Source organism: Mya arenaria, chromosome 6 (genome assembly GCF_026914265.1).
Source record: "Mya arenaria isolate MELC-2E11 chromosome 6, ASM2691426v1".
NCBI classification, from domain to species: Eukaryota; Metazoa; Mollusca; class Bivalvia; order Myida; family Myidae; genus Mya; species Mya arenaria.
The window spans coordinates 61,783,209-61,834,280 of record NC_069127.1 but is presented as its reverse complement, the minus strand read 5'-3'; the positions used below and the strand labels follow the sequence as shown (position 1 = coordinate 61,834,280).

The 51,072-nt window shown below is 34.7% G+C and overlaps 2 protein-coding genes across 3 annotated transcripts; one reads left to right on the top strand and one right to left on the bottom strand.

Annotated features, from left to right (window-relative positions):
• Positions 1-14,565: 14,565 nt before the first annotated feature.
• Positions 14,566-26,129, bottom strand: LOC128238176 (zinc finger protein 345-like). 2 transcript variants are annotated; one of them, XM_052953795.1, is made up of 2 exons: positions 26,074-26,129; positions 14,566-23,487 (listed from the first exon to the last, which is right to left on the bottom strand). In XM_052953795.1, the coding sequence occupies exon 2, from the start codon at positions 23,467-23,469 to the stop codon at positions 21,127-21,129; it is 2,343 nt and encodes a 780-aa protein (XP_052809755.1). In that variant the 5' UTR covers positions 23,470-23,487; positions 26,074-26,129; the 3' UTR covers positions 14,566-21,126. The 2 variants fall into 2 exon arrangements, with proteins under 2 accessions (XP_052809755.1, XP_052809754.1); XM_052953794.1 differs by lacking the exon at positions 26,074-26,129 and adding an exon at positions 23,879-24,007.
• A 100-nt stretch (positions 26,130-26,229) lies between these two features.
• LOC128238177 (uncharacterized) lies at positions 26,230-46,450 on the top strand. The gene is made up of 8 exons (XM_052953796.1): positions 26,230-26,860; positions 29,809-29,892; positions 31,043-31,294; positions 35,407-35,556; positions 36,814-36,941; positions 41,138-41,229; positions 42,794-42,913; positions 44,609-46,450. The coding sequence occupies exons 1-8, from the start codon at positions 26,477-26,479 to the stop codon at positions 45,490-45,492; spliced, it is 2,094 nt and encodes a 697-aa protein (XP_052809756.1). The 5' UTR covers positions 26,230-26,476; the 3' UTR covers positions 45,493-46,450.
• The last annotated feature ends 4,622 nt before the right edge of the window (positions 46,451-51,072 follow it).

The following is a 51,072-nucleotide window of genomic DNA, read 5'->3' as shown; positions in this document are numbered from 1 at the left end:
ATTGGAGTTAATAAAAGAAATCTAACTTGTAGTAGTTTTGTGAGCTGTATTTTAATAAAGCTACATGTAACAATTTAAAAGAGCAACTCTTTACTTGTCAATATTAAACTCTAGGTAAAATGTCATGAGTGCAATAAGAATGGTTAAGTTTCTTAACAGGAAAGCGAACTTGTTGATAATTTGTTTACAATTCGTCGGTGAAATTCTTTAACCGTTTCCATACGGGGTTTTTTCCTGTCTGCCTTAAAATATTTGAATTGTTGTGTTTACACAAAGCATTCGAATTCGTCATAAAATGAAAGATTTTATGAAAGAAGTAAAGTATTTGCCTTCTTCGAACGAAACGCACTATTCTTTTCTTCTAAAATATGCAATATAAAATTTAAAGGATTTTCTAACAGATCAGTACTAAATTGTCTTGTTCTTTTTAAGAATGGTATTGAAATCCTACGGTTAGACTAGACACATTTCAGCCCATTTTAACATTGGATTATTGTGTAAATAGGTGAATTTATTAATGTTAAGCCGGTAATATTTTCATTCGGATGGAACACAGAATGGAACATGACTACGTTACAAAGTTGCAGCGGAAATGTTGTGTTGTTCTGTTATATCGGCGACAAAGAAATTTGTAAAGTCTATGTCGTTGAAATAAATCTTCAGTACATTGTGGAGGATGAATTTGTTTGTAGACTTTAAGGTAAGACACATTTGCTTTAAACTCTTGCAGTGTCCTGTTGGCTGTTGTATTTCGTCAACTGTTCCTTTAAAATCCCTTCCATTGGTTATATATTTTAAATTTGTGAATAACATGGCCGTCACGGTCTTTTTACTAAATATCCACTTGTTCAACAGACTGCACTTTAGCTTAAAAGTTAAACAAGACTAAAATAGTTCAGCCATCTTTATCGATGCGCCGCGCTCTTTTGTTTCCCGTTTCATTGTTTGTCTAATATGACTTCGCAGTAATAATGCTTTCTAAATATCAAAAAAGCATATTTTGTGTGTTTTTGGTATCTTATAGGAAAAGAAAAGTTTTAACAACTTCCCCTTAAATTTTAGTGTTCGGTCCTGCCAAATGATGGTGGAAAACGGGAACCATTATAAATTTTAGGAAATGACATCGGATATTACTTACACCCTGGTCGTACGCCATACCGTTTACGTTGTTTATTTGACTATGATTTCATTTATTATAATATATGAAATGTGTATAAATAAGTAAAAATGTTTGCACAAAACGTAAATTATATTAAGCCATACTGTTGATTTTTGCTGTTTTAGGGTAAAGCGCCAACCTCAGTTCGCGAAACCTAGGTATCTATTATAAAAAACGAATTATATATAATTATAATTATATATATATATAATTATATATATTATAATTATGTAAAATATTTAATATATACTGTCTAGCAAGAAGAAATTAATACGAAAATAAAATTAGGGATCTAAATAGATGCATATCAGCTAGCATATATATACATAAAACCAAGCAGTACATAAGCAATTAGTTTAACCATAAAAATGTTTCAACAAGATTTTCAGGACATTTTAAAACGCGCGGATGTTTACCAAGGAACGCTCCATTTATCTCTGTTTTATCACATTATGCTGGACTACAAGCTATTTCACGGCTCCATTTGCTGCTTTACAACATTTTGTTTTATCTTGTAGTAATAAAAAGCACTTGTTGATTTTAGCAAGATTTCAAAGTCGGTAGAAGACAAATGCAAAAGTTATGTTTATAAATGCACTTACAATGAGCTGACTTCGTAATTATCAGCACACTTTCCACTTACAGTCAATGATTCCATTCCCTTATAATTTGAGAAACAAGTAAAAGTCACAACAATAAATAGATGAATAAAAATAAACAACCGTGCAACGGTGCCATCGTCCTTGTTAATGTGGAAATCACTGTACATAGATATAAGATGCCCCTAAACTGTTTCCATTTTCAAGCGTAATTTAAATGATCAATTAAAAAATGAACTCCATCACATATGTTTCATCGTGTGGAGAACTGAGTGTCTTGGTATAGCATGCATTGCTAAGCAACTGTTTTAGACTTGTTTAACAACCGCCTTCGAGACTTTCCGTTAACTATAGTCTTCCATGTACAGGCAAAAATGCTAAACATTTCTAATTTTGGTGTACACTTAACGCAGCAATTACATCTCTTCACACAAACACGAAAATAACATCGCTAAGTACAAACAAACTTTTCAGGAGAGGATAATGTCTTATATGTATTTAAGTTCAACGTTTTATTTATACTTCCGAACGTTTTAATTTAACGATTGGTACAGCAGCCCATCTTCCCTTAATCTCTCTTCTTACACAGCTTTCTCTACAGTTAAATTATTTTTATGTTTCCGCTTAAACAAGGCTATATAAAAATATATTACTCTATTTGTTTTCGGCTTATAAAACACGTTTGCTTGGTATTTAATGAGAAGTTTGGGCGAGGTACAAAACTGAGCTTGATAAAATCGAAATCCTCTTACTTGTTTGAATTTTACATATTGTGTAAAACATTGAAATGATTTTCTCATTGTATTCTTTGTGTGCAGAACAAGAAAACGTAAAATAAAGATCTTGGCCTTCAAAGATGGTAAACATGTCATTTCGTCCGATTTAAAGTGAGCTAAAGAGCAGATAAACAAACTGATATAAATTTATGTATGACGTATATTTGACATTTATTTCACATATAAGTATTCAGCAAGCCAATCAAATGATACCAAAATTGTATAGGATCACAAGGCAACAAAATTTAACAAGTTAATGGACTTATCAGACAACTAAATTATTATTTGTGGATCGGATTCCTAAAGCAGGAAATGGGATTTTCAACACACATTTCCATGAATTCACAGCAAATCATGTCCAAAGAATTCAAGCATCGTTGTGGCCTTTAACCATGTTATAACCATTAAAAACGCGAAGGCGATTTATGGGGTCACAAGGCAACAAGATTTAACAAGTTAATGGACTTATCAGACAACTAAATTATTATTTGTGGATCGGATTCCTATAGCAGGAAATGGGATTTTCAACACACATTTTCATGAAATCACTGCAAATCTTGTCCAAAGAATTCAAGTATCGATGTGTCCTTTTACCATGTTATAACTATTAAAAACGCAAAGGCGATTTATGAGCGTGATAGAAAATAAGTTCATTTGAAATGCCAATAAGTTCATTTGAAATGCCATATATGTTTTTAATAAAATAAAAAATATTAATAGTATGATCGTGTCATTTTGCAATGGTTATGTTGCTAAAACAGTCAATAAATTATTTGCTTAAATAATTCAAATAAACAAAAGACACGCCGCATTGCGACGGAAACGAGATCTGCGATATGCGCAATCAGAATATTTGATGCCAACAATGTCGAGACAGCTGCTGAATACAATCGATGCGACAGTTCTGTGAAAGGTTGTGCATACGAATTGGTTTAAACCCCCAGTAAATATACATTTTACTGGCAGTTCCAAGGCGGTTCCTAGCAATCCTTGATAAACATACCTAGTTATAATATAATATATACGAACTGTTGTTGTTTTGTGCTGTTGTTCCATTGTTTTCTGAAATGGAATATAGTCAGCTGAATGAATGTCAAACAAGCGCAAATACTAGTACAAGATAACCTGGCCAATATTTCAAAATGAGGCATTGCCACTTGACCCACCAATATGGGTCAACTTCTTAGTTTGGCCATTTGTAGCTAGTGGTTAACATATGTGCCAGGTAAATTATCCCCAATACATGGCTAAGTTACAGCCCGAACAAGCCACAATACAAGGAATTTGAACCAATGACCTTTAATTGTTACCATGACTTTTAACCTACTTATATAGGTCTTACAACCGACACGCCCCTTACCTGTGATGAACATTTGTCTCAGGTTAAATTGACCCAATGCATGTCCATGTTACAGCCCGGACAAGCCACAATACAAGGAATTTGAACCAATGACCTTTAATTGTTACCATGACTTTTAACCTACTTATATAGGTCTTACAACCGACACGCCCCTTACCTGTGATGAACATTTGTCTCAGGTTAAATTGACCCAATGCATGTCCATGTTACAGCCCGGACAAGCCACAATACAAGGAATTTGAACCAATGGCCTTTAATTGTTACCATGACTTTTAACCTACTTATATAGGTCTTGCAACCGACACGCCCCTTACCTGTGATGAACATTTGTCTCAGATGTAATTGCTCCATTGCATGTCCATGTTATAGCCCGGACAAGCCACAATACAAGGAATTTGAACCAATGACCTTTGATTGTTAACATGACTTTTGACCTACTTACATAGGTCTTACAAGCGACAAGCCTGTTACCTGTGATGAACATGTGTCTCAGGTTAAATTGCCCCAATGCATGGCTACTTTACAGCCCGGACAAGCCAATATACAATGGATTTTTAACCAATGACCTTTAATTGCTATCATTCCTTTTGATATACTTACATATGTCTTTCAATCCTGTTACTCATGAAAAACATGTGTGCTAAATTGTATTATTCAAGCCCGGACTAGTTCAAATACAAGGAATTTGAACCAATGACCCTTGAATTGAGATCATGACTTTTGACCTTCTTGCATATATCTAACAAGCGACATGCCCGCTTCTCGTATAACCTTGACCTTTGATCTAGTGACGTTGATTTAGGTTTTCTTTTAAAATTCCCCAGTGCATGGACAAGTAACAACGAAGATAATACTTATGTGAAAAACTACAGAAACAAGCTCAGTAAGTTTAAACATAAAACCTGTTTGACGGCACAGGGTAAACGCAAAAGACATAGAACAAAACAAAATCACAAACAAGAAAGATGGAACAACAGCACAAAACTCCGCAAACAACTCAGTGCATATCGTTTAATTTATAAAAAAGGTACGTTTATCAAGGATTGTACGGTACCACCTTGGAACGCCTTGGAACAAGTCAAATTCAAAGGATTTTTGACAAATGGCACTTTAGTGTGAACTTTGACTATAAACATGGTTCAGTACGTGACACGCCGGCTTTTCATAGTAAAATCTTGTGCCACGTTATTTAAAAAAAAATGCATGACCAAGTTACGGTCCGGACAAACTAATATACAAGGACTTTTGACCAATGACCCTTCAGTGTAAAATTGACCATTGCCGTAAAAGGTAGCTCTCTGATACTTGGTACACGTACCTTAATATGTAGTAGTGCCATGAATATTTTTCGTGACCTACTTTCATTTCGTCTTAGAGTTACGTTCCATTGAATATAATTTTAACTCTTTGGGCTGGAGAGAACTGTTCAGGTTTCACTCTGATAGCTGGTACACAATACCCCCAAGGTGTGTTAAAGTGTTTAATGGACGACGAGTTAGTTTCTATGCCATGACTTTAATTTCAATTATTTCCCGAGTCAATCAAGACGGCCTGCGATATTAGTCATCACAGCGATACCTCCATTTTTTTCTATTTACCCCTCATCTACTGATAAAATCTAATTACCGGCTTCCATATTTTTCTTTAATTCCCTGCTTCCAATGTTTTATTTAGCACTGCACAGGGTATGAGTCATAATGCAGCCAATAGCTAGGCGCGGGTGCTAGCAAATGCTAATGAAACGTTTATATACACAACTTTTGCCCCCGTAATAAATTTTGGACGCGTTCGGTACAGAATGTAAATAGCTTCATTGTGCGCTTTTAGTATTTGCTAAGTAATATAGATTATGTTCCAGGCAATTCATTTACAATTTGTTTGTCTTCTGAATGCAAATCTTTAAGAAACTTTAGTTATTTTAAATAAAAAGTCCTGAGTGTGTTCTTTAAGAGTAAGTTGACCAACTGGCGATCTGCTTGGAAATAAGCATCCAGAACTTCTCGGCCATTTTCCTCGGATGTATATGGACAGTTTACAATGTCAGAAATCTTAATAATTTAACTACGCTAAAAGGACTCTGAATTATTTATAAAATTATTCACTTTACTGGCAACTAACTTAAACTTAGATATACAAAATGCACGTTTAAACACTTCAATTAATTTATACTATTATTTAAAAGTTTGCGCACTATTTCTACAGATGCAACGACATCCGAGGTTTTTTTTCGATTCGAAAACGGCCGAGGAGTTCCGAATGGGAAATAAGAGTGGCATTTCTACTGAGAAAGATTTTAATTATTCCTATATATAACAACTTTCTTTCCATGCATTTGCTTAGTTCTCGAATATTTAGTGTTAAACTTTTCCTAAATTCAAAATACCCACAGTTGCATATTAGTAATTGCGTTCGTATGCAATGCATATTTGTCTCCGATGCTAAAATTAGTCACACCTTAAGACATGATGAAAATTTGTGCCCTGGGGATTCTTGACACATATTTAGTACTATGGTCGTATTTGTCCCTGAGGTAAATTTCATTATATAAACGCAGAATAAAGGCAGCATAAATCCAACAGCGTACCGATTGGAATATTGTGCAGCTGGGCGTAATGATTAGATCGCCGATAATTTTCTCATTTTTAATTAATCACATTCATATGCAAAATTCATATCAGATTTGCTAAACAGTCAATATGGCTACCGAGTGGGCGATTTGTTGCCGGCACGTCGTGCGAATTATTGGTTTCTGGCCATAAAATTCTGCATACAATTTCGATTTCTCTTCTGATAACATCATTTGCACAAGCATTAATATCATGTATTATTTTTATGATTTTTAATTTATTTTTATCGTTCTTTGCAAAACAATTAAATGCGTCTTTCTATGTCATACTTTTTATCGCAACGACCGCAATGTAAATAAGGGATTTATAACTCATTTTAGAAAGTCTTTGTGTGTAATGTGGTTATCATGGTCTATCAACGTTTGTTTACTGTTTTCTTTATGTTAAATGTTTTTATGGTTGATAATTTGTATACAAAAATAAATCTAAATCGATCAAATAACACATTTTTAAGATAGAGGATTTTTTTTAAATCACAAAATATTATGCAAAAAACAAATCGAGCCTAGTGCATCAAGTACAGCAAAAACAGTTTTAAAACTTGTAAATAAAAAAGCTACACTTATGTGAGGGAAATACTAAAACACACGGAACGGGAACATTTTTATGTTAATAGTATGTAAACGGGTCGGTTACTTTGTTTTATTGATATTCATTGAAAATCATTTTATACTGATATTGATAGATATAAACAGTTAAACACGTAAGGGAGCGTTATGTACATAGTTATTATCGAACACGATCTAGGATGTTAAATTTTATTACTTTTCTTAACTCTAAGAAGAAGTCGTTGTTGCACAAACTGGCTATATTACATATTAACTATAAAGGCATAAAAGAGACAATATAGTTAATATTACAGCCTAATTTAAACTGGATGGTATTGCTCTCTTCTTGTTATTCCTTTTTGTTTGTAATCATGGTAATTTATATTTCCTGTTGTGCATGCTATGATGATTGTTTGATCATCATAGGCTGTATTTGCTTGTATCTAAATAAATGTTCTGTTCTGTTCTGTTCTGTTCTGTTTTATTATCTTTGGGTTTTCATAACAATAACGAAACACATTCAAATATTGACAACTTCCGTTTCAATGTTGACATAGTCAAATTGTATGCATACAACTTTTCAAGAGCAGACCAAGTAGACAAGGATGGCGGCGAACCATATTTTTATTTCAGTTTTTACTGTTTTTAGTATAACTATATTTAAAATTAGTTAAATGTTTTATCACATTGGTATGTAATTCAAATGTATTTCTATGTTTTATATTTGACTACAACAAAAAATCGACAATGTCCCTTTATTGTTGTTGCGGATTTTTAAGCATCCAAGCTCTTCAAAGCATGTTTTTGTTTATTAATATTATTTTATTAGTGCATGTTAAGATTCAGGTCTATTGGTTAAGGGATGAATGGTCTTGTAGACTCCTTAAGTCCTTGTGTGCAAGTTTATTTATACTCGAACTCGGGCAAGGCCCATTCGGCGAGTGGCCCGATAAGACCTTGCCCATTTGGCGAGTGCTCCTATAAGATTGTTAATCATTTCATATTAGGTTGTCGGAGCAAGGTGCGCAGACAGAATCACGGTGGAGAACCCACGTGACTTATTGGTCAAGTGTACTGCAAAAACTGTAAATAATAGGTATCGAATCAGATTTTTTTAAGATAACCTTCTTATTGTTATATAAAGACCATAAACCCCGCATTAAAGAGCACTTTCCACTGTTCTATCCATAAACTTCAGACTAAAAATCAGTTGGTTACACACTTTGACAACATTTTCAACCCGTAACCTGCTGCTTGAGGTCAAACTTTTGATGCCACACTACACTTTAAAGGCTTGTGGAGGACTGGAAGTTAGTTCTTGATAACAACAATTATGAAGAGGCCGAACTAATGGACTTGTCGAAGGTTTTCGACTGTCTTCCGCACGACCTCGTCATTTACAACCTTCAGTATTATGGTCTAAAAGACGTATCGTGTGGTCTACTTCTCAGAATGAAACAAAGAGTCAAATTAGGTGACCACACAAGCACATGACAAAATATATTCCCTCATGGGTCCAATCTAGGGACTCAGATCTTCAACATATTCTAGACGACATACTTCCATTTACATTTACAAGCAATACCCATTTCTACAATTATGCTGATGACAACACAATTTCTAACTGGCAGCAAACTAAAGATGAAGTTAATTCGACACTAGAAACAGAAAGCAATCAACTCTTTTCTCATTTAATCCAATGCCGGCAAAGCTATATTAAATGGTAAAAAAACTCAATGAAATTGACGCGTTCACTATATTAAGTAACACAATACAATGTGGTGAATAGGTCAAACTTCTAAGAGTAGAGCTAGATTACATGTTAAAATTTGATACACAAATATCGCACCTGTGCAAAAAGCGGAAACTTAACTTGACATTCTTCAAAGACTAAGCAAATGTCTCTCTGAAAAGAACAGACCTATTTTTAAATCTTTTATCAGGTCAAATGTTACCATGTTTTATCATTTGGCATTTTTGTAGTACGAAAAACGATAAATATTAGAAAAATTGTAATACAGGGCCCATAGATTAGTCTATAATGATTTTAACTTATCATATGAAGATCTATCAAATCGCTGTAATTTGTCTACCCTGCTTACTGGAAAGATTAAAACCACAGTTACTTTTGGTCGTTTATTTTAACATATTAATTATTTTAAAATTTCATACAATCTTTATCATTCACAAGTTATGAAGGTTAGCAGATTTCGGACTGAGACATATGTGTGGAAACGAGCTCAGATCTACAAGAATTTTTCGATAAAACAACTGTATACGTAGCATGCATGTTCAGCTTGTTCTCCAAGGTGCAAAAGCTCAACAAGCACAAACTAGTAGCATTTCGCAATTTTCTTTGATAACTCTGCCAAGAATACTGTTTATTTACCGACTCACAAACCTTCGCCAGTAATTTTGACCATGCACAACGACCGGACCCGACATGCGCTTTTCAACTTTACGCGCGAACGGGAACCGGGGATATGTTTACCTCATGACTGGTACCCGTCCGCGCGTAGAGCCAAAAAGCGTATGCCGGGTTCGGATCTTGTGCATACTCAAAAATACTGGCGAAGTTCTGTGAGTCGGTATATAAACAGTATTCTTGGCAGAGTTATTAAAGAAAATAGGGAACACGCGTCTAGTATGTGTTGTTGAGCGATTGCACCTTGGAGATAACTTCCTTCTGAACTTGCATGCGACGTGTACAGTTGTTTTATCGAAAAGTAAATGTAGATCTGAGCTCGTTTCTATACATATGTCTCAATCCAAAATCTGCTAACCTTCATAACTTGTGAATGATAAAGATTGTATGAAAATTTAAAATATTTAATATGTAAAAATAAACGACCAAAAGTGGATTATTTGTTTATTATGTGTAACATAGAATACTAAAACACATGTTTATGATTCTCAGTCCAAGAGATGACCCTAGGGACAAATCGCTCGACTGGCCAAAAATGCAGTCCAAATACGAAGTAACTGTGATTAAAACTAGGCTATTGGAACTTTTAAGTGCTTTCATGGTATTTCACCAGAATATTTACATGAACTTGTTCAATTTAATTAAACGCCTACATACAATTTCAGACTTGCAAACACAGTTGACATTCCTAACAGTTTTCATTTGTTGGAAAGAACTCATTTATTCTTGAGACTGCCCAGGGGTAGAACAGCCTTCCAAATGAAATTAGGCAAGTAGATAATTTTATAGAATTTAAAAGACTTATAAACACCTGGTCAGATGCAAGTGATCCATGTGTCGTTTTGAATAACACTACATAGTTTATAAGCTACTAGTGTTTTCTTTTCATGGCTGCTAATCTTTATTTCTTTCATGTAACTTGTTATAATGATATCAGCTGTATTTATTGTAGAATAAACATTTTGAGCAATATGTATCTTTATTCACAAGTAGTTTAATTTGTTTAAGACTGCTCTAAATTCAATGACGTGTTTTTGCTTTGTTAGTGTTGTATACATGTCTTAAATGTTTTAGTTATATACTATGCTTAGAAGCTATTAAATATTGAATTGACACTCGTATTCAAAATGAAAACATACACATTTATAACAAACATCAATTTTGACTGATAAACCTTTAACTACATACTAAATAATGCATTTATGGAAAATATTAACAGAATACGCAAAAATATATAATGATTGGTGAATGTTTAAACATTTACTGTGGTCTACTATAGTCTCATAAAGTAGAAATACCGTGTTTTATGCTCATTTCTTTCAAATTAAACAAGGTATCCTTCATAACAACAGTGTTTTCGATATTTATTCATCCTTTTTGGAATATTAAAAAAATATTATTAATTGTGGTAAGTCTTATTTGGGAATAAGAGCCATCTTTAAACCCTTTGCATTTGATCTCTTTTTATGGCTTTTTGTTTGGCTTGCTCAACATCCTACATTTAATTTGATTCTTAGTGAATCTTTTCTTTCATTTGTCACATTTTCCTCGAATATGTCTTTAAAACCAGTGCTTTGCACTGATTTTTTTATATTTTATTTCTAGAAATCTGCTTTTGTATCAATATTATTTCCTTTTTTTATTTTAGTTAAAACTATTTTTCCAATATTAAAATCAGATATAAGCTCATTGTCTGAATAATATTTTAATCATAGTGTTGATTAACACATTTTTTAATCAACAGTAATACTTTTAATTTTCTCATATGCTTTTAATGTTCTATTTATAACCGATGTATTTATAATAATTTATTTTGATCTTGTTCTATGTCATAACTTATTTGCTAATGCTACTTTACTTTAATCTTTTTTGAATACATTTATTTTTTCCTTCCACGTTCTGTGCTGCATTATTGATATCTTATTTGATTGGTATTTTGTGGGAAAATACCTCTGCGAGCTATTGTTGTAATTTATGTATACCCGATGTGACTTTTTTTCTTGTATATTGTATCTAGACTAGGATCCTCCAGGGCCTTAAGTACAAACAGTCTCAAGTCTGAGTCTAGACTAGGATCCACCATGGCTAATGACTACGAACAGTCTCTAGTCTGAGTCTAGCCTAGGCTACACCATGGCCCATGATTACAAACAATCGCAAGTCTGAGTCTAGACTAGGCTCCACCATGGCCCATGATTACAAACAGTCTCAAGTCTGAGTCTAGCCTAGGCTACACCATGGCCCATGATTACAAACAATCGCAAGTCTGAGTCTAGCCTAGGCTACACCATGGCCCATGATTACAAACAATCGCAAGTCTGAGTCTAGACTAGGCTCCACCATGGCCCATGATTACAAACAGTCTCAAGTCTGAGTCTAGACGAGGATCCACCATGGCACATGATTGCAAACAGTCCCAAGCCTGAGTCTAGACTAGGATCCACCATGGGTCATGATTATAGTCTCGAGCCTGAGTCTAGAAAAGGTTTTACCTTGGCAAATGTTTACAAACCCATGATTACAAAAGTCTCAAATCTGGGTATAGACTATAAAACACCAGGGCCCATGATTACAAAACAGGTTAAAGTATGAGTCTAAACTTGGATCCACCATGACCCATGATTACAAACAGTCTCAAGCCTCAGTCTTGACTAGGCTCCACCAAGGCGATAATTAAAAACAGTCTCAAGTCTAGGTGTAGACTAGGATCCACCATGGCTCATGATAATACTCCCAAGCCTGAGTCTAGACTAGGCTTCAACATGGCCAATGTTTACAAACCGTCTCAAGTCTGAGTCTAGACTTGGATCAACCAGGGCCCATGATTAAAAAATCCTCAAATCTGGGTCTAGACTATAATCCACCAAGGCCCGTGATTACAAACAAGCTTATGTCTGAGTCTAGACTTGGTTCCACCAAGGCCCATGATTTCAAACAGTCTCCAGCCTGAGTCTACACTAGGCTCCACCATCGCGCTAATTAAAAACAGTCTCAAGTCTACGTCCAGACTAGGCCCCACCATGGTCCATGATTACAAACAGTCTCAAGCCTAAGTCTAGACACGGCTCCCCCATGGCGCATGATTACAAACAGTATGAAGCCTAGGTCTATACTAGGCTCCACCATGGCGCATGATTACTTACAGTCTTAAGCCTAAGTCTAGACTAGGCTTCAACATGGCGCATGCTTACAGTCTCAAGCCTGAGTCTAGACTAGAATCCACGATGGCCAATGATTACAAACAGTCTGAAGTCTGATTCAAGACTTGGATCCGCCAGGGCCCATGATTACAAACGTCTCATGTCTGGGTCTAGACTAGAATCCACCAACGCCCATGATTACAAACACTCTAAAACCTGAGTGTAAACTTGGATCCACCATGGCCCATGATTACGACCAATCTGAAGTCTGAGTCTAGATTTAGATCAAACATGTCCCATAATTTCAAACAGTCTCAAGTCTGAGTCTAGATTGGGATCCACCATGGGCTATGCTTATGAACAGCCTTAAGTCTGAGTCTAAACTTGGATCCACCATGGCCCACGATTACGACCAATCTGAAGTCTGAGTCTAGATTTAGATCAAACATGTCCCATAATTACAAACAGTCTCAAGTCTGAGTCTGGATTGGGATCCACCATGGGCTATGATTATGAACAGCCTTAAGCCTGAGACTAGACTAGTATCCGCCATGGCTCACGATTACCACAGTCTCAAGTCTGAGTCTAGTCTAGGATCCAGCATTGTCCATGATGACAAACCGTCTCAAGTTAGAGTCTAGACTAGGATCCTTCAGGGCCCATAAGTAAAACAGTCTCAATCTGCGTCTAGGCTAGGCTCCACCATGACCCATGATTACAACAGTCTGAATTCTGAGTCTAGACTAGGATCCACCATGACCCATGATTACAAACAGTCTCAATCTGAGTCTAGACTAGGCTCCATCATGGCCATTGGTTACAACAGTCTCAATCTGAGTCTAGACTAGGATCCACCATGACCCATGATTACAAACAGTCTCAATCTGAGTCTAGACTAGGCTCCACCATGGCCATTGATTACAACAGTCTCAATTCTGAGTCTAGACTAGGATCCACCATGACCCATGATTACAAACAGTCTCAATCTGAGTCTAGACTAGGCTCCATCATGGCCATTAGTTACAACAGTCTCAATCTGAGTCTAGACTAGGATCCACCATGACCCATGATTACAAACAGTCTCAATCTGAGTCTAGACTAGGCTCCATCGTGGCCATTGGTTACAACAGTCTCAATCTGAGTCTAGACTAGGATCCACCATGACCCATGATTACAAACAGTCTCAATCTGAGTCTAGACTAGGCTCCATCATGGCCATTGATTACAACAGTCTCAATCTGAGTCTAGACTAGGCTCCATCATGGCCATTGATTACAACAGTCTCAATCTGAGTCTAGACTAGGCTCCATCATGGCCATTGATTACAACAGTCTCAATTCTGAGTCTAGACTAGGCTCCACCATGGCCATTGGTTACAACAGTCTCAATTCTGAGTCGAGGGTACTATGCATGTAAATCTCAAATGGTAATATAATTTAGCAAAGTTTATTATCAATGTAGGAGTAAAGTTACAATGATATGAAGATATGCATTTATTGGTGTCTGAACCCAGACTTAATAAGACTGTTTGTAATCAGGTCCCAGAAATGGTTCGAAAATCATGTAACGTTTAAAGTAGATATCTTTGATGGTTTTAAGGTTATTGAGTGAAAAAAAAATGCAGACAGACACCGTGACAATATCTGTAGGGGACGTATTAATAAAGCTTTTAAGTGAAACTTTTAAACTTTGTGGGAATTCTCTAATTTTTGCCAAAGATTATTATTATTATGCGCTACTTTTCATAAAATTTTCTCATACGAATCTCTTATTTAGAAATTGTCAAACTTTGGGTGTTTTCTTAAAGTCCAGTTTAGAAAAAAAAGCAATTTTCCACTAAGTTGAAAAATGTTACTAAGATGCTTCATGAATACAGTGCTTGAGCACCTGCATTTTTTACATGGTCATGATTTAAGTAACTAACACCTAGGAAACACAAACTATTTTATTAAATACCTATTGAAGTTGATGAAACAAAACTGATTATAAAACTTAAAATAATAACCATATAAAATGAACTATTTGCTCAATTTTAACAGTGTCAAGTATAAACATAAACATTTAATTCTATATCATGTTATACATGTTTTGCAACAGAATTCAAATAGAAAACAACAATCAATATAAGAATGGACATACATTGTACTTACAATATCAATAGACACATACAATGTGATAATGAACACTTTTTTAAATAAATACATCTGTTTAGAATAAAGTACTTTAACTGTCCATAGAGTGACAAGCCTGGGGTACAACTGCAATTAGTATATAAAAATGCACTCTTACTCCCAAATAAGATGTACTGTACCATGTTTAACTTGAAAGAAAGGTGCAGAAAACAGGGTCATTCTACGGTATGAAACGATAGTTGATCACTGTAAATCTTTTAGCACTCACCAATCATTTAATAGTTGTGCATTTTCAGCTATCAAATACACAGTTACAATCTTGCTATCAGTAATTACTATTTTCAAAAATGCCTTATTTAGTAAGTAGTTAGAGGTTTATCCCTCAAAATTTATGTTTGTTATAAATGTGTATGTATCGATTTTAAATACCAGTGTTACTTTAAACTAAACAAAAATTCCGCCAATCAGATGTATTGCCCATCATTTTAACAATTCAAGGGCCATAACTCCACAGTGGAAATGATGACCTGACAGGTTATCAAACTCAATCGAGACAGTATGTTCATAAGGAAACGCTGCCAAGTTTTGTAAAGTTTGGAGAAGAAATAAGAGAGCAGAAATGAAATAATGCAGCTGACGACAACATGTAATCTGTGTGCCTGCCATGCTATACAAGTGATACTCAACACAAACCTGAACTGAACAAATCAAAAAAATATTTTCATACTTTACAAAAATAACAAATAAAATAAGCACATTAATGGTCTTTCTTTCTTCAGTGGATTGTAATTAAAGGAAAAAGACAAATTACGAGGATAATAAGCTCAACTTCAACACAGGCTAAATGTGGCAGTACTAAACTGCTTACCAGTTAGCTGACTATACAGAAAAGGAGGAAAATTGCTGACGTCAAAGGCGAAGAACGGTAATGAAAACTGCTGAGAAGGAAACATACACCATTAAAATAAAATGGATGACTGATGTAACCATATAAAAAATTGTGTTTAATCTTGAAATTAACAAATACTGAACATGTAAATTGAGTCGGAAAAAAGAATTATTTTTTTTAAATTAAACAAAGATTAATATAGTTATAAATTCATTATCTGATATCCCTGAGGACACTGATGAAGTTTAAACCCAACAATAAAGTGGTTACTCAGACCCATGTGATGAAAGGAATTGCATCCAAATTTGAAATGAAGCTGCTGTTCTTAGCCTATGATAGGATAAAGGACAAAATAAAAACATTGTCAAACTGATAAGGCCATAACAATTTGAGTACGCGTTAAATGACATGGAACTATTAGTTTTTGTCCTTCAAAACCCCCCAAAATTTTAAAAATGAAAATTATACAATAAAAACTGCATTTATACAGCTTTGATAATCAACAAGTATTTTACTAAACAAAACATTTTGTTGTAGAAATTCATGCACTAATGTAAGTATAAAGCTTTATTTCATAAATTTAAGGTTATTCATTGCTGGATTGCTCTTCTAAGCCCTTCTATATTTTCTCAAAGAAGCCAAATTAAAGTTTTAAGCGAGCTTGTATTTTCGTGACATTTTTTTCCTGACTGCTAGCTTTTGAAATTGGAACCTAATACTATACATAAATTTAGTGTGGCATAAATCAAAATGGAGCCTTTTACCAGACAGATTAGGGGAGGCTGTTAGGTTTGGTAATCATTTTTGTACCTGAATAAAACTTTTAACATTCATGATAAGAAATTATTATGCTACAAAAACATTATTGCCAAGGTTTAACAAAAAAAAAGTTTGTTTACGGTTTCACGACAGACCCTGATGTTTTGCACACAGCCCTAAATTTACATAGCAATCAAACAAAAAGGTGACAATTTTTAGATGCGAAAATGAAATTCAAACACACCTTTACACAAAATAAAAAAATGAAATGAGATTTTGACACAGTCTCTTTGGTTGTTTTTTTGCAATGAAATAGGAAACAAGCCTTTTTTGGCCTTACACTAAAAATTAGGGATGGCAACGAGTACCCGAGTACTCGATCGAACGTCCGAGTACTCGAGTACCAAATCACTACTCGAGTACTCAGAAAAAAAATCTATAAAAATACACGATTTACAGACAAAATTTTCAGATCTGGTTAGTTGCCAAGAGGACAATTTACGGTCCCTCTAATCCCCGCTGTGTACACAATTGACCTCAATCAATTAGTTGAAAGTTGTTGTGATAGTTGCAAACTGTCAACAAAGGACCCCTATTTCAAATTAGCACAGATGTCAATTAGCGAAGTTTTGATAGCGGTACTTTCACCTACACAATTCTATTGTATACCAATTAGAGACCTTCCACCAAACAATGGATGCTAACGAGCGTAAGAGTATCGACCATTACGAGAATTCATTTCTTAATGGGCGTATTTTAACTATTTTTGCAATGATTATCACAATTGATATTTTCAATCAAGAATTATGAATATTAATGAGGTAAACAACAATTACACGGTACGAAAAACTATTATTTAAAAAAAAAAAATGGTAGAGTAAACAACTCAACAACTGAACTTCGTATTGAATTTCGTTCACTATTTTTATGTATGCTATTAATTTTTGTTCATTGTAATTCTGATTGTTGTTCATTTCTGCAGTGAATACTTGTATAAAATCAAACGAATAAGACAAATTAAAAGCCTGAAACAACATTTGTTTTCTTTTTACATCATTTTTTGTTAAAATAGTAAAGATACGTAATGAAAGTTTACTTTAAAGGTGAAAATGACCAATAATACGACCAACGCACAATATATCATTAACGATACATGTATACACAATCTTGTCTTTGCGAACTCATATTCAATTTTTCAGAGTAATCGAGTACCCGATCGAACGATCGTCCGAGTACTCAAGTATTAATTTTACTACTCGTTGCCATCCCTACTAATAATTCAGAATTTTAGGTATTCTTTTATATAAATTATACTGTATCTCTTACTCTGCACAAAAATGCAGTTATCCACTAATCTCCTACAATTAATACCTTACATAGGCAAATTTCAAACATCAATTTCTAAAGCAAACTTTAAAGTAACGTTCTCAAGTATCAAATATATACAGAACCAGATATTTACAATTTAACAGAAAATATGTTAACAATCTTAAACAATCATAACTTTAAACAGTATTAAATATATGTATACGTATAGTAGGCCCAATCAACCAATGTAAAAATGATCGCTTTTTGGTATTGATGATTCTGATTGGTAAGACTATTTACTAATAATATGCTTCTCGGTGGTTTATAGAATTTTATCAGTTAAATAAAATTGAAATTTTACTGTTTCAAACAGTGAAAATATCACTTTGATATTTTCCACAGTTTTGAAATTTTAGCCCCCTCTTTGTTCCAAATCTAATGTCAGGGCGCACAGACCCTTCTCAAAAAATAATACGCTTTTTAGCAAAGTACACTTAAAACGCAGTTGAAAGTGCATTTTAACTGCATCTTTAATAAATAGTGTATTTTTTCTGTACCTTTTACAGATCAAGTGTTGTTGTTTTCTGAATATTTTACAAATGAAGTGATTAAATTATGTTACGTGCGCATACAAATTGGCTTTTAATTGCAATTTTAAGCATATAATTTAAAGAATAATTGTTTGTTTCAGTGTAAGATAGCAATTTATTTCACCTCATGTATAACACCAAAAATGAATATTTCATGAGTGGCGTAGAATGAGAGAACATTATAACGTACATGTATATCCAATGACTTTTGTACAAATAAGATTTTGGCTGTAAAATTAAAGTTTGATGCCTTGTGACCCGATTTAATTTTGGTATCATTTGAAATGGAAATGCTTACTGATTACTCAGATGTAAAATAAATGACTGTAAAAACATGATTACAAATAACATTATAGCAGTTATGGTAATCGTAATTGTGTTCTTTATTTCAGCTGAAATCAGAAATGAAATGACTGATTTTTCAACCTTTCAAGGTCAAAACAGTTAGTGTTTTTGCAATATTTTTCATCAACATAAGTATGATATTTAGGTATTCTTCCTCTACATGTTAAACCCTTTCATAGGATACCAAAATGATATCATCATGGCATCAAAATTTTACATTATTGTACATCAGATAACCAAAAAAAAGTTATTACAGATGATGTTTGTGAATTAGAACAATTAACTTTCAGTAAAATTCATAATAACATTCTCTTTCGCAAATTCTGATTGAGTTTTAACATGACAGTCAAACATTAGCACCGCTAATTCACTTACACACTATGTAGCATACACACAATGACTTACTACCAATCTTACTAATTAACATATTGTACAAATTGTCTTTCTTCACTTTCATTTTTGGTTGATAATATTCAATATTATACATCTATCAGTAAAACAAATAGGTTGGATTGGAAGGTTTACTACACTAGGGAAATTCTAATTCACAATTATTATTTTTTTATTTCATTTCTAACACTCGCCATACATTCATTCATATTTCTAGATCCTTTACTATTATGTCTGATGTTACTTGATAAGTTAAAACCTAAATGTAACAAAAAAAAATGTCCTACAATGAAAGTTCTAAATAAACAACAATAACAATGCCTAACAATATCTAGTCAGTTTTACTTTTTGAGCTTTGCTCATATCTAAGTATTAGAGCATTTCGAACAAAAGTCAGGCCCCGCTGTTTCTTGGAAAATTTTTAAGCGTAACAAGTCCTTTATTTCATTAAGCCAAACAAAATTTTAAAAAACACAACATTATGAACTCTTATAGATCTTAAATTTAACAAGAGCTGTCACAGAGACAGCGCGCTCGACTATTCCGCCGCTTTTCAATGTAAGGATTGAAAAGTTTTGGCGAAACATGCATGGATCACTGTTTGATTAGATTTCAATGCAATTCATGATGTGCGGAGATATTAACATAAATGTGGTTACATGCAAAATTTTAACCAGAATATTTTAAGTGTAATAATGAAGGGCCATTATTTGCAAAACACAGTTATCTAACTTGATTATTCAATTAGGTTGGGTGGTTGAATACCATTGTATAAAGTCTCAATGCAATACATCAAGTAGTTGCTGAGATATTATCCTATGTGTGCTAACATGCAAGACCTTAACCAGAATTTCTAAGTTGCATAATAAAGGGGCAAAAATTATATAATATGAAAGATAGAGTTATCTTACTTGAGAAGGTTAAATGGTTGGGAGCCTGTGTGTAAAGTTTCATGCAATACATGATGTATTTGCTGAAGCATTGAATAAAAAGGGGCCATTATTTGAATTTAATGCAAACTAGAGTTATCTTACTTGGTTATTTAAGTAGATTGGATGGTTGAGTACCATTTTATAAAGTCTCAATGCAATTCATCCAGTAGTTGCTGAGATATTAACCTATGTGTGCTTACATGCAAAACCTTAACCAGAATTTCTGAGTCAAATAAAGGGCAATTATTTGCATTAAATGCAAACTAGAGTTATATAACTTGGTAAATTAAGTAGGTTGGATGGTTGAGTACCATTGTATCAAGTCTCAATGAATCTAACTTGGTAAATTAAGTAGGGTGGATGGTTGAGTACCATTGTATCAAGTCTCAATGAAATACCTCATCAATGGCTGAGATATTAACCTATGTGTGCTTGCATGCAAAACCGTAACCAGAATTTATAAGTCAAATAATAAAGGCCTATTATTTGCATTAAATGCAAACTAGAGTTATCTAACTTGGTTAATTAAGTAGGTTGGATGGTTGAGTACCATTGTATAAAGTCTCAATGCAACACCTCAAGTAGTTGCTGAGATATTAACCTATGTGTGCTTGCACGCAAAACCTTAACCAGAATTTCTAAGTCAAATAATAAAGGCCTACTATTGGCATTAAATGCAAAGTAGAGTTATCAAACTTGGTTAATAAAGTAGGTTGGATGGTTGGGTACCATTGTATAAAGTCTCAATGCAATACCTCCAGTACTTGCTGAGATATTAACCTATGTGTGCTTGCACGCAAAACCTTAACCAAGGGGTGACGCCGACGCAGACGCCTACGCTTGGGTGAGTAGTATAGCTCTCCTTATTCTTCGAATAGTCGAGCTAAAAATCAGTTTATCCTGATTATCATAAAAATAGTTTTGTTTACAGTCTTAAAAATGAGAATATCACATTTATCACCAAAACAAATATAGTCAACCTTAGCTTAATCCTGTTAAAAGGAACTTTTTTTTTTTGAAAAACTGGGGCCAGAATTTTTTACCTCGGCAAAAATTATAGTTTCACTAAATCAAAGCGAAAATAAAGAAAACCAAATCAAAGCGATACAAATTGAGGACTTTAGCGCAAGACGGTTTTTGTTATGTTTTAGTCTTCGTCCAGTTCAGCCTTGACAATGTACAAATTCTGTCCAGTTTTGTGGCATTCAAGATCAATGCCATTCAGTTCTCTTGCATTCTCTTGCTTGTCCAATTCTGATTCAGTATCAATCATGAAGCTTCCACTGTTTCTGTTGGTTTCAGCTATCATTGGATTAGGCATGTTTTCAACAATTGCATTTCTATCTTGTGATTGCAGTATGCTTTGTTCATCAACTGTGTCTTTGAGACTATTTTTGACTAGAATTTCATCAAGATTGTCTAGATCAGCAGTGTTTATAAACATTTCACTGTCACCCATATTCCATTCATCACCATTCATTCCCTTTGATGTAATATCATAACTGCTAGAGTCGCTGTCATCTGTAGAAAGTGCTATCTTTTTATCTTGGTCATTGGACAAGTTTTGTAAATTAACATCAGCTATATCAGTTAACTTGTTTGTTTCATCCAATGTTTCACAATCTTTATCCATACTTGCTTCACTGTCTTGATTTACGATACAATTTTCCAAAAGACTGTCTAAATCCGGAACATCAGCTTTCATTTCATCTTGTTGAAACATTGTCTGTGTCCTCAGTGATGTACTATCATCTTTGTCAGTGAAGTCCTTTTCAAATGATACCACATCTTCTACCTGCATTTCAGCTTTCACAGCCCTTGCCAAGTTAGCATGGTTTGACCGATGTCGCAACAGTCCCTGTTTGTTTGAAAACCTGGCACCACACACGCCACACTGAAACGTATACTCAGCCACATGCCTATAAGCATGCTTCCTTATACCAGCAAGGTACTTGAACTCTTTTAAGCAGTAATCACACTTAAATTTCTTCTCATTTGTATGACTATTCATATGTTTCTCAATGCTCGCGTAAGTCTTGAACCGATGATCACAAAATGGGCAAATCAGCGGTTTCCAAGTTCCATGTATTTCCATGTGTCCTTTTAAAGCCTCTTTTGTTCTACATATTTTGCTGCAAATCACACATTTAACAATTTCATTTTGAGTATGAAACTGTAAGTGAATTTTGTAATTGGGTAAACCGAAGTACCTCTTTTTACAAAGGAAGCATTTGTGAAATATTTTCTGTTTTGAGGATGGTTCAATTTTTCTATTTCCATCCTCATGTTCATCATTTTCAAATTTTAAATAAGTCTTCTTTCTGTTTCTGTTAAGATTCAACTTTGCTTTAGTTTTTCTTTTGCGTCTTTTGCTAAAATATGTTTCAGACTCATCATCTTTGGATAATCTTCTTAGTTCATTGTAAGCCAATTTCTTTCTCTTCTTATTACCTGAAACATTCTCCGCTTCGTGCATCAAGTTGTGCGTCATCAAAGCTGTTTTGTTTGTGTAGCGAACCCCACATAATTCGCAAGCGTATTTGTGACTTGGTGTATGAAGCCTCATGTGAACATTCAGATGATGTTGTACGGGGAAAGATGCAATACAAAGATGGCACTTGAATTTTTTAACCTCACGAGTATGAATCCACATATGTGTCCTAAGCGTGGACTTATTTCTGAACCCATGTCCGCAAACATCACAACGGTAGCACCTGTTCTCCTCATGGGTTTTTCTGTGTCTATTTCTGTTTGCGTTGAAACTAAATGCCATTCCACAAATATCGCACTCATATTTTTGTTCCCCTGTGTGTGTGGGTTGGTGCATATTAAGCTGGTGTTTAGACTTGAACTTTTTTGGACAAAGTGTGCAAGCAAACACCTTCTCAGCAAAATGGTCTTTCTTATGCTGGCTTAATCCATAAAGGCGAACAGTTTTACCACACAGATCACATTTTGCAGTTCGTTTCACATCTTTATGGACTTCAATGTGGGACGTAAGACCAGCAGACGTCTTGAACGCTTTATCGCACATTTTGCACGGATATGGCCTTTCATCGCTATGGACTGTTTTCTTATGGCGATTTTTGTCCGAAGCAGATTTCCACATTTTCCCACATATATCACAAGCCACAGGACGCTCATTGGTGTGCGTTCGCATGTGTAACTGATAACTTGTAGCATGTAAAAACCTCTTCTTACACACAAAGCATTCCCTATTGCGCTCATTGTTATGCCACTGTTTGTGAACTTTCAGGTAACCGGGATTCGCAAAAGACTTATCACATAGATCGCACTGATATTTCTTAATACCTGAATGACGCTGTACATGATCTTTCAAATATCCCTCAGTGTAGAAAGTCTTGTTACAGATATGGCATTCGAATGAACGCTCCCTGAAGTGCAGTTTTTCATGGCGTAACAGAGCCTCCTTAGAGTCATAGGACCTTTCACACAACGAGCATGTGAAGTCTTCACCCTCAAATTCCATCTTCTTTACGACTTCCAACTGAAAAAAAGCAAAAGAATCTTTAAGTAAATAGTTGATGTTTTTAATGGAATTCATATATAGCGAAATTTTTTACATTTGCCTTTCCCAGATCGAAAATAGATCGCCATTGGCGAGTGGGCGAGTGTTATGTTATATCCCTGCATGGGTGATCAGGGAATTAAGAAAATGAAGACATGTCATGTTTGTACCACATTTATAGACTGAATTATTACATTTATTGAACTTTAATTTAACAACTTAATAATTAATAACGACGATATTCATACATTAATACTCATTGAAACCATCAATTATAGAACAATAAAAGTCAACACATTCGATGACAGCACTGTAATTATTTTTTAACGTAATAAATTTAAGTTAGAAATGCAATGCTGAGTTTACGCACATAACGCAGAAACATTAATCGCGTATAACATTGTCCATGCTCTCCACGAGATCCTCGAGGCCAATTCCTTTGAGGGTATAACTTTTAGTTATGTGACGTCACACTGTGTGACTGTTTGATCTGAAGCCGACAGAAGGTGTTTATTTATTTCAATGCATGTGTCAATCGACTAACCTGTGTTTGTTGGGATTTTAATTAACTTGATGGAGGATTTACAATTATAGGTGTAAGAAATAACTATAATAACTACCATGGTAAAACACAAAACATGAAGAGAATGGTAGATTTGTTCGTATTTCGGACATAGATTAAATGTAAAAATGGTAATTTTCTATGAATTTGGACAGCAAAAAAAGAAATTTTTTAAGGTGTCAAAACTTTAAGATGAATTATGGTATGCAGTGCTCCAGCCAGGATTTGAAAAGGGCAGGGTGGAGTTTTGAAAAGGGCAAGCTACATGAGTCATGTAGAGGCAATTGGGGGAGGGGTCCACCCCTGTCACAAGTTGTTGTTTTTTTTTTTGTTGTTTTTTTTTTGGGGGGGGGGGGTCTCCCCCTATAATTTGTTTTGTTTTCATACCGTACTCAATTTAAATCATTTTCCATGATTTCCAGACTTGAACAAAATTGTGTTTTTTTTCTCAAAATTTAGAAGGGTGTATTTGAATATCAAAATTAAAATTTGTCTGTGGTAGTATGATTGTACTTGTCTGGAATCTTCTTTAGTGCAATGTCACATATTTCTCAAAAAAAAAACATGTAAAATAAAGAAAAAAACAAAGATAGTTAAACATTTGAAGCAATCAAATAAATAAATACACAAAAAAACAAATATGTAGGGGACAAATCAGTTTGGTACGATCTGGATTGGGGACGAATGTTACATTCAGCCTGGCTGTTATTTAATTGTCTTTGGTAAAATAATGTTTAATATGCTAATGTTTTAGAATAAAATGACAATAAAAATCACTGCCCTTGCTTAAAAAATCACTTATAAAACATAGAACATTGATAAATTAACTCCGAAATTAGTTCTGACAAAATGGCGGTTTCGGCGATTTTTAATATGATCGTAGACATGATAGGTAAAAGCTACATAAAGCATCAACATATATTTGTGGAAAACAAAGAAATTTTCATCATGAATATTTTACAAGTAAGCTTTCAAAACATTTACTGAAAAAGTGACGTATTTGATTGTGTTAGCGCCACCTTGTTATGTTTAATTCGGCAGTGACCGTCTGCTTCAAATCAACAATGTTTAAATGGCGAGTCTCGTCTGTACAATATAATTAACAATTATTTTAAAAGATTTAATTGTGCTTGACAACTTTTTTCACCATCCCTTCGCATTTTCTATCGCATTTTACGAACTTTCATCATTGAATGAACGAATTCTCAATGTATATTCTGATTGGCTGACATTCAATAGCTCCGCCTCCTGCCGATGTTTCCCTATTTGGCTCTTCTTAATTACTGGATTAAAAGATGACCGATTATGAATACACAGGTCGTCTGCTCACTACACATATACACAATTAGCTGTCATATGACTTGGACAAGGCACATTTGAAGATGAAAGGGCAGTGCGGCATATTTTCAGCAGTCAATGAGGGCATGGTTACACCTAGCGGGAACACTGAATTGTCATAAGTATTACGTAATTTGTCTCAGTTATAACAGCGGATTAAGGGCTGCCAATCTTTTGCAATGATTTCAATAGTAAAAAGGGCACTAACAGGATAATTGGTGCTATTAGAGCATTTGTGAAAAGGGCACTACTCAAAAAAAGGGCAGGGCGGTCAGAAAAGGGGCACGGGCGCTGCGCCATTGAAAAACGGGCTAGCTGGAGCACTGGTATGCTACTAAAATTACCAGTGTGTTCAGTATTTGGATACAAATGAGTCGAGTTTCAAAGAGGGGCCTTATGAACGAAGAAATGTCTTAAAACAATTAGAGTAAAATATAAAATTTAGTTGGGATATGCCACATAGCCGCAATCAATTCCATTAGGGATTTTTTTTAAATATTTGGACATTCATTCTCATGTTCGCCTGCTTTACATAGTCGAGTGGCCATAACAAGAAAACGTCAGAAGATTTGTGTGTTTAAATGGACATTTGTCTCAATGGGTCCAACCTGAAACAAACTAAATGCAATAGATTATTTTCAAGCAAGAAGAACAATTAGTTTTACCCTTTACAGTTCTATGCATGCATAAACAGGAATCGATTATTAAACATAAGTGGCAAAAGTTGTAATAAGGGAAGTAACTCGTGTATATTCGATTTTTCAAGGAAGCCATTTTTGATTAATTGTAATCGAATAAACGCGGGAGATTATGATGTTATGTTTGAAACAAAATCGAAAACTATCCTCAATAAACTAATAAAACAATGAATACAGTATTCATCTACAACGTGAGATTATTTCTAGTGGTACGTAGCCTTCAAGCACCTGCACTCTGACTGACTAATTGGCGGCGCCTTTGACGAAACACATGGTAGTGACGTCATCACAATTAAAGATGGCGAAATAAATGCGGAAGGAAAGAAAAACAACTTGTTTTTTATTAATTACGCTTAAAGCTTAATTGAAAATGAGTGACGACACTAATAACGCGAGTGGAAACGAAAGTATGGTTCGACAGTGCAAGGTTTTTTTGTCGACAGACCATCGTGGGTTACTGTTTGACACTGTAAGTCTCTCTGATATTGCAAATTTCGAAAGTTACGAGAGTGTTTTGAAGTCAGTAAAAAGAATAATTGCCATGTCACAGAAAATTGACGCAAGGAGCATTGACGTCAGTGGTTTGTTTTACTACAAGAGGCGTGCTCGATCAACAAGAATGAATCCAGTTCCACTTGTGACTACAACTGATGTTTTCAGAGCGATTGCGGAACACCCCTCGGGAGAAGTCCCAATCGGTGTCAACTGGACAAGGCATGACATTGTGTTGGTCCCCAAAAATAATTCTAACAAGGTATTTATTTTAACGTATGATAGTATAATGTCTCATTCTTTTATTGACAAATTACTAATGCACCAGTCAATTGTAGTCTAAAATAATAGACGTGTTATACGGGATTCTTCCAATCCCTAACGTCTAAACAGGAATGTGCAAAAAAAGGGGGTGTTTTAAAAATATTGAAATTGTTTTAAGTGAAGTATTTTATGGTTAAAATTGATCATAAAGAGTTATATCCATATTTTGCCATGTAAGTGAAATGTTATTTTGCACTAAACAAGCATTTAATGCATTAAACCAAGTTGTTTACCTTTCCAATAAAACGAAAGTTGACTGACACAGATAATAATTATGCGAAGGGGAACAACTCGATACAATCGTAATAACTCGGCCTCCTCCGACAAAGCTTCGAGATAGACCTCGTTATACAATCGTAACAACTCGGCCATTGGCGAAATGTTCCGAGCGATTTAAAACTGTGCCCTGAAGCCTTGCAGGTGCCCTTCATGTATATATCGTTATGTTTTGACAGAATGAAATGAAGAAAAGCCGTCAATTTCATAATTATAAGTTGGATAAAAAAAAAATTGTGTACGGAACTAATATAAAATAACATTATCTGGTAATATTTCTTGTTTTTATGATATTTAATAGACGCTATAATTTTATGCTTTAACCCGGAATCCTGATTGGAACAACTACCCACTTTTGATACTAAACAATTTGTACGTGAAGGATTTGCCATATCGAAAATCTAAAAAAATCTGTCAACGTACAATTATTTGGACTACAGTCAATTGTAACCACGCCCCCTCCTCCCACACAGGCATCTGAATCATTGTTTGTCACAAAATTGTTGTTTAAAACCATTTTGGGTACATACAATGAGATAAACAACACATCTGAAGATATTTAGTTTCTTTGATTTACAAAAAAGAAACAAGGTATGTAGAGTCCAGTTTTATGCAAATTTCTCAACCAACATAAACACAATCCATATTTAAATAAGTGACATGGAAAGAAGAGTCAATTACCTTTAAAATAGTGTGCGGTATGTTGGTATAACTATATTGTCTTTAGATAAACAAGCATAAGTCAATGTCCAATTCTCGTGTTTTTCTTTAGTCAGAAAGAGTACAGCAAATTCAAATCTTTAATTTTCCCCGTGTAAACAGTACTAATCACAGACCTATTGAAGTTATTTTATGCTTCAGTGTACAGATATATATCAAAGACACTAAATATCTTCAGATATGTTGTTTATCTCATTGTATGTACCCAAAATGGTTTTAAACAACATTTTTGTGACAAACAATGATTCAGATGCCTGTGCTCCCCAGGTCAGGGGAATAGCGGGGACTTTGACTTTCGGTCCAGCCAAGCCCGGGTCAAGTCCCCGTCCTGCGGAGACAAACTTCTGGTAAAATCCCTGCCAATGTCCCTGGGCTGCGGCCCATTCCCCGCTATTTTGGGCGTGAAGACAAAATTCACCCTGCACTGCGGGGCCACCTGGAAGGTAAAATCACGGTCCATTTCCCCGGCTATCCCCTGTATACCCCCGGATCGGGGGGGGGGGGGGCATGGTTACAATTGACTGGTGCATTATTGGAGCATAGAAATTAATCTGGCAAACAGCTGTAACCAGTAATTGCTATTTTTTTCCTTTCCACATATTTTTTCTATGGCATTAGTAAGTGTTATTTCAAAAAATGTATGAGTTGCATCAAATGTTCAATGAAAATAAAAAAAATACATAATTTATCTAATTATTTCACTCAGATTTTCACCAAAAATGTTTTATCAGGATTGTGAAAAACTAGAGCAAAATATTTCATTCTATTACTTGAAAGAAAACCTATATGAAAGTTTATAATACCAATGCAGTGTGTGTTTTGACTAGGCCACCCTTCACAATCCCGAAAAGTCTATTTTTTTCACTAAAATTGGACTCAAAATTCATAATCCAAACTCTCAACAATTAACAAGTCAACTAGTACAGCTTAAATAAATTCCTAATAATCTCTTAAAGTCCTTCAAATTCTGTATCTTAAATAGCCTTGGGTCTGTTTGAAATATAATATCGTAAATAACAATTTTAGGCATTTTGTCACTATTTCACAATTCTGAGGGCCCTGGCCTATGCATTCACACAAAGGAGGGGGAAAAACACTGATTCAATGATAGTAAAAATTTCACCAAGACTTTTATTGATGATTTCATTGTCCAAGCCAGACAACTGAACAAACATATGCTGGCTTGTTTGATTGGTTTGTTGAGGTTTTATCCCCACAGGAAATGGAATGTTGCAAATTTCCCAGGAAGTCGCTAATGGGAAAATAATTGCAGAACTTTATAGTTTATAAAATGAAATCTGTATAATGTTTGTCTATTTTGTCGCTGCCATTTTGTATGTAAGTCCATCTAAGTTTTACTATGAATGCTTAGGACAGATTAAAAGTCGATTTAAAAACAAAGGAAAACTTTCATTGGCTTCCATATATATAAGATTGCTGGGTACTCACTATCTTCTCACTTAAGCGTAAATTTGGGCTTTAAAATGGCCCCCTTTGGTACCCCAATTTGTGATATCATGAAGCTTCATGACATCACAAATTTCAATAGAAGATAATCAGATAATCATACCGCCTTGAATCCTTTTTTCAGTTTGTGTATGTATTATTTTGAGTCAATTTCTGCTTCTAATGAAAATATGTTCAAAATCTGTCAAAACTTCCGTATGCTGATCTCAAACAAGTTAAGCCAAGGTAATGTATTTAAAAGGGATACAACATGGAAGTCAATAAAAAACAGATTAATTTCGAAGCCTTTTTATGTAATAGTTAAACACATAAAAGATGTTAATTCAACTTCTCCTATATATACCATATAAAAATAGCTTTTTATTTTTGACTTAATTTTTAATTTTTTGTTGTATCATGTTAAGTATTTTTTAATATTTCCAGACATCTGAAGTAAAAGAGGAATTGTCAGACGGGGAAATTCCAGCAAAGAAACGAAAAATTGAGGAAATGGATGCTAGTGGACAGGTACCCCACTTTCTATCTGGCTGTCAGGCCTGAGGATCAAGTTTAAAAGTTCTTACAAACTTTTATTTATAAATGGTAACAATCAGATGATAATTTGAACAATTATTTGAACACTGTCAGCCAATCACTACCAACTAGGTTGTTTGGTTAGTGCACTCACTTCTCACCTAGGCGACCTGGGTTTTATTACCGGTCTGGGCGCATGTGAGTTTGGTTAGTGGTCACCAAGCTGGAAAAGGTGGTTTTCTTCGGGTACTCCGGTTTCCCCCACAACACAAGACCACACTGTTGGGTAAAATCGTGCCAACGAGAGTGATTAATGTAATGTTATAATAACTTGTTTCACAGTCGTTGTAAAATATGCAAGTTTAAACTTAACTACCAACTCATCACCGTAGTGCAGTAACTCGATATCTGTTTCTATTACCATATGCAGTTATTGCATTTATGCACTAGGGTGACAAACTATCTGTTTACTAGACAGAGACTTGTCTTCTTATAAGAGATTATTTTTTAATATTAAGCTATTTACCATGGCAAAAACTATTTCCCACCCCAATTTGTCATTATTTTCCAACAAATGTTTAATGTTGTACCGGGCCTTTTTTTAGGCACCCCACCTGTCAGATATACTGACCAAATAACTCATGGCAAAACGCCTACTTATCAGTAAGAATTCATTTATTCTCCTAGAATTTTCATTCTCAATTGAATTATCATACTGATAAAATATTTCCAAAATTACAGTTCAATTTGATATTTTGAAAAATGCCTACAAAAAGCCCCGCATGACCAAAGAAAATAAGAATTTAAATTTGTATTTAAAGTCTTGAAATGTTTTTCTTTAATTTTACCAATTCATTGTTGCATGCTTCTGCATATATTCTAAAAATATTTAAAACAACAACAAATGTCTATTTATTAAATGTTCTTGATAACTGTTTTAATAGCAAACTCTGATATGAGCTGTTTCGTGTTGCATAAATTCATTATTTACAAAATCAGCACTGGTGGATATCGGCGCAAGCCTTTATGCCCTGTGCTAGTAAAATGCCTTCTGGCTGGTTGAAATTCTGGATTTTATATCAGAAAAGAATTGTTTATTTTAAAGTCTAATTACAATGGCTGATTCAGTGGTGATGCATTTCAGAATGTTCCATCGTTTGTATACAACCCAACCACAGAAATGCTGGATTCAGGGCCAGCCAACCCTCTCAGTGTGAACCAAGAAGTTGATAGGACCCCCACAATCTCCCCCACCCCGTTGATGGCAGGGTCTTCTACTACATCACTACGCCCGGGGTCCATTTCATTAATTTTACAGAAGCTGACATCGGCAGGCCAGGCTCCCACGACTCAGGCACCAGTACCTGCTGATGCATTGGATAAAGCAAAGGTCAAGGTATATAATTTTATACATATCAGGGCTTCCATTATGAATTTGAAACTGGAAGTATGAACTTTCTGTCCATATTGGAAGTTTTCAATGAAATGTGGAAGTTTAAGTCTCCCAAATACAATATATTTTTCAACTATTTTCCAACAAGTATGTTAAAAATCAAGTAATTTGCAACTTTAACTTGCCAAATTCACAGACTAATAAATATATTATAATGATTCATTTTACTTTAATACCTATCGAAATTATGACCATAAAAGTATTTTACAAATGGTTTTGATATTTTGAACTTCCCAGCTTTCAACTTTGGAAGTTTTCTTCAAAGTTATGGAAGTTTTTGTACTTCCAAGGAATCAATGTTGGAAGTTTTAACCCATTTCTAGGGAGTAATATACTTCCAAACTTCCTTTAATGGAAGCCCTGTGTAACATATTTACCGTCACCACGGTTTCTGACCTGTACTAAAGACTGCTCGAGCCCAGAAACCCCAAACTTGGTAATAAGGTTAGTCATGACTTTCAGATGACCCTTATTGGTTTTGTGGTTAGAAGATGTAGGTTACATAGTGAGGCCTAAAATATTACATTGGGTTCGGGTTACCCGACCCTACCGACAAAATAGGCGACGACCCATTTTTATAGTCAATTAAGTTTATAATTGTTCAAAAAAGCTTTATTCAGAATATTACTTAAATCTAAAAAGTAGGGATGGAAACCGGATACCAAATCGGTATCCGGATATTCGTATCAAGTATTCGAATACTATCTGGATACTCGTATCAAATTGTTTTCATAATAAGTAAATTTCCTATTATATATGTCACCCACCTTTTTCGTTATTTGAATAATTGTCCACTTAATTTATAATTCGTCATATGGCAATTTCACTTTTTCATTCATTCTTTCTCAGTCTTAATAATTTATAATGTTATAATCAAAGCTAAACAACTCATTTTACGTCATAAAACTCATGATGAATACCACATAAACACCTCGCGAATTTGATAGTCACTTCGGCCGAAGTGGTTGCTTGGTTACTGCCATGTGCTTTCGAGTTTGTTATTTATCAGCAGGTTTCATGTTAAATGACGCTTTGATTATTTGATAGTCGATTGTAATTTTATTTCATTACATTGTTTGATTTAATGCAATACCTACAATTTCTGCGGTGTTTTGTAATGAAGGATATAATTGCGGAAAAGATAAGGAGACAAAAAGACGATCTGCTTTTTCTTTATTTACATGCGTGTACTTTTTTTTTTTTATCAATAAACTAAACATGTTTACATATCGTATGAAAAATATGAAATAAGTATTTGATTGAAAAGTGAAAAGATAAACTTTTTTTTTGTATTTATTGTTCAGATAGCAATAATTTCTTCATGCATATTCATCAAAAATACGATTGGTAATTAATAGCTTTGATTGCACGACCCTTATCTTGTGATTGGACGATCAACTCCTATGGATTAATGATCAATCCGTTTAATATCAACTAGTACCAATTAGTGTCAATTAAGCACATCTGAGATCATAAAACAACACTTGTCATTGTAAACAAGGTCATAGTACTGTACTTCACAGGGTGCTGCACAAGGACACAATATCACGCCTTGTGCAAACACCCAATTAGCAGACGATTTGTGACGCATACCCGCTTCGCGACAGACACTGTTGATCACCTTGAATATTTCATCGGAAAAGTTTTATAACAATTGCTATGTCTCTGCTAAGATATTTCATTGAAATTTTAATTCTTAACGAATATTCGAATACCCATTTTGGTATCCGAATACTTGCGTGATATCCGGATACTCGGATATTCGCTTCCATCCCTACTAAAAAGATAACAATTACGTTCTTATATGAACCCTTATATAAAAAAAGCCTATCTACTTGACCTGTTTTTAGCTTGACTATTCGAAGAATATGGAGAGCAATACTTCTCACCCAATCGTCAGTGTTGGCGTCGGCGTTGGCGTCGGCGTCACACCTTGGTTAAGGTTTTGCATGTAAGCAACTTTAAGTCATTATCTCAGTAAATAATCATTTATTGCATTGAAACTTTAGATATGTATTCCCAACTATCTAACCTACTAAATTAATGAATTTAGATAACTCTAGTTTGCATTTAATGCAAATAATGGGCCTTTATTATTTGACTTAGAAATTCTAGTTAAGGTTTTGCATGTAAGCACACATAGGTTAATTTCTCAGCAACTACTTGAGGTATTGCATTGAGACTTTATACAATGGTACTCAACCACGCAACCTACTTGAATATCCAAGTTAAATAACTGTATTTTGCAAATAATGGCCCTTTACAGGGCTCATCCTGCACAGAAATTTTAGGGAGAAGTGAGATCGGGGGAGGGTGTGTGAGGGGGTTGCCCCCTCCCTCAAGTCGGAAAATTTTGAGATTTTAAATGTCAAATGGTGGGTTCTGGTGTGTCCTGGACAACTTCTCTATGCATTCAAATAGGTGTTGTTCTTGTTTTAAAATGGTCATACTGGTTGTTTTTAGTTGGTTTAAATTTGTTGTAAATATCTTTAAAAAAGTAAAACAATGCAAGTTTCAAACATTTTATTTCATGCAAACCTATCATGCACACATAAATATATCAGAATTAAATACTGCATAAATGAATCAAATAAGCTAATACAAACAGAACTAGCTTATATCAAACAACATGACACCAATTGTAAAAACGAAGCAAAACTAGTCAATATATCATCAGTGAAACTACTTCTTGGGGAGCTCCCACTTGGCCAGGTTGTAGGCAGTCTTAAGGAGCTTGACCCCAAGCTCGTCATCCTTGGGACAGTTTGGCCAGTACAATTTTTTCCATGGGCTCCTCTGACTGCAGAACTGTGTTCTCTAAGGCGGCCTTGTGCTGATAGTCTGAAAATACACAAAATATTTCATATAAAAAGTTTGTACCAACTGAAATTATTTTGATAATTTTACTTTTTGAATGATTTCTTATTTGGACTGTCGATCATGTCATCGCTTTCAACATCGTCAGCATTACGTTTCAGGCCTGGGGAATCCCGCAGAAGCCATGTAGAAAGCATGATTACTATTGAACAGAATGCAAAATATCTCATATATAGAATATTGATGTTAACCGATTGAAGAATAAATAATAATGAAAGCATTTCTGAAATAAAAACAACAAACCTGGAAGTGTGATTCGCACTTGCCCTTCTTTTCGCTAACTTCGCGGTAATCACACCCAGTTTAGTTCATTTGTCATCAGTGCACATCGTTTAAACCGTTATTGTAATCAAGTATAAATCCTATTTAGCACTAATTGACATTTACAAACAACGGCAAGTGTAAATATGAATCCCTTACAATTTTATTACAACGATGACGTAGTGCATGTACACAAATTCAATGGTGAAAACACGTGCCTCGATTGAATAAAACAAGTGTTCTCATTGGCTGAAGTAAATGGAGCAAATTTACTAGGTTTAACACGATTGGCTGTTTATCAATCGCACTGACAGACGGGAGACGGAGTCACTCTGTTATGACAAGCGGTAGTTTTAAACGATGTCGGGTGTATTTGAGAGTGATATCGTTTATTGATCTCTGAAAAAGTCGGCAAAGTTGACTTCACTTTGATCTTAGAAAATAGCGAAGTCGCCGCGGGCAGGGCGACTTAATCGCCTAAGTCGCCTGGTAAGATGAGCCCTGCTTTATTATTGGACTTAGAAATTCTGGTTTAAATTTTGCATGTAACCACATTTATGATAATATCTCAGCAAATACATCATGTATTGCATTGAAATCTAATCAAAGTTTACAGTGATCCATATTTCGCCAAAACTTTTCAATCCTTACACTGAAAAGCGGCGGAATAGTCGAGCACGCCGTCTCTGTGACAGCTCTTTTTGAAATGATGTTAATATCTGAAGAACACTAGGGGCTCTGAAAACTCCAACATGGTAGGCAGTTTGGTCATGACCATCAAATTTCCCAAATTGATTAGGGAAGTCACTGTGACCGAGAACTGGAAAAGTTATTGGAACACGGTTAATTTTTTCCCAGGTTAATTTACAGTGACATCTCTTTTTTCTGTTCTATTTTCTGTTCCGTTTTAATTTTAGACCATACATCCTAGTGAAGACACACCGGTAACCAGTAGACCTGTGCCAGTTTCAAAGGTTGTACCACCGAAACCACAGGAGACTATCCGTAACCTGTCTCGTGTACCGGAACAGAAACACTACAGCTGGCCGACAGAGGCTTCCTGTGAGGTACTGCATTGTAAATAATTTTTTGTATTTGGTTTAATTTTCACATAAGTTCATTCATGCCTCCAAAATGTTAAAATGTACAGTGCTTAGTTTTGAATACCATTTCAGACATCGTAAAAGTGCAGAAAAAGTCTCGGTCATTTGGACTGACAGCCTCTGATATTTTGTCGGTCCAAAAGAAAATTTGCCGGTCCGACATTTTTTGTTTGAAAACTTGCCTTTTCAAAGCCTTTGTTGCTAATTTTACATTTACAAGAAATAAAAACGTCATTAAAACAACGCTCAGGCAATTTTTTTCGTAATCTTGTTTTTTTCTTTCTGCATTCATCTGCTTCGTTCCCCACGGAATAATCTTTTAAGGTAGCCATTTTTTGGCACTCGCACTTAATCGTTATGAAAATTCTGATTGGTTGATTTGTTGGTTCCTAATCGAATAACATGTTCCAAAAGATAAGATTATTGTTTGGAACTATCATTTGCCATGACTCAAAATTATTCTTACACATTATTCAAGTCAAACTAAGTACACATGTTCCCGAAGATGGTACACACATGTATCTAATACAATCCCCATACCTATAACTTCAATGTTTTTGTTTAATGTACCATTTTAGGGAAGCTGAGACGAGTTATACGACTAGTAGGAAAAGGTGACATTTAGCTTTAGGCTTGGTTTTCTGTCAGTACATCCATCGCAAACTCCCCTGTGTCAAGCGTATCTCCAAAATGATATAAGCCAGCAGAAATATGGTCCATGGTTCTAAAACTTTCACTTATGATAAAAAAAAATTGAAAGGGGAAGTATCAGTTTTCAAATAAAAACAATTCTAGTTCCCCTGGTAGACTAGATATTGGCGCAAAAGACTCAGAAAATAACGAAGTATTTAAAGCTTACTTTTTATACAATATGAAAGAAAAAAAATCATACTTGGTTAATTTCAAGATTCAATGACATAAACTATGGCACACACAACCTGAGTTATTGAAATTAAGGACGCAAGCTATATATAATATAAATAATCACATGGGTAGGGCATGCAGTAACTGTTATGTACGATATTGCAATAACCGTGCAATAAGTAGTGTGCATATACTGGTATATCATAGTAATTTTTCTGAACAGTACATATTTGCTCAGTAGAGAGCTCTGCCAACTAGTTGTCAGTTGAGAATAAACCAAAACAATAAAAAATACAGATCTAAATCATTAATTAACAAATCGGTGATGCAAATTTTATATTGAGAATGTTTTTTCAGGTTTTGTTTAGTTACGATGGTGTAGCTGAACGGAAGAGGATTACCAATAGTCCATTAGCTGCTGTGATTCAGCGTCTGGTACGAGGTGACTATGAAGATTTGAAGCTGCCTGTCGCAACCAAAATTGGGTAACACAGTCTTGAAATCAGACTTTTAATTGAATAAGCCTGAACTGTTACATTCAAGAACATGTTGGGATTTTTTCTCTGGCAAAAATTGGTGGTAAATTGGGCCCCGTTCAACATACTTTTGCACGAAAGTAGTGCATTTTTGAAATTTCATAAATGTTAATATAATTTTTTTGCATGAATTTCCTCAATGATTTTGTTCATGGTCTTTTGTAAATTCATTCCTATAGTTGTGTTTTAGCATTTAAGTCGCAGTAAGCAATGATTTATTTGCCTCATTTTTTTAGTTGTCTTTGGTTTGATAATTGGGCTTTTTAACAAATGTTTTGTCTCATTTTTAAAAGCTAAGGGCCCTGGCCTCATTCACAAAAAGGTGATTGAAAAAACACTGCCATGTTGCTGGGCTTAAACAAATTGTAAAGTCAGATCTTAAAAAATCTTTCCTCTTATATGTCATATATTTAATTATGTCCGCTTTTAATTGCAAATAAGTGCTATAGTTAATGGTCCTAAGTTGTCGGTCCTTATGTGGTGTCTGTCATTAAAGTGACTGTACTCCGTATGATAAAACAGCAGAAAAAAGAGAAAATTGTCCAAAACTGACATAACTTGGTATCGATGAGTACAATGCATTGGAACTTACTAACTAAGGTACCACATAGTTTACAATTAATTTTTTTTCGCCCTTTTTAGCTCGACTATTCAAAGAATAGGTGGGCTATACTACTCGCCCCGGCGTCGGGTTAAAGTTTTAGGGCAAGTTGGGATTTTCACTAATAAGTCCAATACCCTACATTCAATTGACATAAAACTTCACACAGTTGTTCAGGACCATCACATAATGAGGTTAGATAACTCCATGTTATTCTTTACACAGATTATGGCCCCTGATTGACTATGGAACAGAGGTTAAAGTTTTAGGGCAAGTTGGAATATTTATGCCCCCTTTTGAAAAAAGTGGGGTATATTGTTTTGCACATGTCGGTCGGTCGGTCGGTCGGTCGGTCGGTCGGTCTGTCGGTCGGTCGGTCGGAATACCAAATGGTTTCCGATCAATAACTTGAGAACGCTTTGACCGAGGGACCTCATACTTGGTATGTGTATTGGTCATCACCAGCAGATGAACCCTATTGATTTTGAGGTCAGTGGGTCAAAGGTCAAGGTCAGTGTGACCTTTACATGAAAAACGGTTTCCGATCAATAACTTGAGAACGCTTTGACCCAGGAACCTCATACTTGGTAGGTGTATTGGTCATGACCAGCAGATGAACCCTATTGATTTTGAGGTCAGTGGGTCAAAGGTCAAGGTCAGTGTGACCTTAACATGAAAAACGGTTTCCGATCAATAACTTGAGAACGCTTTGACCCAGGGACCTCATACTAGGTAGGCTTATTGGTCATGACCAGCAGATGAACCCTATTGATTTTGAGGTCAGTGGGTCAAAGGTCAAGGTCAGTGTGACCTTAACATGAAAAACGGTTTCCGATCAATAACTTGAGAACGCTTTGACCCAGGGACCTCATACTAGGTAGGCTTATTGGTCATGACCAGCAGATGAACCCTATTGATTTTGAGGTCAGTGGGTCAAAGGTCAAGGTCAGTGTGACCTTTACATGAAAAACGGTTTCCGATCAATAACTTGAGAACGATTTGACCCAGGGACCTCATACTTCGTAGGTGTATTGGTCATGACCAGCAGATGAACCCTATTGATTTTGAGGTCAGTGGGTCAAAGGTCAAGGTCAGTGTGACCTTAACATGAAAAACGGTTTCCGATCAATAACTTGAGAACGCTTTGACCCAGGGACCTCATACTAGGTAGGCTTATTGGTCATGACCAGCAGATGAACCCTATTGATTTTGAGGTCAGTGGGTCAAAGGTCAAGGTCAGTGTGACTGTAAGCTGAAAAAAGGTTTTCTGATTGTCCATATTTTTTTAATGCATGCACAGATGATTGGGATTGATGTATAAATGTTTGTATAGAAATGATTTTCTTTTATGTTACTATTTTAGTTGGGCATTTATTTGCCTTCTTAAGTTATCATAAGTAAAGTGCATCTTATGCAATTTTGGAGAAAATTTGCCTCAAGCTCCTCTATCCACTAAGTGCCATGTTTGTTTCAAACTAAGATAGATGATCATCAAGGATATATTTTCTTCAGTAAAGTTTTAAAGTAAGAGTATTGTTCTGATATTTGTCTTATATAGTAGACAGTAGAAATTTATATGTCACTAAATGCATGAGTTGAAGTATCAGTTTTCAGTGAACATCTAGTTTAATTATGCCCCCCTTCGAAGCAGAGGGGTTATATAATTGCTTTGCACATGTCGGTCGGTCTGTTGGAAGACCAAAGCTTGTCCGAGTGATAACTCAACAATTCCCGGACCTATGGTCATCAAACTTGACATGAAGATTAGGTATGACCAGTAGATGACCTGCCTCATATGCATCCAATGACAAATCAGCTGTCATTTCAGTCCATGCATATTTCATTCAATTGTCCAAATATTTCTAGCAACTTGGCGCTCAGGGGGCATAATGTTTGACAAACATCTCTTGTTATTTATAACTTCTATATCCTTTGTTTAATTGACTTAATACTTCACACAGTTGTTCAGGACCATCACACAATGAGGTTACATAACTCCATATTATCCTAAATACAAGTTATGGCCCCTGATTGACTTAGGTTAAAGTTTTAGGGCAGGTTAAAGTTTTAGGGCAAGTTGGGATTTTTACTTAAAACTCCAATACCATTAAATCAATTGACTTAATACTTCACACAGATGTTCAGAGCCATCACATAATGAGGTTAGATAACACCGTATAATCTTTTATACAAATTATGGCCCCTGATTGACTATGGAACTTATGTTAAAGTTTTAGGGCAGGTTGGGATATTCTTTAATAACTTCTATAAACCCTTCATTCAATTGACTTAATACTTCCCACAATTGTTCAGGACCATCACCCAATGAGGTTACATAACTCCATATCTTTAATACAAGTTACGGCCCCTGATTGACTTAGGTTAAAGTTTAAGGCAAGTAAAGTTAAGGGCAAGTTGGGATTTTAATAAAAAAACTTCTATACCGTTCATTAAATGCACTTAATAAAATTCAAAATTATTTATGACCATCTTACAACAAGAAACATAACTCCGTTTTAAGCCTAAATACAAATTATGGTCCTTGAATTTTTTTTTTTTTTTTTTTTTTTTTTTTTTTTATTTCCTTTGAAAGGCATATTTGTATATTCTTAACCACATTTTAATAACGGGAAATCAAGTTATTTAAATGACTTGAGTCATTGTTTGGGCGGGCTGGTGGGAGGGCAGCATCAAAATCACCTTATGTATCGAATAATTTTAGTTAGGTTTGACATAAAGAGACCAAACTTGGTATTATTACATCGTTATTGTATTCTAAGTTAAAGCGGTGTAGGCGAGCGCGCTGTCTTACGATGGCTCTTGTTTTATTTATTATTCATTAAAAAAAATATTACTAGGTATGTCTACCCAGTAGAATTCATTTCTTATGCGTGATTGGCTGGTCGATATTATCATGTGATATGACCATGTTAGGTATATAGCTTGAATATTCCAACTATCTAGAGTAAGCCTACGTAGCACAGTGGATACAGCACTGGACTGCAATTTTGGCAACACCGGTTCGAACCCGGTCTCCGACACAATTGATTTTTTAACACTTTGGTATGTTTTTTTACAATTATGATATCAAAGAGTAAAACATTTTATTAAGTAATTGTCCTGAGATTCGTTACAGAAAAAACTTTTTTGGTGCCAATCTGGTGTACAGTCCCTTTAACACCTTGCATGTTAGTACCAGCAGCCTAAGTTTCAAACCAAAAAATTAATCTTAAATTAATATATAACAATAATTAAATATGAAATACTTTGAAGTATGTTTATACTGGTAATTGTAAGAATATGTGTCCCTATGAAATGGAGGTCAAGTTTGGTCATGGATCATGACGAGTCTCAAAGTAGGTCAGTAGATCAAATACAATATTTATGAATATAGAGACCACATTTTTTTCTGTTTAGCACAACATCTTTAAAGAGAGGCAGACACCTTATCCACTCTAAAGAGAGTCACTAAAAATGTTCTTTGTCTTAGTTGTAATGCTTGAAACTCTATGATTATTTTATGAAAATATATATTATATTGCAGGTCCACATCTGTCTATGATTCTTCTTTCATGATGAATAGTGCCAAGGCCAGTGATGGGTCGTCAAATCCAACCTACCCAACTCCTATACAACGTAAGATAATAGTTTGACTGTGTTTTAATGTTTAACAGTTTGACACTTAGCATTAATGATTGGTTTAATTCATACTGTAATATACGGTGTATAGGATGCTAGCATAGAAAGGAAGCAGGCCAAAAATACATGAAAAATTGGGTAAAAAGTCCTGATGCCATAGAAAGGAAGCAGTGAAATAATGTCAAAATCAACATCCACCATATTTGATTTATTGAATTTTATTGAATTCCTGGCAAAGGTAATTAAGTAGTACAGGTTCATATATAATAAAATAGCAATAATATCAATCCCTATGTTGCTCTCCGACATTGCTATTTGTAAAAGCAACAGCCGTATATTGTATGTAAATGTTTTCAACATGTCAATACATTCAGCTAAGTATATTACAAACATGTGATATAATGCTATCAATCCAGGGGTCGCAGATTTATTTCCCCGTGTTATCACTAAAAAATACTTAATGTCTTCCGGGAGGGACGTTAAATGGGGGTCCCGTGTGACAGTGCTATACACTTGTTCACATTTAGGAACCAGGGTAGCTCTAACCAGGGCTACATTCTGTCTGTGGACTATGCTCCAACAACCTAAAATAACTAACACTCTTAACGTAGCATTCTCCGAATGGGCAAGTCCAGAGTGCGAGTATAAATAAGCTTACACACCACCATAATGCAAGGAACAACACAGATTGTTCTGTTGGCATGTTACTATAGCAAGACAGAGGGAGTTTTTCACACCTTTACACATTGATAGTGCACAATGATGCCACTTTTCAATATGCATGATGCAGCAGCAGCATCTTTATCTATTATTATTTTAATACAGAATTGTACTATGTAAAATCCACCTTCAATATTGAAACTTAATAAAGATGAATTGCGTTTATTTCTTCTCACCTGAGTGTTGCTAACCTTACAGGAGTGTCCACTGCTGATATAACTTCATCCATTAATTAATGTGACCCTGCATCCCTTTAAATTATAAATGTAAACAAACCTCTTAATTTAGACTCTTTTTTTCCATTTGTTACCATAAAGCAAATTCGGCCAGAAATGGGCTCCGAAAAAAAAAATCTGTTAAAAGTCTGTTAAAAGCTTAATACAATAAAATGCAGGTAATTTTATTTTTATTTAATTCAGGGGCAAAAAAAATGTGTCCTATACACTGTTTATTATGGTATGAATATTAATTTTACATCACATACAAGTATTGTATATTAGATTTAAATACAGGTAAACTAGACAATTACAGGATAAATTCAATGGTAGTTGGGGCTATATAGGAATCATCTTGTCCCGTCCATTGTTCCTTGGACATCTTGTCCTGTCCATTCGTCCTTGGTCATCAGGACACAAAACAAATATTGACTTTTGAGGAAAAGTGCTGTGCTTAAGAAACTTTATTTTGTGGATGGTATTTTAGAGCATATGGCCTTTAAATATTTCTATACTTAGTTTTTTTCTATCCTTAACTCCATGTTTTTGAAGTATTGACCCCAACCCTATTTCTATATTGTTGTTAGTTTTGCATGTGTTTTCAATGTATTCATTTGACTTTGCAGATGTGAAGGAGGCCAAAATGGAGATATTCAAGGTGTTGTCCATGTTGTGTATGACCCGGACCATGTTTAAAGAGCTTCTTCATTGGATGAAATCTCTTAAACTTGAGGAAGGGTACATGGGTGGGTACATTTACAATTTGGTTTAAACAATATTCTTTTGAATCAAACGTTTTCAATTATTTAAGAGCCATTATCCAATCAACACCAAATTTGTGCCAGAATGTGTATGTATTCAACACCTTTTGAATAGCCAGCCATATTGCTTGAATCATTCAAGAATTATTGACCTTTGATGATAGGAATTACCTAAAATCAGTCTTGTCCGATCAATTATTTTAGAAGCCTTTATCCAATCATCACCAAATCTGGTCAGAATTGAATAGGCATAATAATATAGGAATTTTTCATTTACCTGTCATATTGCTCCTGTCAATTGAGGGTAATTTCATTTTATTTACAGAATTTACCTGAAAATGGTCTCATACAATCAATAACTTTAGAAGCCTTTGTCCAGTCATCACAAAATTTTATCAGAATTTCTTGATGAGGTTCGATAATCGGCCATTTCGCTATGACCCTTGGTTAGGCAAAAACAGTGTAGGCTCTCTAAATTTGACTTATTTGCTTCCAGTTACCAGTTTGCCAAACTTGGTGACTTAAAATAGGACATGGGTATTGTGCACAGTTGGTGTCTTGTTTGTTTATTAACCCTTTGCATGCTGGGTAAATTGTTGTCTGCTCAAAAATGTTGTCTGGTTTATTCTAAATTTCTTTCAATTTACTTAAAACTTTGGGGATATTGACTGAGTGGCAAACAGCTTGGAACCTGACCAGGCGCCGAGTTACTCAACCATAACTCAACCTTGTTTAAGATATTCAAAATCGTACACAATTCTTTGACTTACTTTCCAAAAAAAATACACATATGCACAGCAAGGCCCATAATTCTGACTTTTCTCTTTGAAGAATTATGCCCCTTATTGACAAAAAAGGAAACAGGAGAGCTTATGCTTTCACTCAAAACTGTTCTTAAGTTTCATCACTTATAACATTGCAGATAAATCTTATCTAACATACATTTGTGGGATCGCTGCTTAAATGAATGTTTCTGAATGTGTTAATACCTATTTATAAAAGAGAGAATCTGTATTTGTTAGTTTTAGCAGTTTTAGCAGTTATGTGAGTAAAAATAATCTATTTGATTTGTGACATTGCACATTATTGGACTGAAATCCTAAATAAAAATGTTGTACACTCATTTGAAAGATGACCCCTGTTTCTTTAAGGATGATATGTGTTGTGAATAAGAAGGTTTTAGGCTGCTTAGATTTTCCTAAGCTTGTCATTACAATATTGTATGCAGAATTTGAAAGGGGCATCATACAGGTTTACACTTGGTAGATGCACAAAAAAAATGTATTAATTTTCATGCATTATTACGTTGAACTCGTTTGATTTAATTGGGTGCATGTTGTTTGTGACCACGTATATATTAATTGAAACCCCATTTAAAAAGGCTTATACATTTCTTTTGTGCAACCTGTATTATGTTGCTGTAACATGTATTTGTTAATTCTTACTTTAATTATTATTCTTTATCTTCAGTCAAAACTCGCTTTGTGGAAGTTGTTGGGACCTTTATCATAACAAAATTTTGATATAACAAAAATACAAAACATGTCAAATTAAACACAAAATATTCGAAAACGGTTTGACACAACTCAAACATCAAGATAACCGAGTTTGGCATAGTGAGTTTTGACTGTATTTTCATACTCCAGATTTATATTATTATAATATATTTATATTTTTCAGGAAAGTATTACATCTCTGAAAGAAATGTGATTGGTTCAGAAAAGCTGAGAGTAATGTTCAATAGTTACACGGACACTGATCCAACAGTGCGATTTCAAAACTGTCCATCTCAGAGAGCGACGTCTAAATATCCTCACCAGTTGCTGTATCCAAATATCCTTCCAAGGCCTGGACCAGGCTTGGGGGAACCTACAGGAGCAACACCACCACCACCACCACCACCACCAATGACAGCAACAACAGCACCTCAAGATATGTCCTCCACTATAGCGAAACACAAAGAGGTGGTCTCATTATTGACGGGAAAGTTGACTCCGGCTCCGAGTCCTGGGAACAAGCCACAAAATATGCAAATTGTTCAAGCATTACCAGATGGTCACCTGATGCTGAGTGATGGCACTGTGCTAGTGCCAGTACCTGGAAATCAAATCAGGGCATCTGAACTTAGTAAACATTATCCACTAATTCCCTCCTTGAATTCAGAGAGCTCAAAAAGTAGTCGAAGTTTGCCTTCAATTTTACAAAGAAAAAATCGACCTGTCTCATTTCCGTCAACAGACACATTGAGCAAAACACAGAATTCTTTGGACCCAAAGACAGTTGGAGAGTTGCTAAAATCACAGAATTTCTCGGGAATAAATAGATCTAAAAGTAATTCAGACAGCGTGGATTCAACAGATCTAGGTTTTCAAGTGAAAACAAATGACAGTGATACAGAATCAAACTCTGATTTTCCAACAAGTATGGTGACTATTAAGACTGAACCGATAGATTTCGACCCAGGTGAAGGAGAGGGGAGCTTTTTTAGCTCTGGTTTACATCCTCACGATCAAAGCTTGGGTTATATGATCAAAACAGAACCGCCTGATGACTATTATACTTGAAATAGAAGAAAATAGCTACATGAACGCCTTGGACGTACACCTTGTGTGTGTATTGTATGGGTCATATCGTGTGATACCGGTGTCAATGCCTTATTTATGAACACATTATAACAGTATTGTCATAATCCATATCTAGGTATATTCACCAAATCAATCTAGGCACATTTGAGTTTTCATATGTTGGGATATGTTATATAGACAGTCATAAATGTGCCCTTATATTGCTTGTAGAAAAGACAATCTCTGTTCATTTTTCATGCAGTTTACAGGGTTATATATGCATCAATATGTATTGCATTGATGCACTCATGATTTGGTAAGCATGACATTACTTGACCAATGGAAATGGACATTTCAAACGTGTTCCTTTCCTTTTCACAGATATTAAATAATAATTTATCTCCATAACTTTTTCCTGTGATTTTTTTAAATCCTAAATTCAGAACAATTTGATGGACAGAAAAATGTACTTACAAGTATTTATTAGTATTTTTCATGGAAAATGCAGTTCTGAATTATTTTGTGTGTTCCAAAAGTGCTAAAGCACCATGGTTTGCAAAATTGCCCCCAACTTTATATAAATACATGTACATAAAAGTTTGTGCATGTCTTGTTAAGTCTGAAAGAGTTTACAATTTTGTAATGGACCTGTTAATTGCCCACTCAAAATCACAATATACATTTTAACAATGTTCTTGTTAACAGCGGCATGAATTGTTACATTAACCATACTTTATGTTTTTAAAAGACAAATGGTCTTTCAATAGTACTGTTCTTTTTTCAGTAGGTTGTTTATACTTTTTTTATCATGTACGTATATGTACATGAACACTTTTACATAAGTGTATACTCGTTTCTATTTACATCTTGTTACTCATTTCTTGTTTTGATAATTGTTTGCTTATACACAAGTTATTTCAGTTTTAATTTTCTGAATAATAACAAAATTAATGTTTGCTTATACAGTTTACTTGCAAAAAATGATTATCTTTACTGGTCAATACATATTTCTTGTCACTGTGTTATTTCGTAAGACAAATTTCTTTAAAGCCTTGAAATAAGGGTATGTCCAATTCTCAAATTTGCCGTACAATTATTCAAGTAAATCAGTAGTCAGCTGCTATTCATTTTGATCCGGAAGATGAGTAGATTGGCCAGTTCGCATAATATCATTTCAAACACTAAAATTGTTATAAATGTAGAATGTTAATATGCATTTATCAAATTAAAGTGGTTGCCAGTCATGCATTTTTGGACCTGATCACATATTATTTGTTAAATTCATATTAATCAAGCACTAAGACTAATACTAAGTTTAAATTGGCTTGAGTTAGAATTGATTTGGTCACTTGTGTGGTAATGAAAATTACATGTATTAAAAATACTGCTTTTATTATACTTCAGCAATATTGTTTAGCGTGTAAAAATAACCTTGATGTTGAAAGAGACAAATTTGTTAGGCCATGCCAAATTGTACCACATTAAGCATGAACTGACATGCTTTCCAACCTTCAGAATATAATAACACCTTGACAAAAATATAAATCAAATCTTTTTCTACTATAAACCACATATATTCATTCAAAGGGAGTATTAAAGGTTTTGTTGTATTTTTCTATGACACATAGTTCGCTTTTTCCTTAGGTGTAAGAAGATTTTGAAATTGGAACCTGACACTTAACATGTTCTAATTTGGTATGGCCTTAGTGTTCATTTATATAAAAAGTGATTTATGTTGAGATTGATAAGTCTTCACATTTTGTGTAATATGTGAAAATGATAAACAGAAAACAAATATGTATTCAGCTTGTCTGTTTGAAAGAAAATCAAGGTCATAGTCTCGGTGTCTAGGCATAAATATTGCAAATTTATTAAACTTGACCTGACTTCAAAAACAGTTCAAAAAATGGAAAAAAATGATGCCCTATGAGGCCTAAAAAAACATTTTGTTCGGGTTACCCGACCCTACCTACGGAATAGGCGCCGACCCTGCCGTTTTTTATAGTCAGTTTGAAAAAAAAATAATGAAAAAGTAAAAAAAAAATATTTTTTTATGTAGTTTAAACCTTAAATGCTTATAAAGAAGATAACTTTAACACCATTCTCCAATGATGAAAATGATATTCCTATATAGAGCTTAATAAAAAAAAAGTAATTAAAAATAAAAAGCCTACCTACCCTATCTATTTCTGAAAAGGATGTAACCCTAACCAAACAATTTTTTTTAGGCCTTTCATGAAAGAGTTGGCGTTCTATTCAGGGCCGGCAGCGATGCAAAATAGCGTGGGGAAGGTCAGAAACTAAAACGTTTTTTGGGAGTGAAACAATTATTCTTGGCGACATGTTTGGCGTTAGTTAGGAGTTATACAGATTTTACAAAAAGAGATTTTAACAGATTTTGGATAAAAAAAGTATTCACATTTTTTTGATTGCTTTTTGAGGGGGACAGAGTCAAGGTCACTGTTACTAATAATAGAAAAATAGTTTTTGCTCAATAACTGAATTGATTGATAGTGAAGAAGTGAGTGTGTTGGAAGCTTATGGGAAGAGCTAGCATGAGATTGCTTTTGAGGAGATGGAGCCACGGTCACTGTTACTCATGAAAGGCTAGACAGATTTGAAAATTTTTTGGTTCACAGGTGTAACATCAGAAGATACAGGTCAAGTTCGATATTGGGGCTGGTGGGGTCAAGGTCACTGTTACTAAAAATAGAAAAACGGTTTCCGGACAATAACTCATGAAAGGCTTGACAGGTTTGAAAAAATTTTGGTACACATGTGTAACATCAGAAGATACAGGTCAAGTTCGATATTGGGGCTGGTGGGGCCAAGGTCAAGGGCACTGTTACTAAAAATAGAAAAATGGTTTCTGCTTCATAACTTTAATTGGGCATGAGATATTGTGATGAAACTTGCTGTATAGGCAGCTTCTGTGAAGTGGAGTAAAGGTTTTTGTGCACTGTTACGAAAATAGAAAAACGGTTTCCGGACAAACAATACATGCATGATAAAAGAAGATGCAGTGTGCAGTAACCTTGGAGTTATGGCCTCTTTTCAAAGGAATGGTTTGCCATTACTGTGTCCAGGCGGCATTTGGGGGTATTCGTCACTCCTGTGACAGCTCTAGTTATGAATTTAGGAATAGTGATGAAAGATGGTGTGTTAGTAGCTTATGTGAGCTAGCTTGGGTTTGCTGTTGAAGCAGAAAGGGTCAATGTCAATGTAACTAAAACACAAAAGGGGTTTTCGATGTGTAATTTCATAATTAACATGAACCAGGGTCTGTGTTCACTATATTGCCTTGACTCAACAAGCAGTGAATTTACACTGCAATTGAATTTTTCATTTTATTAAATACTTTAAATATAGATTAAATATTCTGCTTAGTATTTTATTTTGTTTCATTTGAATAATGTGATTTCGTCATGCAAAAAGTTAAACCATTTTCATATGCAAAACAAATAGGTAAACGATATGCGCATGTGACTCCGTATGCATGTTGCAGCGAAACTGAACGCGAAAGCTACTTCACTGGATACTTGTTCAGTTAAGTCTCATTTTGATTACAGTAAAGATAAAGGCTGCTACTTTTTCCTAACTCATACAATAAATTAATTGGCTATAATTTCTGATTCTCCATTATAAAAACCTGGTCTCGCCGCATTGTGGCGTTTCTAGTTTTTTTATGACACATAATTTGTGTCTTCTGACTTACGTGGGGATTGATAAGCCTTGCAATGTGTGTAATATGTGAACAGGATTTAAAACATAAAAGAAACATATTTTTCGCTTGTTTGTTTTGAAAGAAAGGCAAGGTCTTATTCTTGGTGTCGCCGGCATGATCCTTTACATTAGCGTGGTTGTGCAAAAATATACAACCTCGCTATGCCTCAAAAACAGATATTTACATAAAACTTCATAATAGAACAACCTTGAACAATGGCAAAACGCATATGAATTGTAAATATATTGATACTATAAATTGTGATACAGGCTTTTGTGATTGTCCCTGTTGTCACTTAAATTGCCACTTAACTTGATTATCATACAAAGTGTTGTGGAAATGTCCGTATTCATGATATATATTGGTACAAAGTTTTATTCGTCAGTGCTCGGTTCTGTCGTTTAATATCACAATCCAATTTTAGTAACTGCCTAACATGAAGACAGTTCTAATCGAAGAAGGAGATCTTTCCTTTCTTTGTTGTCGTTAGGAAGAGAACGCCATCCGTATAAACAAAAATGTATAGTTTTGTTTCTCTGCAGCATAAACCTCTGGATACGCTCTAGGGGCTCGTTTCATTCTAAGTCGTTCCCACGCATATCTTAAAACTGTTGGAACATTCCATATGACAATATGCTAATTTTGTCATTCTTTCTTATTTGTTTTTAGCTTAAGTAATGATAACCCTTATAGGCTGAACATATATTGTATTACCTGAGAGATAAACACATAAATATCAAATAGTACTAGGCTTTGGTCACAATTGCCAGTTTAGTTTATATACATATTATTTTATGGGGACGAAAGCTGATAGAAAGCTTATTGAATCACTATCGAGTCCGTTTCCTTGATAAAAATAAGTTCAAAGTGTCAATTTTGAGAGGCCATGAATGTACCCCGAATGGGGACCGAACTTTAATCTATCCAGTAAGGGGCGGTTACCGTTACCATTATAATATTCTCACCCGCTATCCAGTTTAATCGGGGCCGTTTTATCTCCATAATTTTCATGCCTTATTTATTTTATGTATGAACGAATTTATTTTACAGGCAAATAAAAACACCCAGATTCTAATCTTAAATTACTGAATACAACCCCAGGGGAATCAATATATGTGTGAATTTTAATTACAAGTAAAAACTGATTTCCGTTGTGAGTTTTATATGGTTAAAAACACTGTTATGGATAACAGTTATCATCAAGCACTTCGAGGCATGGGAAGAATAAAAAGTTAACAACATTTTAATTAGATCAGTTTATTCTTGTTGAAACACACTGCATAACAGATCTGCTCGTGTAGATTCTCCATTCTCAACACTCAAGACACCGAGCTGAAACAAACACATACATGATCAAGATAGCATTGGTAAAGAAACAACTTAAAGTTTCATCAAGTTCTATGGAGAACAGGAACATTTCTCAATTGAATTTTTTTTTTTTACTATTTATGATTTTCAAAATGCATAAACATTACTAAATCATTCAGACGTGCTAAACTGCTAACTCCAGCTAAACAGGCTATTCAGACATGCAGCAATGTAAACTCCCGTAGCACTGGCTATTCAGACATACACACTGTCAAAACCCCTAAGACATATGCTATTCATCCGTGCAAAACTGTCAAATCCCCTAGCACAGGCTATTCAAACGTGGTTCAAATATAGGTAATTCAGGAAAACGTGTGTAACTGAGCATTTTGGTGAGCTTACTTTTATTTGTCCTGGACGAGATTAAAATATTTTTCATATATTAAATGACGAGTGTAATATTCGTTTTATCATATTCTTTCAAACGAAGGTATTAGCTCAGATGTTTACAACAAGTTCTATGCTTTCGCGTCGCTTGGGCCGAAGAA

Coding starts and splice junctions, on each gene's coding strand:
- LOC128238177 (XM_052953796.1), top strand. CDS start 26,477: ATGAGTGACGACACTAATAACGCGAGTGGAAACGAAAGTATGGTTCGA. Junction 26,861..29,808: donor CCAAAAATAATTCTAACAAG/GTATTTATTTTA, acceptor TAATATTTCCAG/ACATCTGAAGTAAAAGAGGA. Junction 35,557..36,813: donor CGACAGAGGCTTCCTGTGAG/GTACTGCATTGT, acceptor ATGTTTTTTCAG/GTTTTGTTTAGTTACGATGG.